The sequence below is a fragment of the Dermacentor variabilis genome, chromosome 7 (genome assembly GCF_050947875.1).
Source record: "Dermacentor variabilis isolate Ectoservices chromosome 7, ASM5094787v1, whole genome shotgun sequence".
NCBI classification, from domain to species: Eukaryota; Metazoa; Arthropoda; class Arachnida; order Ixodida; family Ixodidae; genus Dermacentor; species Dermacentor variabilis.
This window is the reverse complement of record NC_134574.1, coordinates 92,947,329-93,019,417: the sequence shown is the minus strand read 5'-3', so window position 1 is coordinate 93,019,417 and position 72,089 is coordinate 92,947,329.

Genomic DNA, 72,089 nt, shown 5'->3' with positions numbered 1-72,089 from the left:
TAAATTTCTGAATGTTTGTTTTCATTTTTTTCATCTCTTTTTTAACTCAATAAGCAATATTCCGAAGCATTAAGTAATCGTTTCAGGGCAGAACTCTTGGCCAATCCTCCAGTTTAGGATACGTTTTCTAGAATGGCTCGATGTGAGACATCGTATCCTAAACTGGAGGATAACTGGAGGGACGTGCTGCAACCGTAAACATAGGCAATATTGAAAGCAAAACCATAGAGCTCGGCACTGGCGGTACACCACAGGGAGCAGTATTTTCTCCTTTCCTCTTTATTACCACCACGAGTGGCTTATCCCGACAGCTCAAAGAGATTCCTCATATCAGGCACGCCATCTAGGCCGATGACGTAACGATCTGGACGTGCTCTGGGTCGGATGGAGAGATTTCAGAATCACTGCAGGCAGCGGCTGACGCAGTGCAGAAACACGCTCGCAACAATGGCCTCAGCTATTCGCCGGAAAAATCAGAATTGCTTATAGTCCGGAACAAAAATCCCGCTAATGCGGCTGCTAATTTGCCGGCACACATTCAGGTGCAGGTATCTGGAAAACCGGTCCCACCCGTTCCTAACATCAGAGTGTTAGGATTGTGGATCCAGCAAAACACGCACAACCAAGTAGCCGTAGCACGACTCCAAACTACAGCTGCGCAATTACAGAACCTTCTCAGGAGGGTCTCCAACCGACGGCACGGAGTTAAGGAGAAAGATGCCTGCTGGCTAATCCAGGCTTTCTTTCTGAGACGAGTGGCGTATGTCTGCCCTTACCTGCATCTCTGGAAGAGGGATTTGGAACGGATTAACGGTCTAATCTGAACGTTGTTCAAACAGGCTCTTGGGCTACCAAAATGCACTAATACGGAGACACTCTTGAGTCTAGGGGTGCATAATAACGTTGACGAAATCATCATCATCATCATCAGCCTGGTTACGCCCACTGCAGGGCAAAGGCCTCTCCCATACTTCTCCAACAACCCCGGTCATGTACTAATTGTGGCCATGCCGTCCCTGCAAACTTCTTAATCTCATCCGCCCACCTGACTTTCTGCCGCCCCCTGCTACGCTTCCCTTCCCTTGGGATCCAGTCCGTAACCCTTAATGACCGTCGGTTATCTTCCCTCCTCATTACATGTCCTGCCCATGCCCATTTCTTTTTCTTGATTTCAACTAAGATGTCATTAACTCGCGTTTGGTCCCTCACCCAATCTGCTCTTTTCTTATCCCTTAATGTTACGCCTATCATTCTTCTTTCCATACCTCGTTGTGTCGTTCTCAATTTGAGTAGAACCCTTTTCGTAAGCCTCCAGGTTTCTGCCCCGTAGGTGAGTACTGGTAAGACACAGCTATTATATACTTTTCTCTTGAGGGATAACGGCAACCTGCCGTTCATGATTTGGGAATGCCTGCCAAACGCACTCCAGCCCATTCTTATTCTTCTGATTATTTCAGTCTCATGATCCGGATCCGCCGTCACTACCTGCCCTAAGTAGATGTATTCCCTTACGACTTCCAGTGCATCGCTGCCTATTGTAAAATGCTGTTCTCTCCCGAGACTGTTAAGCATTACTTTAGTTTTCTGCATATTAATTTTTAGACCCACTCTTCTGCTTTGCCTCTCCAGGTCAGTGAGCATGCATTGCAATTGGTCCCCTGAGTTACTAAGCAAGGCAATATCATCAGCGAATCGCAAGTTACTAAGGTATTCTCCATTAACTTTTATCCCCAATTCTTCCCAATGCAGGTCTCTGAATACCTCCTGTAAACACGCTGTGAATAGCATTGGAGATATCGTATCTCCCTGCCTGTCGCCTTTCTTTATTGGGATTTTGTTGCTTGCTTTATGGAGGACTACGGTGGCTGTGGAGCCGCTATAGATATCTTCCAGTATTTTTACATATGGCTCATCTACACCCTGATTCCGTAATGCCTCCATGACTACTGAGGTTTCGACTGAATCAAACGCTTTCTCGTAATCAATGAAAGCTATATATAACGGTTGCTTATATTCTGCCCATTTCTCTATCACTTGATTGATAGTGTGAATATGGTCTATTGTTGAGTAGCCTTTACGGAATCCTGCCTGGTCCTTTGGTTGACAGAAGTCTAAGGTGTTCCTGATTCTATTTGCAATTACCTTAGTAAATACTTTGTAGGCAATGGACAGTAAGCTGATCGGTCTATAATTTTTCAAGTCTTTGGTGTCCCCTTTCTTATGGATTAGGATTATGTTAGCGTTCTTCCAAGATTCCGGTACGCTCGAGGTCATGAGGCATTGCGTATACAGGGTGGCCCGTTTCTCTAGAACAATCTGTCCACCATCCTTCAACAAATCTGCTGTTACCTGATCCTCCCCAGCTGCCTTCCACCTTTGCATATCTCCTAAGGCTTTCTTTACTTCTTCCGGCGTTACCTTCGGGATTTCGAATTCCTCTGGACTATTTTCTCTTCCATTATCGTCGTGGGTGCGACTGGTACTGTATAAATCTCTATAGAACTCCTCAGCCACTTGAACTATCTCATCCATATTAGTAATGATATTGCCGGCTTTGTCTCTTAACGCATACATCTGATTCTTGCCAATTCCTAGTTTCTTCTTCACTGTTTTTAGGCTTCCTCCGCTCCTGAGAGCATGTTGAATTCTATCCATATTATACTTCCTTATGTCAGCTGTCTTACGCTTGTTGATTAACTTCGAAAGTTCTGCCAGTTCTATTCTCGCTGTAGGGTTAGATGCTTTCATACATTGGCGTTTCTTGATCAGATCTTTCGTCTCCTGCGATAGTTTGCTGGTATCCTGCCTAACGGAGTTACCACCGACTTCCATTGCACACTCCTTAATGATGCCCACAAGATTGTCGTTCATTGCTTCATCACTAAGGTCCTCTTCCTGAGTTAAAGCTGAATACCTGTTCTATAGCTTGATCTGGAATTCCTCTATTTTCCCTCTCACCGCTAACTCATTGATCGGCTTCTTATGTATCCGTTTCTTCCGTTCCCTCCTCAGGTCTAGGCTAATTCGAGTTCTTACCATCCTGTGGTCACTGCAGCGCACCTTGCCGAGCACGTCCACGTCTTGTATGATGCCAGGGTTAGCGCAGAGTATGAAGTCTATTTCATTTCTAGTCTCGCCGTTCGGGCTCCTCCACGTCCACTTTCGGCTATCCCGCTTGCGGAAGAAGGTATTCCTAGTGCCTATGCCATATTCCCCCACTGCCTTGTCTCCAGCCTGATTCTTGCCTACCTTGGCATTAAAGTCGCCCATTAGTATAGTGTATTTAGTTTTCACTCTACCCACCGCCGATTCCACGTCTTCATAGAAGCTTTCGACTTCCTGGTCATCATGACTGGATGTAGGGGCGTAGACCTGTACAATCTTCATTTTGTACCTCTTATTAAGTTTCACAACAAGACCTGCCACCCTCTCGTTAATGCTATAGAATTCCTGTATGTTACCAGCCATATCCTTATTAACCAGGAATCCGACTCCTAGTTCTCTTCTATCCGCTAAGCCCCGGTAGCACAGGACGTGCCCGCTATTAAGCACTGTATATGCTTCTTTTGGCCTCCTAACTTCACTGAGCCCTATTATATCCCATTTACTGCCCTCTAATTCCTCCAATAGCACTACTACACTCGCCTCACTAGATAACGTTCTGGCGTTAAACGTTGCCAGGTTCATATTCCAATGGCGGCCTGTCCGGAGCCAGTGATTCTTAGCACCCTCTGCTGCGTCGCAGGTCTGACCGCCGCCGTGGTCAGTTGCTTCGCAGCTGCTGGGGACTGAGGCCCGGGGTTTGATTGTTGTGTTCATAGGAGGTTGTGGCCAAGTACTGCACCAGGGTGGCCAATCCTGCTCTGGTGAGGGAGTGCGTTACCGGCTCTGGTCACCGGGATCAGGCCACACTCCAGGCCTGTTTGTGCAGTTTTATCAACACGCGGATTTTTTTTTATCCGGTGGAAAATTACCGGCACCGGGATTCGAACCACGGACCTCTTACACGCGAGGCGGGTGTTCTACCTCTACGCCACCGCTAGATCTGTACTTAGTCCAAAAAGGCTAGCTGCAATGACCGGTGGTGAATATCCACCAAACTGCAAACATTGTAGCTGTCCCCTAGCGGACCAAAATCACATCTTGTGGGGAGGCCAAAAGAAGCCTCCCCTGAGAGAACGCTTCAGGCGAGCCCTCTCACATAACGAGTGCGAGAAAAAGACGAAAACTTCCAACCCGCAAGACCAGATAAGGTTGGCGGAATGGACTGATAGCGTCGCGGCAAAGCAGACGCCACGCTAGCCCACACCGCTGGGAAAGAAAGCTCGACTCAAACTTGACAATAACAGTTTTCTCTCTCTCTCTCTCTCTCTCTCTCTCCAGTTTAGGAATGAGCCTTAGAATTATGCCATTATTATCATCATCATCTGGTTAAATGGTAAACAAAACCCCGGGTACTACGCCGACCAAAGTAAGATTTAAAAGAAAAGAAGACGTTTTGGCTCTCACACGGGAGCCTTGTTCACAAGGCTCCCGTTGGGGGGCCGGAACGTCTTTTCTTTTAAATCTTACTTTGATCGGCGTTGTGCCCCGGGTTTTTCTTTACCTTTTAACCATGTTTCATCCCGACCAGACGGGCTTCCATCAAACACTGAACTTCATCTGTGAACAAGGCTCCCGTGTGGATGCCGAAACGTCTTCTTGTCTTTTAAATCTTACTTTGGACGGTGTTGTGTCCCGGGTTCTTGTTTACCTTTTAACCATGTTTCATCCCGACCAGACGGGCTTCCTTCCAACACTGAACTTCATTAACCTTCGTCAGGCGTATGACCAACCGATCGTTCAGCAGATTCGTCAGTTTGTATCGCTGTCGACGCGAATGGCAGCGTTCCGTGGCCACCTCAACAGAGAGGAAGGCTCCCGTGTGGGAGCCGAAACGTCTTCTTTTCTTTTAAATCTTAGCTTGGTCGGCGTACTGTCCCGGGTTTTTGTTTACCTTTTAACCATGTTTCATGCCGACCAGACTGGCTTCCGTCAAACACTGAACTTCATCATTACCATCATCTAAGCACCGAAGTCATGGAGCCCAGCGGGCGAGTGCCCCGCAAAACAGAAAGATGTCCTGCCGCTCTTCCTGCTGCGGCCGTCTGAACAGTATGTGCATGCGAGATGCGGAGGCCTCTTCCGGGGCCAAAGATGAGGCCTGTTGAGCGGCTCCTGGCAGTTTATGAATTCGTATCTTGGTCGAGGCTTCCCGACGCGCTCTTAGCGTGGGTCGTCCCTGGGTCGTCGTCCTCGTGAAATGCTGATGGTGATCGCAGTGGTGTCGTCAACGTAAGCAGACGTTGCATAAGGTAGCACAGCCATGCGCCGATGACGGTCCAAGCCATAGCAAACGTGCAAGCTCTGCCTCAGCTCAACAAGCATACCATGCAGCCAGAAGCGAGATGTCACGTTCACCGAAACTGTGAGACGTATTGCTTTTGTTCTTTTTTTATCTGCTGGTGCATTCTGGTCGGAACGTCGCATCTGTATTTAACATAAAATTTTCTGCTTGACACAGTTTCAATATTTGCGCTTGTTTAGCCCTAGTGCTTTTTACACTTTCCTTCGACTCTCAAAACACATAAACTAGTGAGCAACTTCTTTAACCATCATTGACGTGATCAAACCAGGTGGACATTATTAACCTAGCTTTACTATTGGGGGTGTGCTTTAAAACGTTTCATCTTTCTGCTGATATATCTGTTTTCAGAGATGATGGCAGTCACTTTAAACCACCACTCTCAATCCCGACAACATAGATACTCGAAAATTTTTGCAAGTTTTTGCATTAATTGGGGCCCCTGTGAATATGTTCACATTTAAAAACGAGTCTTGTATTCACAAAGACATACGCTGTTTTATAGCATCAGCTGTTATGGAATAGCCGTTTTGGTTGTTGTTCGCCGCCGGCCCTAGCGTCCATCGCAGCTATCGCCGGAAATGAGAAAAAAATTGCGCTCGCGGGATCGAACTCGGCCCCTCTATCGGAAGTCAGGTACTCTACCTCTGAGCCACGCAAGCGCATGCTAGATTGCAGCGGAAACATGTCATGTAAACGCGTCCTAGCGCAGGAGTAGACAAGCGGTGGGACATGCGCGTCACGTAGCGTAAATACGTAGACAACTTTCATTGCAGTTGCATATTAATACAATAGGAGGCACGTCTTTTGAGTAGGTAGCGGTATAGGCATATAGAGAAAGATTGCGGAAGAAAACAAGTAATCGTCATCAATATCTCCAGTATCATTGTATCATGTCACTTATCACGCGATGTGAGATGCGTCCCGCGTAGCGCCTATACGTGTACGATTAGTATTGCAGTTGCATATGGTTACACCAGGTGGCACGCCATGTAGTAGTTGCGTAGGAAGTGGCACAACATAGATCGAGAAGGTATGAGGAAGTAATTCCAGATGTAGGAGAATGTATAGAAACATTTTAAAATGAAGAACATGCCTGGCATACCTAAATAAATCTATCAGGCTAGCTTACTATTTGTCACCGTCTCGTTTCCAGCGCAAAGCCAATAAATCAAGAACGTCATCAATAGCATCGCATCGTGCATTCTGTCACGAGAATGTAGCATCAGTGCTGCGTAGCGTTGATACAAGCAAGTTTTGCATTGTAGTTGCGTTGTATTGTATGTGGTGCACCCGACATGAAGCAGTTACATGTAGGATTTGTATGCCATGTGTAGCTGGACCGGTAACTGGATCTGGTTTACTCGAGCAGGCTAGGTGAGCACTTGGTAATTCCGCGTTTCAGAGTGGATACCAATAAATCATGTCATCATTATCAACAGCAGCGTACCGTGCCACGGGTAAAGGAATGTGACATGTGTGCCGCATAGTCTGGAAACCTGTGTTTGCTCTTGGTGCAAATTTTGGCGCCTCCTCGTAAGGTACGAACCAATGCTCAAGAAGCAAATCGTAGAGCCACAGGCGCGGCGGCAGCCAGGCCATGTCAAGCTGAGCACACCACTCCGTAGAGAGCAGGACAAACCAGAAATCGTCGTCGACGCCGGAGGACCTGTTGAGACCATTCGCAAAAAGAAAAAAAAATGACTCGAAGAGGCTTCGCCACAAAAAGTGTCTAGTGCGTGCTGACAAAAATAGAGCTCTAATGAAGCTGCTCCTTCAGCTTACGCTGTGACTGTGCAGGGCGCTGAGCAGGCCTGTGACTTTACTGCAGGACTTGTAGTCATCAATGTTATTGACCTTTTATTGACCGCGCCTTCAAAGGAAAACGAAAATTTCTCAGCGCGACATAGATAAAAACGAAATGCAGATGTACGAGCACAAGACGAGAGCTGACTTTCCATCAACGGGTCTCTACTTAGTCGTTGTCTCATTCGTGACTAAATAGTGTCATTTTCTATGGGCCTACTAACATATTCCTAGTTTCTTCTGAAAGCAAACTATGAGCCCATGTGGATTTCACCCATCATTAAAGTCAGTGTCTTTCAATGTTTTCTTACTGTGGCAGCCATGTTTTCAATATATGACAGAAAAAGTGAGATTTGTTGATATATGGCAGAGGATAACTTGGTGAGACGTGGAAATTTGTCTAAAGTTCCCAAGTTGATGCAACTCTACCTTCAATGAACCTCATAGGAATCAATATGCATGCTGCGAAATGTTATACAATATATTTGCAAATATCATGTGGTCATATATTTCCACATGGGATCTTAAAAAAATGTAGGACCTATAGGTGGCATCGTTGTAGCTGATGGCAGGGATTGCCACGTATCAGCTCCCCCAACATTACCACCACCATTTTTTTCCCACATGATGAACCCACTGGACAATTTTGGTAGAATGAGGACTGGGTCGCCACTCAACGTACTGAATGGCGTTACTACGTTATGAAACATATTGCAACGGTGCAGGCACAATGATGCCATAAATTTCTACAGCGCGGACTTTCCGAAACACACTTAACACATCTGCTTTCCGCAGCTTTCACAGAATAACGCGCAGTGGCAGCCCGAAGAACAGATGTGTCCTTGAACTAAACCTTTTAGTTTTTATTGATCCCTGACCAGAACTATAACATATGAAAGTGCTGCAGAGCAAAAATAAATAAAAACAATATGGCCGAACTCATCTCACGATGATTGTCTACGGTGATGTAATTTGCATAAGATCATTGTAAAAAACACTGTATTTGTGAAGTCACGTTAATTTAAGGTAACTTATAGGCTTCCCTTGCTTTGATATGTGAGACATGATCCGGGTTCTTTCCACTTTCTAATGCGATTCGCAGGCGTATATTCTCAACGAGCATGGAGGTATGACAAAGACTATGACGCCGATGTAACAGCGATTACATCACATTGGTGGAACGACAGAGGCTGTCTGCTGATGATGAAATTACAGTGATACGATGATTTTCGGAAGATTACGAAGGTACGCCTACGGCAGCTTGACGTTGAGGACATGAGGCAACGGTATGACAACGGGCGTATGGCGACGATGACGCGGCTACATGGCATGGCAACCATATGAGAGCACAGGCATAATATCACCTGTCGGAAGATGACGCAACTTCGCCAATGGTCTATGAACGACAATATCTTCAGGTTCGAGTGACCACAGCATGGCTTAGTTATATTTACAAATAGGAATGATGTAGATGGATTGAAAAAGGCGGCATACCGACGGCAGCGTGACGAGAGTGGAATAACATTACTGGAATGAACACAGCCGGTAAATGACAGCGTAACTACGACCGCATAAGCAGAACGGTATGATGACTTCGGAATAAGGATACCATTGGGACAGCGGTATGGTGAGAGTCGATGTCGAAGCTAGAATGGCGGCGATGTACCGACCGCGACGGTATCATGACGACGGTATGATAACGAATGCACTATTAGGACTGCATCACGACAACTGGATGACGACGATAACATCATAACAACATGATGAAATTGGATTAGGACCAGGGTGTGACAATAGCGTAACGACGACGTTTTCACGAAACCTTTGGGACGATGACAGTGTGACGACGACAACGACATAACGAGTAGGGTGAGGAAGCTGTAGTGACAAAAATGGCAGTGCCGCAAACACTTGACAATTGCTGTACGTCAGGAGATCCATGGTTGCTACTGTCTGACGACAATAAAATGAAGATGGAGGCATTGCATCGGCAATATAGTCACGAATGAATGAAGCAAGCGTCCATACAGTACAAGGACGTCGAAGAATTGACTAGACAAATATCAATGTTAATTTATATGCTAAAACAACATGTGCAAACATCTCCTAAAAGAGCGTGGCGGTCATGGTATGAAGACAATGATATGGTGACGACTCTTTCATGACGGCAGCGTGACAATAACAGCACGATGACAGCCGGATGACGAGATTATATTGACGATGTTGGAATGATGGCGGTGGCAACATGACGGCGGTATGACAACCATTGCATGATGATGACAGTATCAGGTCACAATGACGATGATGGCATTAGTTTGGTATGAAAATAAGGAAATTACGGCGACTGTATGGCGTCAATGGCGAGTTGGTGACTATCACGAACTCTGTGGGGAGAAGCTGTCATGACAACCATTGTGTGATAAAGTCGGATGACGAAAGAGCAGTGATGGCAACAGAACAGCCATGACAGGATCGCTACGGTGGTCTGACAAAGAACGCATGACGAATGTTTGATGAAGCTAGCTTTGCGAGATGAGTTAACGGCGGCTGTATGACGAGATTTATCATGAAACGCTTTAATGACTATGGCGCAATGACAATAACGGTATAACGACTCTGAACGGACGAATAGTAAACCACGCAATTAAACAGCTTGTACCACTGGTTTGGCATAGAAGGCTTGAGGTCGGCGGCATGATGAGAGTAAATCACGAAGAATAGATCACGAAGATAGAACAACCACCATGTTATCACGACCCCGAACCCATAATTAGTGGCCGAAGCGATTAGACAGCTTAGACCGCTGGGTCGACGAAGAAAGTGTGATGACGACGTCACCCCAATAATCCAAAAATGAAGCTGTAATGATGACGTTAGGTCGACCGAGATGGCATCAGGACCCCGAGCAGACGCCTAGTGCCATAATCTATAAGATATTGCGGGAGACTTATAATGAGTGGAAGGCGTGTCGACGGCGGCGGGAATACGGCCTCAAATCCGGAAACATTGGCGACTTTAGGTACCATGTGTTGGTTTACTCACCAGTTGCCTTTACGAAAAACATCACCCATACCCGACTCCTGCGACAAAAAAGGATCTTCAACATCCTTCGTCAAGGCTTTGAGCTGTGGCGCTGGCTAATACTCACAAGATTCGCTGTGGTAGATAAACATCAATTGCCTATAAAGTGGATTGGCAAACGGCGCCACAGCAGCTCACTAGGTCGACGTGGGTTTGAATACAATCTGCGGCCAGATGTCTTTCGATAGCAATCCTGTTCAGTATTTATCGTTTCTATTATTACTATTATTCTATTTCTATTATGTATATTTATATTACGACTAATCGAGCATCTAGGTCCTCTGCTGCTTTTCTCCCCATTCTATGAATGCATCTTAGGGCTTGGTTAGCAGAAACATTTTTTACATATTTATATAAATCACATAGTGCCCTATCAACGAAATGCAAAATTTTAAATCGATTGGTGTCATCCACATTACATTTAGAAAGTACACGATCAATGTGCTAGCTTCCAGCTGTAAGTTACTTGCTGCTCTTTAAGAGTCTAATCTGAGATGAATTCCTACAATTATCGCAATAAATAGACACACAGTACGATTTTAGGCGCGTGTAATGGTGAATATATTCTTCCTAATTTAAGCATATCAATTGATCCCTTGTGGATACGCGTGGCAATGTCACCGGCTACAATTTATGTTTTGCAACAAGTTCGGCAACGTAATACAAAAGGGAATGTCATTAGATAACAATTTATTATAATAGTACATGTTTTCATTTCCATGCGATGAGCAAAACGAGAACGTAAAAGCGGGACCCAACGTTTCGACAAGTGGACTTGCCTTTTGAAGGCCTCGGAAAATACAAGTCCACTAGTGGAGACATTGGCTCGCACTTTTGCCTTGTTCTCGTATTCCTCATCATCCTCAGTTTCCATCTCACGCATTCGCCGCGTTTCCCTCCATTTCTCACCTTCTGAATAATCAGGCTGAATGTCCTCTCTTGAATGTTCACCTCTTGAATAACTCAGCCGAGGATATATAATTGGTTTATCTGCAACAGGAGATATTTAAAATAAAGAAAAAGTTAAAGCTGATCACCCGGTATTGTTACTATTGTAATGAAGAAAGGAATGAATGACATCCCGATGATCATCAAGAGCGGAGGGCTCGAGATCGGCACTCAAACAAAACAATCTTGTTCTCCCGACGTACTGTTCCAAGCTACCGCCTGTTTGTTGGACTCGTCCAATCAACCTCCTTACATTTGGTGGATCACGCTGGGTAGGCACATCGCCGGCACCCTGGAACTCCGATCCCGCACGTCGCACTCGACCATGCAAGCTGACGCAGCCCAACCGCCGTCACCTCTTCCGGCCGCCGTTCGCCCCGGCCCAGTTCGCCCGCGATACCCCTCGCTATTTTCGGGTACGGAAGTGCAGGACGTCGAGGACTGGCTGTCGTCCTACGAAAAAGTTAGTGGACCCCACAAGTGGGCTGACGCTGCTAACTTGGGTACCGGGAACTTTTACGTGGCTGGCGTGCCGAAACTGCGATATACGAACCACGAATGGGAATTTGAGACCTGGTCCGTTTTTAAGGAGGCAATATCTGCCGTTTTCGGTCGCCCTGCCGTGCGTGCACAGGAACCACACGGGCACAGGAACCGAATGAAACTTTTACCACCTATATTGAGGACATAATTTATCTCTGCAGGCGCGCCGATGCCTCAATGCGTGAACGTGCCAAAATACAGCATATTAAGAAGGGTGTCGACGACGATGTCTTTGAAATGCTTCTTGCGAAGTCTCCTGGCACTGTGTTTGAAGTGACAACTCTGTGCATGAACGTCGGGCTCTGACCCGACGTTCAAATGAAAGAATTTGTGCGTGAGGAGGTGGCCCGTCAGTTGTATTTGCTGCCGTTTGCTCAGCGTAGGAGCTCCTACAGCAGCAGCAACTGCAGCGACCATTACCGTTGACTCCCGTGCTTTGACACGTCATCCAAGAACAGATTTCCGAGGCCATGCCGGTGCCCATTCAGCAGCAACCTGTCGCCGCGCCTCTTAGTTAGGTTGAGATAGTAAAGCGGCAGCAGCTTCAACAGCACTCCCCGTCCCATGGTGTGTCGTTTGCTGCAGCGCCTATTCATGCGTCCGTGACAAGGACTGCTCCCATCACTGCAAATCTCTGGCGAACGCGCGACAACCGGCCGATCTGCTTTGCATGCGGTGGCCCTGGTCGTATCACCCGATTCTGACGCCGTTGCGCGCCAGGATACTCAGACGCCCGCTCATCGAACTACATGGATTGTCCCCGCTCTCTTTATGAAAGTCCGGGTCCCCAAACAAGCACGTCTTCACGTGACTATCCGCAACCCACGTCTCGTCGCTCACTTTCACCCGTCACCGCTCCTTGTAGCCCATACGTCGTCGACTAGCCCCTGAACATGAGGGAAACTAGCCCCCACAGTTCGTGAGGCGATAACTGCGCTGTCGAAATGCTGAAGTCATCGAACTTTGCCGTCAAATATTGTCGAAGTTTTTGTAGAAGGCACCCGTTCATATTCTCTTGTCGATACCTGTGCTGCCTTTTCTGTTATAGACGCCACACTTTGCCGCAAGCTTCGGAATGTGACCACGCCTCTTGAGATGATGCCCTTACGCTCAGCCAATGGAGACCATGTACGGTCTATAGCTGCCTGCACTGCTCGACTTATTATCACTAAAGAGCACTATACTGTTGAGTTTATCGTCCTTTCATCCTGCTCGCACGACATCATACTTGGCTGGGACTTTCTATCGTATAATCACGCCGTTATTGATTGTGCCAGTTCTGAACTTGAGCGCTTCCCGTTGTGCGACCAGTCCTACAACCCCGCTCATCTAGCCGCACACAAACTAGTCGTAACAGAAGACACAGTAATTCCGCCGACAGCAGCTGTTTGCTCCCCGTGTTCTGCAACAGCATATGTGATGAGGCTGCATTCTTTGAACCATCACGCCTCCTTCTAAGTCGGCCGCACACTTCTTCTGCCTTATTCGACCCTCTCTATTTCGAATGGAACAAGCGCTCTCTGCCTCACAAATCCTCTTCCATATCCCTTCAAACTGCTTATAAGTGAATCCCTTGGATGCGTGCAACCCATCGATATCGGCGAAACTTTTTCCGTCCAGCAAGATTCAGCTCCACGCGACCTCGACGTCGTCAGTGCTCTTAATCCTTCTGATTTAGCAGCTGCCGACCCATTCAATTCGTGCATCGCAGACCGACTGTCACCATTTGAACGCTCTGCATTTCTCCATCTCCTCTACCAGTTCCACGACACTTTCGATGTTGCCCAACGTGCCCTTGGCCGAACTTCTACCATTGTTCACTACATCGACATCGGCTCCAACTTGCCAGTGCGACAACGCCCTTATCGTGTCTCCACCGCGGAACGTCAAGTTATTACCAACCAGGTAGACGATATGCTTAAACGTGAAGGTATTTGCCCCTCATAAAGTCCATGGGCATCCTTGTGGTCCTCGTTAATAAAAAGGACGGATCGATTCGCTTCTGCGCGGATTACTGCCTCCTAAACAAGGTCACTTGAAAACACGTGCACCCTTTACCCAGAATTGAAAATGCCCTTTATTGTCTACAAGGTGCCGAGTTTTTTTCGTCGTTATATTTGCGTTCCGGGTATTGACAGGTGCCTTTAGCAGAGGCCGACCGTTCAAAGACAACCTTCGTCACGCCTTACGGTCTATATGAATTCAATGTCATGCCCTTCGGCCTCATCAATGCGCCTGCCATCTTCAAGCTAATGATGGACTCGGTTCTGCGGTGTTTGAAGTGGCACATAAGTCTCTGCTACCTCGACGACATTGTTGTCTTTGCGCCAGATTTCGCAACCTCTCTCCAACCCCTCAACTATGTCCTGACGTGTCTGAAGACCGCTCAGCTGCAACTAAATCTCAAGAAGTACGGCTTTGCTGCGCGAAAACTTACAATACTTACAATTCTCGGTCACGTCGTATCAAAGGAGGGTGTTCTTCCGAACCCGGCTAAACTACGTGCCGTGGCCGACTTCCCCAAATCGACGACTCTAAAGCAGTTATGAAGCTTCATAGGGTTATGCTCATACTTTCGTCGGTTTGTGCGTAACTTCGCCTCTATAATTGCGCTTTTCACCCAACTTTCAAGCAGTGCCTCCATTCTCTCGTCATGGTCTTCTGAGTGTGACCAAGCCTTCTCCACCCTTTGCCGTCTCCTTACGTCACCACCTATACGGCGCCACTACGATCCTACGGCCGCAACTGAGGTGTACACAGAGGCCAACGGTGTCGGCCTCGGTGCTGTTCTCGCACAACGAAAGCCTGGGTTCGCAGAGTATGTCATCGCATACGCCAGCAGAACGCTCACAAAGGCTGATTGAAACTATAGCTTCACAGAGAAAGAGTGCTTGGCAATAGCCTGGGCGCTTGCCAAGTTCCACCCTTAATTGTATGGCACGTTTGATGTAGTTACGAACCATCATGCATTATGTTGGTTGTCTTCGTTGAAGGATCTGTCAGGTCACCTTGCCCGCTGGACTCTTCGGCTTCAAGAGTTTGACATCCGCGTTGTATATCCTTCCGGACGCAAGCCTGCCGATGCTGACGCACTGTTGCGGTCACCACTATCCACAGAAACTGCGTCCATATCCACTACAGACCACCCATTGTCAGCTCTTGACGTCGCCACCGTCTCCTCTGCACAGCGCCACGATCCCTGGATCGCATCACTCCCTGACGTTTTATCCTAGGCACCCACCCTTTCGACCTCTCGAACACTGCGACGCCAAGCTTGGCACTTTAGCATCCGTGATGGCCTCTTGTACCGGCGCAGCTACTCGCCAGAAGGTAAGAAGTCGCTCCTAGTTATCCCCAGGACGCTGCGCTCTACAATCTGTGCGTCCTTTCACTCCAACCCTCAGTGTGCCCACGGCGGTGTCTTCAAGACCTACGAACGCTTACCGAAAAGGTACTACTGGCGCGGAATGTTTCGCTTTGTCCGCATGTTCATTCGCGGCTGCCACGAGTGTCAGCGACGAAAAAAACAACCGCATCCTGCCCCAGGTTCATTACAGCCCCTTCCATGGCCAGACCGCCCATTCGACAGCGTTGAAATTGATCTTTATGGACATTTAGCATTGACCACGGCGCAAAACCGATGGGCTATCATTGCTGTCGACCACCTTACACAACACGCCGAAATCGCTGCTTTTCTCATGGCGACAACCCAGGACGTCGCCTCTTTCTTCCTGAAGCGTTTTCTGCTTCGACACGGTCCTCCTCGCGAACTCCTCAGTGACCGTGGCCGCGCATTTCGCTCCGATGTAATTCAAGCAATTCTCCACCAGTGCAACAATGTAAATCGGACGTGTACTGCCTACCACCCTCAGATGAACGGTTTCACTGAGCAGTTTAATCGCACACTGGGCGACATGCTTGCGACACATGCTGCATCTGATCAGTCAAACCGGGACCTGGTTCTTCCGTTTGCGACACACGCGTATAACACCGATACGCAAATCACAACTGGGTTTTCCCCCTTCTTCCTTCTGTACGCTCGCCAGCCGGCGCACACTATCGACACGTTGCTGCCATACGCACCAGATGCCTCGAAGTGCACGCCCATGTCAGAAGTCGCCCGTTACGCTGAACATTGCCGAGAACTAGCCAAGCGCTTTACTACAGCCGACCAACAACGCCAGAAAAACGGCTGTGATGATGACCACTCTCCTACCTCAACATACACTCCTGGAGCACTTGTGTGGCTGCTTGTACCACCCTGCGCCCCTGGCTTGTCGTCCAAAGTACTCCCAAATTATCATGGTCCCTACCGAGTCGTCGAGCGTACTTGCCCCGTAAACTGCGTCATTGAACCTTTTATGCTGCACGTCGACCGTCGTCGACGTGGACGTGATGTTGTTCAGTAAGACCGCCTCAGGCCGTACTTCGACCCTCTTGTCCCCACCTGTAAGAAAGCCAGGATGGCTCCACCTTTCTCGATGGGGGCAATTGTAATGAAAAAGGAGCGCAGGGCACGAGAGCGGCGCTCAAACACCACCATCTTGTTCTCCCGACGTACTGTTCCGAGCTACCGCCTGTTTGTTGGACTCGTCCAATAAACCACCTTACACTATTAATGAACCTCATGACTGCTTCGCCTCGTCAGAAATGTTGCATAATTTCCTGCCGCATGCAGCAGGCGAGCCTGCACTATTTGGCAGCCTTTGTGAGCATGTACAAAAATAAAGCAAAAAAATTGCTGTGCACTTTACCTTGTTTGCCACCGGAACATCCTTTGCTATAATCTGAAAAATTATCGTTTAGCATTATTATCTATTAGTGTTTATCAGTTTAATGAAAAAAACTTGTAGTTTACTGGCCTAAATATTGAACCAGTCCTCTTTTCTTCTGGATATTTTTCTAATGACTGTAAACGTGGTTATCACCCACTTGACACATTGATTAAACTACTTGAGAGGCTTCTGCATGGCCGTTATCAGAATTAGAGTGAAAGAGAGCAGCTAACCTGAACCGCAAGGGAACATTTGCTAAAAATTATACGACGTTATAGCAAAAAAACCAACACCAACGTGATTTAACATTTTGAAATACCCGAGCAAAGGCATACGTAGGAGATCTTGAGGATATAGATAGCTCTGAAGTGTTTATACAGTCAAAACTTTCGTCATTCTCATAGAATTCTTATGCACGTCTCATTTTGATTTATTTTGTTTCATGCATGTGTTCCAATTTGTATATATGTTATGCTATATGTTATATGCCACGTATATATGCCACGGACAATGTTCTACAAGTGTTATTTTTTAAGCACCAAGCTGCAATAGCAGGGGCCATAACGCCGGCCATCCTTTATACCGTGTTTGAACGGACGTTTCGTTTCTTATTATTCGATACATTGCAATTAAGCACACCTGCAGTTTTTAAGGACACATTCTTATGGTATCATCGTTCTGAAATCATCATCATCACTGAAAAAATCATCGTTCTTTCTTAGTTGTTCCTTCAAGGGCGTCGGTATATTAACTATGTTACCATTGTCTTCCTATCAATTACCCAGAAATAATTTCTCATTCATGCTTAGGAGGGTAACATAATTATTGTCACATGGTGGTGAAGATGTCACGTGGTGGTGTCGTTGAAGAAAGCAGAAGCAATACTGTGAGAGACAAAACGAACTTTTTTTGGGCGAACCTGTGCCCACGAACACAGGCTACACTTATAGCACAACGATAGCGGCGAACACCGTCGGCGATCGTCGAAAATCTGATCGGCGGGTCAAGCGCGTCGGCTTTTATACAGCAGTCGTCGAATGTCCCAGACCAATCGTTGGGACCCGCGTGCCTTCCACAAAGTCCTACAGTATTCGCGTCGGGCACACATGCGATCAGACTACACAAGGTTCGGTCAGAGACATCGGATAGAAGCATCGATAACATTCCAGAAACTTCCGATACATGCAGGCACGTCCTGCGCTGTGCGATGACATTTGTTAGGCGGTAAAACGTGTCGCCCGATAAAGACAAACAAGTAAACGTGTCAATACCCCCCTCTTAAAAAAGCATCTACCCGATGCTGCACACAAACGAAAGTAATAAAGAAGCACTCGTAGCAAAGAAAACAAAAAATAAGGAAAGTTTGTCAGCGTCAGTAAAAGGGTTTAAGACGCACCACGTGGACGACTTCAGAACGTGCGCAGCGCCGCTGTGTATGCGAAATGCCGTCTGACACGACCTCATAGTCCAGTGTGCCAATGCGTCGGATGACCTTGTAGGGTCCGAAATTGCATCGCAATAGTTTCTCACTCAGTCCTCGTCGGCGTATCGGGGTCCATACCCAAACACGGTCGCCGGGCTGGTACTCAACGAAGCATCGTCGGAGGTCGTAGTGTGGGCTGTCGGTACGCTGCCGGTTCTTGATACGTAGGCGGGCGAGTTGTTGGGCTTCTTCGGCGCGCTGGAGATAGGTAGCGACGTCAAGATTGTCCTCGTCAGTTACGTGTGGCCGCATGGCGTCGAGCGTCGTCGTCGGGTTCCTGCCGTAAGCCAACTTGAATGGCGTGATCTGTGTTGTTTCTCGCACCGCCGTGTTGTAAGCGAAGGTTACATACGGCAGGACCGCGTCCCACGTCTTGTGCTCAATGTCGACGTACATCGCTAGCATGTCGGCGAGGGTCTTGTTCAGGAGCTCCGTGAGACCATTCGTTGGCGGATGGTAGGCAGTTGTCCTCCAGAGGCTTGTCTGGCTATATTGCAGAATGGCTTGAGTGAGCTCTGCAGTAAAAGCCATTCCTCTGTCGGTGATGAGCACTTCTGGGGCACCATGTCGCAGCAGGATGTTCTCGACGAAAAATTTCGCCACTTCGGCTGCGCTGCCTTTTGTTAGAGCTTTTGTTTCAGCGAAGTGGGCGAGATAGTCCGTCGCCACGACGATCCACTTATTCTCGAATGTTGATGTCAGAAACGGCCCCAAAAAATCCATCCCAATCTGCTGGAATGGTCGACGCGAAGGTTTGATTGGCTTTAGTAACCCTGCTGGCGTTATCGGTGGTGTCTTGTGTTGTTGACCGTCTCGGCATGTCTTGACGTAACAGGCGACGTGGGCGGTCAGACGCGGCCAGTAATACCATTCCTGTATGTTAGACAGCGTCCGGGAGAATCCGAGGGGCCCAGCGATTGGATCGTCCTGCTAATCGTGGAGTACTTCTGGACACAGCCCTGACGGTACAGCAAGAAGGTAGCTGGCGCGGACTGGTGAGAAGTTCTTCTTCACAAGCAGGTTGTTTTGTAGCGTGAACGAAGACAACCCGCGCCTAAATGCCCTAGGGACAACATCGGTGTTCCCTTCCAAATAATCGACGAGGCCTTTTAGCACCGGGTCTGCTCGCTGCAGTTTAGTGAAGTCTTCTGCGTTTATTATTCCAAGGAAGGCGTCGTCGTCCTCGTCGTCTTGCAGCGGTAGATCGATGGGGGCGCGTGATTACCAGTCGGTGTCACAGTGTTTTCTTACGGACTTGTATATTACGGTGACGTAATATTCTTGCAGTCTGAGGCTCCACCGCGCCAGCCGTCGTGAAGGTTCCTTTAAGTTAGCTAGCCAACACAACGCGTGATGGTCGCTGACGACTTTGAATGGCCTGTCATAGAGGCAAGGGCGGAATTTTCCTGTATCTCAAATGATGGCGAGGTATTCCTTTTCAGTCGTATAGTAATTGCCTTCCGCTTTTGACAGCGACCGGCTAACATAAGATATAACCCGGGCAAGTCAGTCTTTCCTCTGGACTAGGACGGCACCGAGGCCTAGGCTACTGGCATCATGGTGGATTTCAGTATCGGCGTCCTCGTCGATGTGTGCAAGTACCGGCGGCGACTGCATGCGTCGTTTGAGTTCTTGAAATGCGTCGGGCTGTGGCGTTTCCCACTTGAACTCTACATCACATTTCGTTAGACGCGTTAGCGGCTCCGCGCTGCGTAAAAAGTCCTTGACAAAGCGCCTATAGTAGGCACACATGCCAAGGAAGCTGCGTACTGCCTTCTTGTCCATTGGCTGCGGGAACTTTGCGATGGCAGCTGTCTTCTGCGGGTCGGGGCCTACCCCATATTTGCTGATGACGCGGCCAAGAAATACAAGCTCATAGTAAGCGAAGCGACGCTTTTCCGGCTTCAGGGTGAGCCCTGATGACTTGACGGCCTCCAATACTGTCGCAAGCCGCTTAAGGTGATCGTCGAAATTTCCGGCGAAGACGAGGACGTCGTCCGAGTAAACAAGATAGGTCTACCACTTCAATCCTCCTAAAACCGTGTCCATCACGCGCTGGAACGTTGCAGGCGCCGAGCACAGGCCAAATGGCATAACCTTGAACTTATAGAGGCCGTGTGGCGTGATGAAGGCCGTCTTTTCGCGATCCCTTTCGTCGACTTCTATTTGCCAGTAGCCAGACTTGAGGTTCATTGATGAGAAGTATTTAGCGTCGCAGAGCCGATCCAATGCGTCGTCTATCCGTGGAAGGTGGTATACGTCTTCGTGATTTTGTTCCGTCGACGATAATCGACGCAGAAACGTAGGGTTCCATCCTTTTCCTTTACTAAAACAACTGGCGACGCCCAGAGGCCTTTCGACGGCTGGATGACGTCGTCGCGCAGCATTTCGTTGACTTGTTGTCTTATAACGTAAAGCACTTCCACCAGATGTCACGTGGTGGTGACGTTGAAGAACACAGTAGCAGCACTGTGAGAGACAAAACGAACTTTTACTGGGTGAACCTGTGCCCATAAAAACAGGCTACACTTATAGCACAACGATAGCGGCGAACACGGTCGGCGATCGTCGAAAATCTGATCGGCGGGTCAAGCGCGTCGGCTTTTATGCAGCAGTCGTCGAATGTTCCAGACTAATCGTTGGGACCAGCGCGCCTTCCACAAAGTTCTACATTATTCGCGTCGCGCACACATGTGATCAGATTACACAAGGTTAGGTCATAGACAGCGGAGAAAGCATCGATAACATTCCAAAACTTCCGATACATGCAGACGCGTCCTGCGCTGTGCGATAACATTTGTTAGGCGGTAAAACGTGTCACTCGATAAAGACTTACAAGTACACGTGTCAATGTGTTTCTAAGGGAAGCCGCTCTTTTTGCCGCGTGGTAATGTTCCTGGTGAATCGCAGGAATAATCATTCGTTATTTTTAATTTACAACTTCCCGCAATATTATTTTCTGTCATCTCCCTAACACAGACACTACAGTTAAACCAATGCACGGTGGCCTTCCAGATTTACTTCCTATAGCTAGGGTGTTTATATCAGCTCTGTATTCATTCCAATTTTGTCACGAATTGCAAACACGTGTTTATATATATATGTTTATATAAATATATACAAATTGACCTGTAATATCAGCCATTCTGTAATAATATATATAAATGAGAGCAGCATTCCGTGCAAGTTGGTAATCCATTGCTTAAATCATCATTTAAGCAATGGATTACCAACTTGCCCGGAATGCTGCTCTCATTAAGTTCATTTCTAGTTCAACGGGCCCTTGCGCTTGGTGTGTCGTCTTCTTTCACGTCCGTGTCGTTTTTATGTCGCGCAATATCATTTAAGCAATATATATAAAATATTTCCAGATGAAATCGTGATTCCAGACTTTTTTACAACAAGGAAAGTGATTCCTGCTGTTATTTATTTTAGACACTTCCGATGCCCACCAGCAGCACCATGATTTAATCATCCCATATTAAATATGGTTGTCATCGTACCTGAAAAAACACACCCTTCGTTTCAGAGAGCGATAACTTATGGAGTGAAATTTTTATTATATTAGTCACCTTTTTTTCATATAAAAGCTTGTTGAAAAATTTGTTAAAAGATATATTACTTCACCACGTTATTGTTTGTCTACGGCACCATTCTGCAGCTTACATGAGGGTATTAACACTGCGTGATGTACAGATAACGAGACACAACCCATCAGGGTGCGATAATTGCAGTGTAAGAAAATCTGCTCACCTATGTGGTTTTCTTCTGAAAGAAAAAAATGGAGTTGACGTAGATATTAGTGTGGTTTCTAACAAGTATTTAAATTACGTAGCGACACAATGTCCTACTTTATACACCTCATGAGTAATCCAAGAGTGCAAGCAGTTCGCCGATTGAAGATAGGGAATGTTGCAAGCCCTCTTTTTGAGGGGAACGTTCACTGCCAAACCTGCGCTGAAAGCTACGACACTAAAACGAAAGTATCGTATTTTCAACGCCCATTGGACTCTGGAACTGTTGTCCCTCTCAAACGCGAAACCTGCCTTCACAGATCTTTAAAGCGCGTTGAAATACATTTTAATTTTTAGGCTTTCTTATAATGCACAAGTCTTGCATGTTAACATTTTCTTTGTTTTCTATTAGCTGTTTTTACCACGTAGTTGCTGCTACGTGCGTTTACGTTAGCCACGCTTAATGCTTGCATCTCACGTTTCGACGCATCTATTGTCGCAATAGCACTGGTGCAGTGCAGTATATTTATTTAAATGAATAACACACAAGACAGCTGCATGTGTATGTATGTATGTGTGTGTGTGTGTGTGTGTGTATGTATGTATGTATGTATGTATGTATGTACATGTGATTCCTACGTATGCAACTCATTTATACAATTATTAATACAGAGAAGGCTATTTTAAATCACGCTATTGTGTTTTCAGGTTCGACGACGATCATGTGGGCTATTCAAAGGCATTTTGGTATGTTTGCAGGTCTGGAGAGTGCAAACGCTGTCCGGTACGTCCGTAATAGGCAACTTCATATATTGGCGAACGAAACAGCGTTATCTACTTAAAGTTTGCTACTATAATTACTGAAGGGAACACTTGCGCTGCAATCGTTCAGCCACCATGGTAATGAAGGGAAATTCGCAAACTTGTCTGATCTCCATGCATGTGTATTCATACTTTATTCTGGCTTTCCTTGTTGCGCTTGATCTGTCTTGATTGCCCTAATTTCCAGAGCCCTTCATACAATTTAAAATGCAGAATACCCTGCGAGCCTGCACAATCGATACGAATTGCAGTCGTTCGGTCTGTAGAGGTCGCCCAATTGAAAAGACCAAGCGTTTCAATCCAATGCCTTGCCCAGAAAAAATACATAAGGGCGTTCAATGCCGCTCATAGATGAACGAGTCCCAGGCGTGATCTCTTCCATATTTGGCTTTTGTGTTAGAGGGCCTGTGTTGAAACCCTGCCGTCGGAAACTTGTAATAATTATTAGTTAATCATTTATTTCACAATATTGTGGTAAAATTGGCAAGCTTGCAAATTCAGTAAGCTGCTTGAAGCCCCAATACCGAAGTTCAAGTACCTCACCCATCATTGCCTTGCTTGCTCAACCACCCCGCATGTACTTCCCGTTCACGCTAGCAGCATATCTGCTCTAGGAATTTTGTACACGGGGGTTTAGCCCGCGTGACGGAGCTTTATACCGTCAGAGTTTCTGATGCCTTTTACTCCTAACAGAACCTAACGACCACCCTATAAACCACGGTCTGAGAGTAAAAGGCTCCATATCGCCGTATTTGTTGCCACAAGGACGTGGTTGAGCTTGTGGCGAGGTGCTATACTGGTAGCGCCTCTCTTGAGCATTCTCGTCGTTCCGCGGTGTTTCGCAACCTGGACATTATCTACAAAGACGCCAACCACCGGCCGTCCTGTCAAAAATGATGGACATATGAAGGAAACGTTGCTTGTGCGAAGGCTGGCCTAATACCAACCTCCCATGTACAGGCAGATACACCGTATATTTGCTCGTCGTCTGATTCTATTATGCGCGCAAGAGCCCAGACAAAGTGGATATTCCGGAAATGGCAATGAAATGCTTTTACTAGTTCTAATTAGGAACCTTGTTGGAGGTTACTGGTTTATTGGCTGGTTTGGTAGTTGGTTTCCATTTCCTTGAAGTGAGACCCCAATTTAAGAAGTTGCCAACGCAGAGCAAAATAGAATGAACAACACGCGAAAGAAATAACAGAGAAAAAAGCGCATTTATTGATTTATTTTAGCAAGGCGTGACGTTAGAGCCACAGGCTTGCACGGCCTCTGGTCACTGCTAGAGTATCGTGGACTTACAGTGCTGGGTTGCATATAAGTGTAATATTTGTTGAAATAAGGTGCGTAAAAATGCACTTTGTTTTGCTAAACAGGGGACAGTGGTCAAAACTTGCACAGCTGTGTCGCTAGGCTTTTTATTCTTAATTAGTCCACACATATTTCCATGCCAGGTTCGATGATTTACGGTAGAACGTTATCTAGTGAGACAAGTCTAGCAGTGCTATTGGAGGGATTAGAGATAGTAAATGGGATATAATTGGGCTCAGGGAAGTTAGAAGGACACAAGAAGCACATACAGTGCAAAAAGTGGGCACGTCCTGTGCTACGAGGGTTTAGCAGAGAGACGAGGAATAGGAGTCGGATCCCTGATTAATAGGGATGTAGCTGGTAACATGCAGGAATTCTAAAGCCTTAACGAGAGGGTGGGAGGTCGTGTTGTGAAACATAATAAGATGTACAAATTGAAGATCGTACAGGTCTACGCCCCTACGTCCAGTCATGATGACCAATAACTCGACACCTTCTATGAAGACGTGGAATCGACGATGGGTAAAGTCAAAACAAAATACACCATACTGATGGGCGACTTCAATGCCAGGGTAGGCAAGAAGCAGGCTGGAGACAAGTCAGTAAGGGAATGTGGCAAAGGCTCTAGGAATAGCAGGGGAGAGTTATTAGTAATATTTACAGAACAGGATAATTTGCGGATAATGAATACCTTCTTCCGCAAGCGGGATACCCGAAAGTGGACGTGGAGGAGCCCGAACGGCGAGACCAGAAATGAAGTAGACTACATACTCTTCGCTAACCCTGGCATCACACAAGATGTGGACGTGCTCAGCAAGGTGCGCTTCAGTGACCATAGGATGCTAAGAACTCGAATTAGCCTCGACCTGAGGAGGGAATGGAAGAAATTGGTACATAAGGAGCCGATCAATGAGTTAGCGGTAAGAGGGAAAATAGAGGAATTCCAGATCAAGCTACAGAACGGGTATTCGGCTTTAACTCAGGAAGAGGACCTTAGTGTTGAAGCAATGAACGATAATCTTGTGCGCATCATTAAGGAGTGTGCAGTAAAAGTTGGTGGTAACTTCATTAGACAGGATACCTCTAAGCTATCGCAGGACACGAAAGATCTGATCAAGAAACGCCAATGTATGAAAGCCTCTAACCCTACAGTTAAAATAGAACCCGCAGAACTTTCGAAGGTAATCAACAAGCGTAAGACAGCTGACATAAGGAAGTATAATATGGATTGAAGTGAACATGCTCCCAGGAACGGAAGAAGCCTGAAACAGTGAAGAAGAAACTAGGAATTGGCAAGAATCAGATGTATGCGTTAAGAGACAAAGACGGCAATATCATTACTAATATGGATGAGATAGTTCAAGTAGCTGAGGAGTTCTATAGAGATTTATACAGTACCAGTGGCACCCACGACGATAATGGAAGAGATAATTGTCTAGAAGAACTTCAAATCCCACAATTAAAGCGGGAAGGAGTAAACAAAGCCTTAGGAGCTATGCAAAGTGAAAGGGCAGCAGGGGAGGATCAGGAAACAGCAGATTTGTTGAAGGATGGTGGGCAGATTGTTCTTGAAAAACTGGTCGCCCTGTATACGCAATGCCTCAAGACTTCGAGCGCACCGGAATCTTGAAAAAACGCTAAATTAATCCTAATCCATCAGAAAGGGGACGCCAAAGAGTTGAAAAAGCATAGACCGATCAGCTTATTGTCCGTTGCCTACAAAGAATTTACTAAGATAATGGTGAATAGAATATACTTCTGTCAACCAAAGGACCAGGCAGGATTCCGTAAAGGCTAGCTAACAATAGTCCATATTCACACTATCAATCAGGTGATTGAGAACTGTGCAGAATATAACGAACCTTTATATATAACTTTCATTGATTACGGCAAAGCTTTTGAGTCAGTAGAAACCTCAGCAGTCATGGAGGCTTTACGTTATCAGAGTGTAAACAAGCCATATGCACAAATACCTAAAAATACCTATAGCGGCTGCACAGCCGCCGTAGTCTTCCATAAGGAAAGCAACACAATTCAAATAAAGAAAAACGCCAGGCAGAGAGATATGATCTCTCCAATGCTATTCACAGCGTGTTTACAAGAGGTATTCAGACACCTGGATTGGGTAGAATTGGGGATACGAGTTAATGAAGAATACCAAAGCAACATGCGATTCGCTGATGATATTGCCTTGATTAGTAATGCAGGACACTAACTGCAATGCATGCTCACTGACCTGGAGAGGCAAAGCAGAAGAGCGGCTATAAAAATTAATCTGCAGAAAACTAAAGTAATCTTTAACAGTCTCGGTAGAGAACAGCAGTTTACGATGGGTGGGGGGGGGGCGAGGCACTAGAAGTGGTAAGGGAATAGATCTACTTAGAGAGGGTAGTGACCGCGCATCAGGATCATGCGACTGAACTAATCAGTAGGATAAGAACGCGCTGGGATCCGGTTGGCAGGCATTCTCAGATCATGAACAGCAGGTTGCCATTATCCCTCAAGAGAACTGTGTATTACAGCTGTGTCTCAGCAGTCTTCACGTACAGGGCAGAAACCTCGAGGCTTACGAAAAGGGCTCTGCTTAAATTGAGGATGACGCAATGAGCAATGGAAAGAAGTATGATGGGTGTATCGTTAGGGGATAAGAAAAGAGCGGATTTGGTGGGGGAACAAACGCGAATTAATGACATCTTAGTTGGAATCAAGCAAAAGAAATGGACATGGGCAAGACATATAATGAGGAGGGAAGATAACTGATGGTCATTAAGTGTTACGGACTGGATTCCAAGGGAAGGGAAGCGTAGCAGGGGGCGGCAGAAAGTTAGGTAGGGGGATGAGATTAAGCAGTTTGCAGGGACAACATGGTGACAATAAGTACATGACTGGGGCAGTTGGAGAAGTATGGGAGAGGCCTTTGCCCTGCAGTGGGCGTAACCAGTCTGATATTGATGATGATTATGATTTCCATACTAATATCGCGGACTGAGACCTTCAATAATAGAACATTCGAGAATGCTCTGATACATGCAGGCACGTCTTGTGCCGAGCGACAACATTTAATCTTTCTTAACGGCAGAAATGGGGTCGACAGCAGAAAATGAGTACACATGTCAAATATTCACACATGCGCGAAGAGGGGACTTCGCTGCGCCGGCGCTTGATGGCGTTGAATGTCCAGAGGGAAGCGCGAAAGAGCATTACGGTGGCACAAACACCAAATACATTACGGGTTTACACTGTTGTAATACGCTGTATTGATATATTGCTTGAATATAAGTCGCAAGAACGTCGATATTCATCGTGTGGCGGATTCTTTCAAATTATTATTCAAGTAGGCCACCATACATTACATGACGTAGAGTGGGAAAGCGTAATTCATATTAGTGCTACATTTACGCCATGCCCAAGAGTGTACTTACTTTTTTTTGAATCGCTGGGTCCGCCTGCAAATGAAAAAGTAAATAAAACGAACATTAGAGTCATGCCTGACAGGTATATAAATTATATAGAGAATCTTCCAGCCATATTTCTTAGCCCTTGTTGACACGCTTGAAGTGAAATCCCTCAGTTTTTACCTTAGTTTATTTCTTGCTTCAGAAAGTCAGATAAAATTGGTCTCGATGGTGTGAAGTATCATCCATGTCCTCTCAAGTTGTTCAACAATAATCAGAGCGGTGAGGCAGTTGCGGCCTGAACAGAGTGATTACAAGATCTCGTACTTTTTACGATTACCTCTGATCTGTTCGTTGTATGCATTTATGGGAGAACTACATTCTTTATACAATGATGGCTACACCAACGCGATCACATTAAATTGGCCATAGAAGCCAAGGTGAAATAAACACAGCGACTGGAAAAGGATGCAACGCGAGCACACCAGCGTGGCATTTGAAAGTAGTGCAGTCGCAACGCATAAAAGAGCATCAAACATAATTTTCTGTGTCGCAACAGCTCGGTTAAAGATATTATGCACGGCTTCTCAACTGCCCAATGCCACGCTGTAGTGGCTACAGCTGTAGGTGCGGCGACTAAGCGTAATTCATTATTTCTCTGTATCATGACCCTGCCACAGCTATACTGTAAGTAGACCAAAGTGGTTGCGTGCGTTGTGTGGTACAATTGAACATACGTGCAGGGCGCTTCCGTGTGTGGCTGCTTCTGATTTCAGTTTCTCTGTATGCTTCTTAGTATTTGCTCAGTAGCTCCCTGAGACGCACGTGCTGTCTACCTACACTATCGCTACAGAACACCTGGTTAAAGGCTGTGTCTTATACACAATTACGATATATAAAAACAACCACTAGCCAAATATACTCATCGGAAGAAAGATATGCCGTCAAGCGCAACGTTACATTTAAAGTGCACATCTGTCTTCAAGTTCCCGACTATTTAATGAACATGACTAGAATTTCTTGTTGGCTTTTGCACTATTGTTTTCTCACAGGCAGCTTCCATATTGCATGGCAATTTCAAAACACAGAATATCACTCCTCTCTATAGAAACTCACCTTCTCACCTTAACCAGCGAGAATAACCGGCAAAATGAACCCACTAAAGATGGAGGACAATCTCGCGGCATTTAAAAATATGAACACTGTCTACTCCGAGCCGTATCTCTGACCGTAGTGTGGTCACTTGTGCTCTTAAGCATCCTTGTCGAACGTGCACTATTCTTGCGTCGTAACGCGAAGACGTGCTGAACTACACCCCAGGCTTTTTCGTCATCTAGTGAACGTAGCCACGCATTGCGCAACTGACGCCTCGCGCAGCCAGGACCTCGTCGAATTTTAGACACCAAGTGCGGTGCATTCTCAGCGCATTGCATTCTGATGTCCACGAGGTACGTTTAAAGGCTTCCGCAGCAAAGGAGAAGGCTGCTGCTACCTGTCACCCCAGGACAAACTTATGAGTCAAGTATAATAAACATGCCAGAATTTGCAGAGAGCTACCATCATCGCTGTGATGTTATTCGTGCAACTTCATGCAAAAAAGTTCATTCGGAGCGTGTAGTACTCTTTAAATTAGGATGTCACGTGAATATTTACGCATTTATTATTACCTTTGATTATTTTGTTTTTCGTATATACGAGATGCTCATTTTAAATTTCTTTTTATTTTAAACTGACCCTTGCACCATTTAACAGAAGAACCCTCTCGAGGGAGGCAAGCTTAGCAGGGCTCTTTGAGGAACTATCAGACATTGTTTGGGGTTTCATAAGCCCTAATCAGATTAGAACTGGTGTGCCACTCCGGACCTTACCTTCGTCAAAACCGACGGAGGATCGAGAGAAGCGAAATGGAGAAACATGGACCAAGAGCTGGGCAGTGATCACTACATCGTGGAGGTCGTCGTAGCGCTGGAAGGCCAACGGAACACCGGCATAAGGAAGCATCGTATTACGGACTCGGACGCCTTTCGAAAGGCCCTACCCGCGGTGCAACTGGACAATACTGACATCGAACAATGGGCGGCCAACGTATTTGAGACGAGGCAAGGAGCCACCGAAGAGCTGGAGACGGACGATTGGATAGACATGATGGACAGTCGGCTGGCCCACCTGATAGAAGCCAAGCAATCCATAAAGGCGAGGTGGCAGAAGCGACGAACCAACCGTAGTCTAAGGAAAAAGATCGCCAAGCTCAACAGGCCGATCGAGGTTCACTGCAGGGTGCTCTGCACCTAACAGTGGATACGAGGCCTGCAACGAAGCCGACGGGCACATGCACAAGGGCAAGACGTGGAACATGCTGCGGCACCTCCTCAACGAAACCAAGACCAAGGGCCACGAACACAACAACCTGGCCAGGATCCTACATAAGGCAATCTGGGAACACGGGGAGGACGAGGTCAAGCGGCGCTTGGAGGGCCAGTACCTACCGACCACCCCCACGGAAAGACACCCGGATTACTAAGGCAACGAGAACGAGACGCTAGGTCGAGACATCTAGACGTGGGGAGTCAGAGTTGCCCTGCAGGGTCTCAATGGCCGGTCCGCCGTGGGTCCCAATTGTGTGGCCAACAGAGCGCTCAAGACCCTCAACGAAGCGGCCATCGAAACGCTCACGAACTTCTACAAGTGCGGGCAAGAACGAAGGCTGCCCAAGCAATGCAAAGCAGCCAAGACGATCCACATCCCCAAGCCTGGCAGGCCGCCCAACATAGAGAACCTCAGGCCGATCTCGCTCACTTCGTACGTTGGAAAGCACCTCCAGCACGCTCTCATGAACAGGTGGCAGCGTTACCTGGAAGAATCGGAGCTTTACCCAAATTCCATCATCGGGTTTCGGAAGAAGCTCTGTACGCAAGACGCCATGATCTGACTGAAGAACGAGATGATCGACGATACGACGGTCACCAAGGACAACAGAGCCTTACTCGGGCTGGACTTGCAGAGCGCCTTCGATAAAGTTAGGTACTCGCCTATCCTGGCCCAAGTATCATGGGCAGGAGGACATACCTAAACAAACCTAAGGCTAAACATAGGCAGGAGGACATACCAGTGCAGCGAAGACTTCCTGACGGAACGGACAACCGAAATCTGCGCGGGAGACCTGCAGCTCGAAGAGAAGCTCGGCAGCGTCGGAACTCCGCAGGGCTCGGTGATCTCACCGCTACCCTTCAACCTCGTGATGATCGGGGTGGCCAACCGGCTAGAAAGAGTAGTGGGAGTCCGGCACACCATCTACGCCGACGACGTTACGCAATGGGTACCGGGAGGAAGCGACGGACGCATCGAGAGAACACTACAAGAGGCGGTCAACGCCAACGAGGAGCAGCTGGACGGGTCTGGACTCGCTTGCACTCCGGCCAAGTCAGAACTGCTGGTGACTCCACCGAAAGGAGCGGACAGGAAAATATAGGATATGTAAGTCAAGTACGAGCGTCCCAAGATCACGGTGGAGACCGCGGGAGGACAAGTAATACCGGAGGTCGAGAAGATTCGAGTGCTTGGGCTGCTCATCCAGCAAAACCGAGTCAACGGTGAAACGGTCAACAAGCTCGTGGGCAAAGGGGCCGCGGCAATGAGACTCATCAAGAGGATGTCCAACAGAAGAGCGGGGATGAAGGAGGAGAGCCTGACTAGACTCGTTTAATCCTTCGCAGTTAGCCACATAACGTACGTGGCCGCCTTCCACAACTGGAGGCCGAGCGAACGTAAGATAGACGCCACCATACGCAAGGCGTATAAGGCTGCACTCGGTCTCTCCGTGAGCACGAGCACCGAACTATTCATGGCGCTGGGAGTCCACAACACGCAGGACGAAATAGCCTAAGCACAGAAAACGGCGCAACTCGACCGTCTGTCTGAAACGAGAACCGGAAGAAAGATACTGCCGGACCTTGACCTCGAGCCGAGGAAAGGCAAGAGGCAGAAAGGCGTACTTATACCGGATAGCATCAACAGAAAGCTCAGGGTCTGCCCGATCCCGAGGAACGTGAACCCCGTGCACAACAAGGAGCGGAGGTTGGCGAGGGCCAGGGCTCTCGTGGACATCCACGCCAGAGAAGAAGGCGCCGTCTACGTGGACGCGGCGGAGTATCGAGGGAGCAGCGACGCATACGCGGCGGTGGTTGTCGGGGCATCGACGGGTGCAACGAAGACCGCGGTGAGCATTCGGACTCGAGAAGCACACCGGGCGGAGGAGGTGGCCATCGCCTTGGCCGTCCCCGACCCCGGATGCACTACAGTGTAGTGCGACTCTAGAACGTGAAGAACTACGCCAAGGGTAGGACATTTAGTGAGCTCGCGCGCATACTGCGCAAGGCCGAAGGCATCGGACGCAAAAGTGCTGTGGTGATAAAGTGGTTTCCGGCCCGTATGGGCAGTGACGTGTCGGAACGCGGGAACGTGAACCGCAACGAGACGGCGAACTCGGCCGCACGAGGATTAACCAACCGCGCAGCTGCAAGCACGGCCGACTCGGAGTGTTGGTCGCGGTGCAGTGCCAAGGACAAGATGACCATCTTCAACGAAATAGTGAAGCGGTACAGACAGAACACACAGACCATGCCGCCAACAAAGGAACAAGACATCAGTATCACCAGTCAGCCTCTAGAGTCTGTGATTGAGTGCATTTACCTAGGTCATTTAATCACAGGGAACCCCAATCATGAGAAGAAAATTCATAGAATAAAACTGGGTGGGTTCGCGTGCGGCAGACATTCTCACCTCCTTACTGGAACCTTACCATTATCATTAAAAAGGAAGGTGTGCAATCAGTGCATTTTACCATTGCTGACTTTTGCGGCAGCAACTTGGAGACTGAAAAAGAAGCTTCAGGACAAGTTAAGGACCGCACAAAAAGCGATAGAAGGAAGATTGCCAGGCATAACGTTAAGAGACAGAAAGGGAGCAGTTTGCATCAAAGAGATCAAGAGAAAAAAGTGTAGCTGGGCCGGTCATGTATTGCGCCGGTTAGTAAACCGTTGGGCCAATAGGGTGACAGAATACGTACCAAGCGAAGGTGAACGTAGACGAGGACGGCAAAAGACTCGGTGAAGCGATGAAATTAAGAAATTCCCGGGCACTAGTTGGAATCGGTTGGCGCAAGGACAGGGGTGACTGGAGATCGCAAGTAGAAGCTTTCGTCCTGCTGTGGACATAAATCAGGTTGATGTTGATGATGATATTATTTACAATGAACGAAGCACCAGCGTTACGTTTATCTTTCGAAGAGCACAGACTCTATTACGTTAGAGTCCACGCCGCGGCTACAACAATTACGCGCCAACACAAAAAAGTACGATAACTGGTGCATAGCTGAACTAGTGGCGTCTTCTGATTGCGGGTATGTGCAGAGTTTCTTAGCTGCATCATATTTGTAAAGATAGCTCATGGCAGATAGCACATTTTAACAATTTATCAAAACTAATCGATAAGGTGGTAATTACTTTTTACGTGAAATAAAATGATCATTTGAATGAGTAACGTAATTACGCTAATCATCTTTTTACTCTATATAATTTCGCCACATATTTCGATCTACGCATTATTGCCGCTTAGCTCGCATGACATATCCACTTGCAACCATTTCTCGGAACTGGTGCAGTGCAGATATTTCGTTCCAAGTCGATACGCAGGGTGAACTTAGCGGCTATAGTTATTTCATTGAAATATGTGGCGTAAAGTAAATAATCGAAAAGGTTTTGAGCGTATTTACGTAATTTAGTGGATTCATCATTTTCTTTTCTCGTACAAGTGATGGCAACCTCAACGAGTAACTTAGATCAAGGGTTAGAATTGTGCGATCTGCCTAGGCAATCTCTAAAAAATTTGACGGAGCTAGGAAATTACCCTGTGTCAACGAACATGAATATATTGTCGTTCACGCTTAACTATGCTTCTGCTGATCCGTACTTGACGACGTATTTTGAATATATAGAGGAAAAACTGTTCTCGTTGAGTGCATCTGTCGTAGTTAGGTGTTGAAAGAATGGTTTATATCATAAATAATAAATGTTTTATTGACTGACGAAAGGAAAGCAACTATATCCAGCCTGCAAGCGGCCTAAATATTCATTATAAATCGCTCATTAAAGGGGAGGAAGTGGTATGTTTGCAATGACATTCGACATTCCAGTCCGAATCCATGTTTTGATGCGGTAGTGAGTTGCTAAAGGCAGCCTTGGTGGTGGGATTTAGGGAGCAATAGAAAGCCATTCTCCAGCTAGACAATGACAGCGTGTCCTTTGAGTGTGTTCTTTAGTCGTTTGAAAGGATTTTCCCAATGCGATCAACGGGATAACACTACCACGTTATAGATGGTACCTGGCTGATGTGTTGGGCCTTCATGGTCACCTTGAAGGTGCTGTGGAGGTGCCTGATTGCTTTTTCAAGCTGATGAAGAGTGGAAACGAGCTTAGCAAAATTTCATCTAGTAAATATAGGATAAAACAACTTGTACAGAAGTCGAGGAATAGCGAACGCAAATTCGATACCATGAAACTACATTGTCCAGCCTATTCCTAAAAGTTAAGGAAGCCTGCAGATATAAGACGCGCATGAACAAGAAGGGATCAATGATGCTTAGTTCTTGGGATATCCACGAGCACAACACAGCTGCCAAATACGCGTTCCTACATTAAAAAATTAACCTTAGTATACGCGTGCCATTCGTGGAACCCACAGATGCGCCTTAGAAGGTAGCCACAACTCTTTTTAACTTATTTGAGAAAGTGTGAATGCCTTTTCGGACATAGACACGCGGCGCAAGCTTCCCAACAGTTCATTGCATAGGGCCTACCCGATGCCCCAACTGTACTCATCTATACTGAAGACTTCTCCTAGCGTGTGCTACTCCATCTGAATAAGAGTCCTACTTACGGGCATTATTACAGAGCTTTGCGATGGCACCGGTTGAAAACCTGAAAACTTGGAGTTGCGAGCAGGGCGTAACAGCCCTACTTTTCACCAAGTGTCGCTATTTTGCCCTCCTGCTTCAAGATATTTTGGTGTGACACATCAGTGATCATCCTTCGGCTTTTAGTTCCCCTAGCCCACAACCGCGCTACGTTTTCCCATTTGTCGCGACCAATTACCCTGGTATCTGAGCTACACTGTACTGCGTCACCTAGCGCTACACTTATACAAACCTAGGGCAAATTCTGGGCGCGCACCTGTGTGCTTAAACGGTAAGCGCGAGGCAAAAAGCACTTCTGCGCTTGCCGAATTTTAGACGTGCGAAGTGAGCGATCTGCCGAAAGCCCATGGCGAAAATTAGGCGCACGCCAGTTTATGCTCGGAATTGCGAGCACAAGCACGTAGCGAGCCGCCCCAATAATTCCCGAGAAAATAGAGGAATTGATGAGCGGTCGCTTGAAAGCCAAGTGCGAAAGTTAGGCGCTCTCCATTCTGTGCTCGGAAAAGCGCGCGAAAGGACGTAGCGAGCTGCACCAATCCAATGCAACTTCAGAGGGAAGGAGAATGCGGTGCCGCCATATTGTGACACTAAGTCAGCGTTACCGACTGCGCCTCCGGGGACTTTCTGGTAGGTATTCAGGAGTTAAGTTGCATCTTCAACTATATTTATCTGCTCATCGAGGCTAGGTAGTTGCATTTGTATCTTTGTATTCGTGTATCTTTGTATCTGTGTCTCGTCCTTGTTTGTTGATTCATGTGATAGCGCTGCTACAATTTTCAAATCATGTATTTACAGACCAGCAGTGTTTGTAGCGTACTCAACAACATATTGCCTCTTTCTGTTTATTGCATGCGCAGGACTTGTTGACTGTGCGGCGTGTTCCTGTGTATTGCTCTGCCTTTTTCACCGTATATAATGCGAGTTGTATAGCGGTAAACTTGCGGTTATTATTGCCGCCGGCTTTCCGTTCTGCCGCTCGTGACAAGACAGGGCCACTGCATTAAGCCACTGCTTCGTAATAATCCGCCTTTTTGCAATAATTACCATCCGGAGACAATTACTTTTCTTGCTACTCCAGCCGACATATTGTTCAGGCTACATTCAGACGGTGTTGTTGCTGCCTCGATGCCAATAATTGTCCATCATTCGATTTATGTAATGCTAATACACGCTGCGTCGCGAGGACCGCGGTGATAATGCATTGTCGGATCACTGCCGAGCGATTGTCCTGCTTCTCCCCTATGCTCCTATGCTGCGTGTCATGCTGCATGTATTATTGACAAAACAGCCTTTGCAAACAGGTCTTGGCATTGTTGGCAGAACGTTGGCAACACAAAGTTTTCGCATTTTTTTTCTAATTATGCGGGAAGCTTAGCCGCTAAAGCCACCACTTCGCCTTTAATAATGAAGAGGAAAGCAATGCCTCCTTTTACTAACCATAATATGGCCAGCTGAGCTGTACCACCGTGTTGCGACATGCTTATTCCTCACTGGATAAGCTTTACCTAGGTTTTACTGCAGCCGTAATAAGCAATATTTGATGCCTGTAATTTTGCATGGAAAGTCTACGGTGAAGACTTCCAGTTTTTTGCATATACCACATAGATTATGTGATCCCCATAAGGCGAAAATGAAAATACAAGAGAGAAGTGAATTTCGGTAAGTGCTGATTTTGCGATTGTGTATGAGTTATATAAGGATTGATTCTTGAAACAAAGTGTACCTGTACGCCCCAGCCAGTTACTGCAAACTGACACATTGCTACGGTTGCACTGACCAAGTGGTGCGACCAGTGTTTGTGTCTTTGCAGAGGTCATTGCCGTGATAAATTCTTCCTGTTTTCATTGGAGTATGTGCTTTTCGTTCATAAAAGGCAATTTTAAAGATCTGTTTATGTTTCTGGTGCAAACAGCATCTTGTACCCACCGGCATCTGTTTTGGCTAGAACAAGAGAGTAACACTTGGGCCTGGCTTCACAAAGCTCTCCACGTGCAGTCCTTCATAACAGTAGTTAATGACTGGTCAGCACCCTGGTTTCTGCATCTTTTTCATGGGTGGACCAGTCCCGCCGGAATTATGACCAGTCGCCCACTTGCAAATCTAACATGCGAATGCTTTGTCAATCTGTTCTCTCGTTCCTTGTGCTCCAATTTATTGTGTCGGAACACTGAAGTGCTATGCTGTTACCAAGACTGGCAGGACCATAAATGTTTGTATTGACTGTGCTGCTACGTAAACAGAACATGTATGCTTCGTAGCCACTTTTAATATAATTGCCTTCCGCTTATAGGAATTCATTAGGTCTAATTTGTATCCAACAGTATCAAGCCAGTATTAACATGGATTTAATCACGTTTCCAGGCTATTTTTGTTGTAACCACAGGTGCTACTGTTAAGTAAGAACCATCTTTGGCAGTGCTCGTTCCAGTTTTATCAAATATGCAAGGTGTTTGGTACACAATACATCTTTTTCCTTCGCGGCGGTAGAGCCTGGCCAAGTTCGATGCAAAAGGTCACGAAATGTAGGGCGAAAAGTTATTCAGAGTGAATTGCCACCGACAGCAGCAACAGCAAATGGTTGCTATTGGAGCAGGGGCTGAAGTGCGACTAGCTTCGAGTGAACAAACATTGGCAAAAAAAGGCGTTTCTTTTTAACGCTAGACGCAGTTAGACTCATTCAATGAAAATAATATTCCTAATAAATATTATATATGCCTGACGAGAAAATAAATAAGAATGTTATTTTGTCATTACCAGTAAATACCTTTTCACAGCGCCTATCACGCGGCTATCACTTGCAATCTAATGTGGCTGCAGGGCCCGATTAAGAAAAATGGGGGCCTTGGGCAAATGCGCATGCAGGCCCCCTTTCCCTATACTGCCCTCCCCCCCCTGTCGCCTACTAAGCTTCTGGAAATATGCCATGTTCCATTTTATTTACCCCAAATTAAAAAGAACGAAGTGCGATCAACCGGATTATTATTATTGTCTTTATTATTGGGAGTATTGTAAAGAAAGCAACAAAACTTGCTTGAAACGCGTGCTACTGTAAACACCAACACATATGGGGGCACGACACCGTTGCACGCAGGATGCTCATCGCTTTCCTAACCTTCCAGATGCTGGTGTACTGGCCTTGTGGTGGTACATGCCCTACCCCGGAACCCCTTCTGCAAACCGGATCACCTTCCCTGAAGCCACCCCAACCCTGGGCTACCCGTCCGCCTCTCGTCACCGAAGCCGTGAAGACGAGTCCAGTTTCAGCGGCAGAAGCTTCTTTTGCCTGGCAACACCCTACGAAGGCGACGTCACCAGTCACATGGTCAAGCCAAGCCGTATACAATCGGCGTGGCAAAGCTGATCAGCTGGGGCACGACACCGTTGCACGCAGGATGCTCATCGCTTTCCTAACCTTCCAGGTTAGTTACTTACAAAATACTAAGGAATTCCGTAGCGACAATCGTTGTGTCTTCGCGGTGTCGTGCCCCTGTGACTTGAAATGGTTTAGAGTTGTGCGTCTGTACTATGAAGCTGTTGCCTTTGCGTTTCTGTCCGATCTAATCCTCTTGCTCTCCGGAGATGTCGAACTAAACCCAGGTCCCGACAGAGACACAGTTTCTTCCCTTTCCCAGACGATCAAAGAACTAAAAGAAATAATTTCAGAAATACGTACCAATATAAATGAGCTCAGAGAAGCCAACGTTCTTAAAGACAACACAATTGCTGCACTGACAAAACGTATTTCTGTGCTAGAAAACGACCATCAGGACGAAGTAATTGCGACTCGACAGAATGATGCCATCAAAGAGATAGCGCTGCTAAAAGCCGAGAGCACTGACACAAACAACAGGATGCGCCGTAATAACTTGCTTTTCCTCGGACTGGAAGACAATGAAAAAGAAACATGGAAAGAGACTGAAGAAAAAATAATCAATTTCTGCGCTAGCCAGCTGGAACTGCATCTAGAACCAAGCGCTATTGAACGTGCTCATCGCATAGGCAAATACCGTCCTGAAAGAAAGCGCCCGATAATTGTCAAGTTAACTCACTTCAAGTCAAAGGAAAACATTCTGGCCTGTGGGCGGAAACTAAAGACAACAAACTTCGCTATACGTGAAGATTTCGCTCCTGCTACTCGCATCGCACGTTCTAAATTGTTAGGTTTCATACGACCACAAAAATGTGCGTTCAAACTACACGTAGACAAGTTGCTAGTGAACAATAAGCGCTATCACTACGACCTTACTTCTGACAGTGTGATTGAGGCTACGAGACCATTCACAAAGGTGCATGGAAACAGCGCATCCCAAATAAGTCACGAAAACGTGCAATGACGGGCAACGAAGCCCATCACTTCAACCTCACCCCGCAATCGTCCCTCATCTTTACCTCTCCTTAACATAGCCTTCACTAACGTGCGCAGTTTGCTAACCAAACGCGAACAACTTCGCAGCTTCACTCACGACATCGATGCCGACATCATAGTACTAACTGAAACGTGGCTAAACGGAGACGTAAGAGATAGCGAAATTTTTCCTCCTAATTCCGGCTATGCTCTGTATCGCCATGATCGGAGCGACCGGAGAGGTGGGGGTGTTTTATTAGCTATCAGAAACACCTTCTCATCTTCCCTGATCAGTCGGGATGATAATCTCGAACTCTTGTGGACTTGCGCTTACAACGATGCTGGAAAGACAATTTTTGGCGTGTGCTACAGGCCGCCGGACAGCCATCCGTCATTCTGCGATTCACTCCGTAAAGCACTAACCGACATCACTGACAAATTCCCTAACGCACCTATTCACCTCTTTGGCGATTTCAATTACCCTAACATTAACTGGCCTCTGCTTTCTGTAACCAACAGGTCACCGTTATCCGAAGCTAAACAATTTATTGATCTTATGCTAGACTTCAACCTACATCAGGTAATATCATGTCCTACAAGAGGGGATAACACCCATGACCTTATGCTCACATCTTGCCCCGATAGCTTAAGTAGCGTTACCACAATACCCGGTCGGAGCGATCACAACCTCATCCATATCTGCATGACAACAGCGCTTAAGAAAAAGTCACCCACAAGAAAAATAATAAAAGATTACAAAAGGGCGGACTTCGACGCCATAAATAACGAACTCCACAATTTTTTTAATGATTTTCAGCAGTCTTACTTATCAAGAACTGTCGATAGCAACTGGCAACTTTATAAGAATGTATTGCTCAACCTCGAAGCTAGATATATACCAACAGTTCTCGTGAAATCCGACTCTAACAATGAATGGTTTATTAAACGACTGAAAGCTCTCCTTGCTAAAAAGAAAAGGCTTTACCGAAAAGCCAAACTAACAAATGACTCAGAAACATGGGAAAAATACGAACTTTGCGCTAACCAATATATTCAGGAGCTGACAATAGCCAAAGATAACTTCTTTAATCATGACCTTCTGAAGATTCTACGATCAAACCCCAATAAATTCTGGCGCTTATTTTCAGTAAAGACAGATTCTAGACAGATTTAACTAACAGATCCGGATGGTAATCTCATTAATTCTGAGAAATGCGCGTCAGCTCTTAACGACTACTTCATCTCAGTTTTCTCCAACACTAATGACACTCTCATTGAACCAATACCACCACTCCCAGTAAACTTAATGCCAGACGTCGAGATCAACCCTGATGGCATATGTAGCCTCATTAATTCACTCAAACTAACCACCTCAGCCGGGTGTGATGGAATTAACGCGAAAATACTAGTTAACACCAGCAACATTTCTAGCCAGATACTACATCTAATATTTACGCAATCCTTAAAGACTGAAAGCTTGCCCGACGACTGGAAAAAGGCCCATGTCGTACCAATCTTCAAGACTGGCGACCGCTCCCGTGCTACAAATTATCGACCAATTTCTCTGACCAGCATTCCTTGTAAACTTCTAGAACATATAATCTCATCCAACCTAATGTCTCACCTGGAATCTATCAACTTCTTTTACCCTCACCAGCACGGCTTAAGAAAACTATTTTCTTGCGAGACTCAACTCGCCGAGTTCACCCATGACATTCTACATTTCATGGACCTTCATCTGCAGATTGATGCCATTTTCTCGGATTACTGAAAAGCATTCGACTGCGTTTCCCACAATCACCTACTTCAAAAACTTGCATCTATCGGAATCCCAAATAGCTTGCTTACCTGGCTTGAACACTTCTTAAAAGGACGCACACAGTTTACCTCTGCAAATAACCATAGTTCATCTCTTAGCAGCGTAACATCGGGTGTGCCACAGGGCGCTGCTTTATCGCCTCTACTTTTCCTCATCTACATCAATGACTTGCCTGCTAACATTAAGAACAAATTACGTCTTTTCGCGGATGACTGTGTCCTATATTCCCCAATCAAAGGCCCGATTGAAATCGCCGCTCTACAACAGGATCTCGATTCCATCGCAGTATGGTGCGAGAAATGGTACATGCCGCTTAACCTTACTAAATGCAAAGCTCTGTCATTCACCCGTAACCACAGCTTAACCAGTCACACCTACACAATAAATTCAGCTCCTATCAATCATGCCCCGTCTTACAAATATCTCGGCGTTCACATGACATCGACACTATCATGGGCAACTCACATTGACACCATCTGTTCTAATGCTTCACGCACCCTTGGATACTTAAAACGCAACCTAAAAGCCGCATCACCAGAAAGAAAAAGCTAGCATATCTAACATTCGTACGTCCGCAGTTAGAATATGCGTCATCTATCTGGCACCCTTCCCAATCATATCTAACCTATGACATAGAATCAATACAAAATCGCGCTGCTCGTGAATTACTCTCGTGATACCAGCATAACCGCACTAAAACGTTCACTTGAACTACCATCACTTGCTTCCCGCCGGATCACCTCTCGTCTCTGCTTGCTTCACACCTTTTATTACCATCCACACTCCAGGCATTCCCTGCTAAATCCACCCTTACGTACATCCTCTCGCTTAAGCCACAGTCGTCCCATAGCAAACATTAACACCCGATCATCTGCCATGAACACTTCATTCTTTCCCGACGCTATAACCCTTTGGAACCATCTTCCAGAAGATATCGTAACATGCACTGACCGTAAAACGTTCCGAGAAATGTTAAATAACCGCACTGCTTAATTGCCGATTTCACCAACCCTTACTCTAACACGATGTTCCCTTCTTTTTCACAATTGTGCCTGAGTTGTATTTGTTTATTGTTGTTCTTTACTGTTCTGTACATTTCTTCTAACATTGTTACAAGGATTAAAGCCCTCCCTTATGTAATGCCTCCGGGCCTTTAAGGTGAAAATAAATGAAATGAAATTAAATATGTTGACTTTGTGATTAATCTGCATTATGCTTTTACCAAAAGCCAGGCTTTAAGGAAAAGCTTAGTGCAATCAAGACGAACAAGAACGTAGAAAAGACAAGACAGCTCAGATGTCGATCATTCTGAAGCTAGGCTTTCTTTTCATCACTAAGTTTAATCCGCTGAGGAGACGCGTGGTTGTATCTAAAACATTCTTGATTAAAATTCAAGCATCGGACTGCAGTAATAATTTTACACGTTATTGTATAAATATGAAACAGATATATACAAAACTTAAGGATATGCAAACACCATAAGAATGCACTAGAATACAGATGAAAATTACCAACTGTAATTACAAGACATTATTTGAAAATATTTTCGTTAAATGTAAAACAAGCAAGGAGGACACCAAATAAACCTGGCACTATCAAAAAGAACAGAAATTCAGTTCTCTATAAGCACGCTAAATATCAGAAGAAGAACAAACCAGGTAGGAACAGCGAAGATTTGCATATCTTGAATGACACTGCTCAGAGTTTCATTGGCAACGTAAAGGCTGGGAGGCAGCACAACGAACTTATTGGAACTATTCGTGTATAGCGGAAACAGTGCTTTTTTAAAATGGCATCTTTCGCGCTTTCGCTTTGGCGAAATCAGATATAGTCTGTTCGAAGGATAGATCGCGGAGGAGGTCACTTTTGATGGACATCATAGCAAGCGAGTTCATCTTGTCGTCAAAGAGGCTCGAACATAGGCGATTTTTTACCAGCGACAACTTGGAAAGTGATCGTTCGGTCTCACAGTTGGCCACGGCTATTCTTAAGTACATTCGCAAAGCAATAGAAAGGTTTGGAAACGCATCCATAAGCTTCCTTTCGTGCAGCAACTTCATTATTCCCGAAGGGACTCGTTTCCTGGCACACAGAGTTGTGCAGAAAGTTTGCGAACTTTATGATTTCAGCGGGAAATGCTGGTACCAAATCATTTTTGTAGGTTCTCACGAACTTCTCAGCCTGCTGTGCCAGAGAGGCCTCGCTCACAACTTCTGTCAGCAATTTTAGGAATCCGAACCTTTCGTAGAGTTGAGTGTAGGCTTTGTTTCGCACTCGCAAAGCAGAGCCAAGACAGTCAAGTACAACATTGTAGGTCTCTGCGATAAACATTTTTCTACCTTGTAGCACATTAACGCTTTATCCGTCCGGGTGCTTAGTCAAAACGATGCGTTTGCCCTCATCCTGATAACGTTGATGGGTGCGTAGCGTGCGTGCTCTCTCTTCGTAGGTATCAAAGAGAGGTCGCAAAGAATTAACAAAGCCTTCTATAGAGCTTAGCTGGTCTGCAGCAGTTGAAATATCTGGGCCTGGTTTCTGAAGGGCTACGCTCGTTTTGTAAAAAAAATGCTCCAATATTTCACTCCAGAAAATTGCCATGAATGCGGTCTCTAGTTTTGTCATTTTCTTGAAGAGAGAGTGCGCTTCATTCCTAGTGTAACCATTTTCATCACGGTTCTTTGATATAGCTTCAAGGCAACACAAGACTGCGTTGAAATTCTTCAGAATGACTTCACATGATTCAGCGTGTCTTGACCACCTGGTGTCAGAAAGACTTTTCAAAACAAGCTGCTGGCCAGTTCCGCGCATGCTGTCCAAAAGATACCTCCATCGCTTAGGTGAGGCAGCAAAGAACGCGTACAGTCCCTGAATTATAGTGAAAAATTTGACTGCCTCAAGCCACTGTCAACGCTAGTCTCGCCAACTAAGTTCAGTCAATGACCAGCACACGGGACATAGACTGCCACTTCGTTCAACGTGTTTGATTCGAGCTTGCAGTCCTTTGTATTTTCCTGACATGTTACTCACATTATCATAAGCTTAGGACCTGCAATCATCAATTTAGATGTCATTATTCTTCAACAGGGACATCACCGCATCAAAAAGATACAAGCCGGTACGCGATTCAATTGGAACAAATCCATGAAAGCGTTCGTACAGTTTCCCATTTATATAGTACCGTAAAACAACTGACAACTGATCAACGTGAGTGAAGTCTGGAGTCGACTCAACAAATAAAGATAAGTATATTGCTTGTTTCACTCCGTCAACGGGAAGTTCCTTGGCAGCCTTCGCCATACGCGCGATAAGTTTATCACAAATGGTTTTGGGCAGATACGATGGGTGGCCTTTCCCTTTGTTCCCGTAGCGTTTGATGGGCTCCTCTAGAAAGGGATCAAACTTGGCAATGGCCTCAAGCACTCCCATAAAATTGCCATTTCTCGGTCAAGCAAAAATCTCCTCACTGCCCCTCAACACTAGGCTGCGCTCAGCTAGAAGCTTAGCTACAATTACTACGCGCTTCAACACCTATGTCCGTTAAGCGGTCTTAGTGACAAGATGCTTAACCAGCTCCTTGTCAAGTGTACTGCCCGAGTTAGAACGGGCGAGCCATGCTGCCACGCAGTTCCGGTGCTCGACGCTATTTTCATGTGCGCAAATCTTTTCTTCTGCTCTTTTCCAATCCGAAAAGCCGTGCGTGGTGAAAGCACTGGAGTTGGTTGAAATCGAAAATAGTTTGCACATGAAACAGTAAACCGAACTCCGAGTACATTTATCAGTGTCGCTAGTACGCCTCCCCATTTACAGCTTCTGACACGAAAAGATGAGGTGACATTTAGCGTTTCTGAGTTTTGTATTGCCTTTCGGACGACGGCAAATTTTCTGCCCGATGTTGAAAATACAACGCCCCTTTCTCAAGGCATACAGTCCGAAAGCTGTCAGTAATAACGTCCGGTCACTTAGTGTACTGTAAGCGCAATATCTTACCTGGAAGTCAACAAGAGCGCATGTTCAACACGCCCACTACTTATCGCAACGCTCCTTATATACACGGCTGCGTTACGGAATAAAGTGCTTGTTGTTACCTGCTACTCGTCTGGCTTACATGGTGTCAGAAGTGGGCACGGCAGTTAGTTCCTGCCCGTGCGGCAAGTTTTACCATAGGATCACAGCTTAACAGCAGCAATATAGCAGTATCAATTCCCATGGAGGAGACCAGGACTACATACTCGGACAACCATTAGTCATGATAGAATCCGACCATCGACCGCTCGAATCGATTTTCAAGAAACCACTTTGCGATGGCCCTCTTCGCCTTCAACGCATGCGCCTCAGGCTTCAAAGATACCCTATCAGCGTCATATACAAACCTGAAAAGAAACTGTCTTTGGCCGACGCACTCTTGCGCTTTCCTTGCAAAACAGAGCTGGTGGATGAAACAGAACAATTTCAAGTCAGTGTTGTCTCTTCGTTACCTGTTCCAGATCAACAGCTGCTCAGAATCAGAACGGAGGCTGATAAGGACACCCTCATGACCGAACTTTGCCGTTACGCGATTACAGACTGGCCCAAAAGCAAGCAGCAGCTTACGGATGCCTTAAAGCTATACTGGAGCTACCGTGATGAGCTACACGTCGAGCATGGGCTGCTGCTCAGAAGCAACAAGCTTTTAATTCCTCTATCAAAACGCAAGGAAGTTCTCGGCCTGCTTCACGCGGCACATTGCGGCGAAGACATAATGAAGGAGAGATCAAGATAGGTAATGTACTGACCAAACATGAACGCCAACATTTCTGATGTAGCGAAGTGATGCGCTGTTTGCGACAAGTAAAAGAAAATAAATGAAAGGCTGCCCATGCTGAGCCACGAACTAACGAGTTTGCCACGGCAGGTTGTCCGGATCGATCTTTTTCACCACGAAGGCAATGATTACCTCATAGTGTATACTTACCAGTTTTTCTTCTAGGTCCGCAAGCTTCATCGGGCTACCGCTGCTGCATTAATCAACGCAAGTGCAGAAATCTTCGCGACACATGGCATTCCCGCCAAATTGTGCAGTGACAACTGCCCTCCATTCTGCAGTGCAACTTTCCAAGCTTTCATAAGTCAATTTAATATCAGCCTCACCATTTCTAGCCCGTACCACCCACACGCCAACGGCGTGGCAGAGCGTGCCGTTCAGGAAGCTAAACATCAGCTAAAGGAATGCCCGTTTTCGACCCTTGAATTTTACATTGCGTTGTTGGAGTGGCGGAATACTCCGAGGGACGAACAGTTGTAGTCGCCAGCTCAAAGCCTCATGGCACATCACACCAGAAGCCAACTCCTGGTTCTCAACTGTCACCTGGAGCCAAAGACGATACCCACGGAAGCGGTTCGTCAGCGACTGCAAGAAATACGACATAAACAGCGTTCCTACTACAACAGAACGACACGAGCTTTGCCAGACCCTCATAGGGGATACAGAGTGTCCGTATATGACACACACAAAAGAACGTGGGCCCTGGCCATGGTAATTGGTCCTGCAGGGCCACCGCGATCCTACGTAGTGGCTACAGACAGTGGACAGCAGTTACGCCGTACGAGAGAGCATCTCAGGGCCACAGTTGCTGCTCAGCCTGCTAAGTCCCAAGCAGAAAACCGAACATAGGCTGCGCAAAATACCCCAGAAGACGCAATTCAAGCCCCACTTCGAAGAAGTGAATGGGTACGCCAAGAGCAGCGTTACGCACTTCCAGAACGTAAATAGCAAAGCAATCCATGTTTGTAAATGAAAAAGTTCAAGGCTGTTTTTTCTCCTTCTTTTTTTCCCAAAGAAGAGAAAATGTACTGGAGCGCAATATCAAGCCTGGAATTCAACCAGTGCGCATGTGCAACGCGCCCACTATTTATTACAGCGCTCCTCATCTACTCGGCTGCGGTTCGGAATAAAGTGCTTTTTGTTACCTACTACTCGTGTTGCTTACACTCAGCAGGGTCACTTCGGAGAATCTCGCAACGTACCCCTTGCTGCGGGAGTGTCTGTACTTCTGTGTTGCCGCAACGAGAAGCCATCTCATTCGTCCTCGCGAGGCACACTTTGTGGGTGGGAACACGATTATTTGAAGCCAAACTCACAGGAAACAAGTGAGTCGATTCTTGGAGTGTTGTTTCTTGGCTCTAGTCAGCAGAAGGAGGCTTATTGGGGAGGTTTGGCACCACTTGATCAGTAGTCTCTACTTCTCTGTTGCCGCAACGAGAAGCCGTCTCATTCGTCCTCGCGAGGCACACTTTGTGGGTGGGAACACGATTATTTGAAGCCAAACTAACAGGAAACAAGTGAGTCAATTCTTGGAGTGTTGTTTCTTGGCTCTAGTCAGCAGAAGGAGGCTCATTGGGGAAGTTTGGAACAGTAATAGCAGAAATCGGGTGTGAAGGACCGGACATCTGGAGCTCTGTGGCAGGGTCCGGCCGAGTAGCATAGACGTTGCTGACTCAGGAAAAGGACAGGGATCGGTTAGCGTCGGTTGCTCAGAGATATGGACGACCGAGGTTGGCACCGTTTTCACAGGATCTAGACACCCCAGATGAGTCAAACCTTGCTTCTTGCCAGGAAACCGGGCTGATGGAGTTGGCAAGTCCTCCACAGAAGCACAGTGGGTACTATTGGGAGTTTGACACAGACTCTGGGCAAAGCAATGATACCGCTCCGCGGAAGCTGCATTCAGTAGGTACTTTGTCATCTTTGGTACCTTATTTTCACGCTCTTCTCTTTCTAACTTCGCCTTTCGTTCAGACGCACCGCATTGATGCTTCCGTCGAAGAATTTTAGCATGAATGCTAATGCATGATGCTAATTGTTCACCGGGCACTTCGTCAGTCCGAGGCGACCGCAGGTGTCCAGCGTTGGCCATCCAGATGACTGGAGCACGCTGCCTGGATGGTCCGTGGCTGGCCGAGAGTGGTGCGTCTCCCAGCAGCTCCTCAGCGGGCGGGCTTATGCAAGCTTAACCGGTGGCTCGGGGCTGAATCGCAGCCCGCGATCAACTTCCTTTTATAGACGCGTGCCGCGTCTGTTTCTCACTAGCGCCAAAGCAGGCGTTCACATACGGGTAGAATTTCTTGTACAAATTTCCTCGCTCTCCGTAGAAACTCACTCATTCTCCCGTTACGGTCTCATGTTCCCATTGGTTGGGACCAACCGTCTGTTCTGTGAGGCTCTCAATTTTTTTTTTCACTCCGTTGACGCCGAGCGCGAAAACGATAGGGAGAGGGCGACTCTTAGCGCGGCGAAGTTACGCGCCCTCAATCGCCTCTGAGTCATCTTTTTCTGCTTCTTTCTGCAAAGTTCGGCGGCCAGTCTGACCTACTTTCTCCGTCCACCGCTCGCGAGCGTGTGCAGCCACTACGCAGGAATGGGCTCTGGAGACAAGCCTTTGTGTCCAGCACTCCAACATCCCCCTTCACACTTCCACATCCCTAAACTGAGCAGTGAACACTCCATGCCCCACGGCACGTGGACAAAAGCACTTGTGCCGTCTTCTTTCCTTTCCTGACTAGACTCTGCCATCAGACTCCTCATCATCTGCTATCAGACTCATGCTCCCCCGCGCAAATTACCACCACTGTAAAGAAAAGTCGAATGGGAGGCACTGTTGGGTACTTTTGGGTAAGAAAGAGGGCTCCGCCTGTGTTGCGGGGGTTCCCTTTTTTTGCAGCTCGACAAGTTCACCCCAAATAATCAGGCTAAACACATGCTGTTACATTACGCGGGGGGCCCCGTCTACTCGTTCTGGTTTTCTCGCTTGATACATATCGCCCGAAGTTCCGTTGCGCACGGGTCCATGAGCTAAGCAGGTAAGAATAAATGGGCCCCCTTTTGCTACTCTCCGAAGTGAGGCCCTGTGCTGCAGCCCCCTTACCCCGCCCCCCTTAATGCAGCGTTGTGCGGCTCTAGAACTGGGCAGAATGTAGCGCCCGTGAAGGTCACCAGTTACAATACGAACCCCTCAAACCTTATGTGGCTTTGCTTGTCGACGTTTTCGTGGATTTGGGGACGCGCGTAGCTTCGTCTTTTCTTAACCTGGTCAGTGAAGAGTGGGGAGTGAAGACCGCCAGGTAATATTTTGCTTAGTTGTTTTCATTTGACTGCGAAGGCCGACGGGCTTGGCCTCTCACGATAAGATCAGCACTCTACACCTCGGAATCAAAACAAAGCACGTTCTGTGCAGGGGTGTGATATTGATACACGTACGACTAGCCTTTTTCTGCAAGGCTTTCCGTGCTTTAAGCTCAAAACGCCAATCAAGTCGAATGGCGAGTCATTTGAAAACGAGTTTTAATGGTAGGGCACAAAAGAAATGTCGCACCATTGAGAACAAAATGATGTCACTTCTGTTTTTTAAGGCATATGATGTCCGATTATTTTGCCTAAGTCGGAACTGTTGCATCGTCACACAGATGGCGCTAAGCTCCAAGAACCGCTGATTAACCACTTTCGTGAACGTATGGGCTTCTATGGAATGTTTGCTACCGGGTATATTTGCCTTGGCCTTGCTGCTTGCGGCTTACTTTGGTTTATCCATGGTACGTAAAAAAAGGATGCTGCTAATGTTCCTAAATATGCTGCCTGCCACATTTTCGCAGCTCTGTCATTTTCTAATTATTATGCAAGCGGTCTAGCACTGCCCTCAAGCAACTATCAGGCCATAAAAGAAGCAGCAGATGGTATGGCCACCAGAAATGCTTTCTTTACTGATTTTATTGGCGATCTGGTGTGCGGCTTAGGCTCATCGTCTAGTCCATCTGGTCATCATATGGTCCAGCAGGCGTACTTTTCAGTTTATTCAATTCAAAAGGCAAGTTCTTTTGCATTTAGGTCGGATAAATTTTTTACATCAGTAGGCCTGAGTCCAAATAAGCATGACCAATACACGGCACATGGCAGGAATCAGCCCCTCTTTACCTGCCTTTTTGCACACTTCCGCTACTAAAACGTAAGCCCCATAGCGTGAGGGCTACCTGCAAAGGTGACGTTTTGTTCTTACTATGGAGATAAATTTGCTTTCGGGCCACCCTTGGTTACACTTCTATTAATTGGTTGATAACTATAGATGACGCATGGACCCCAACTGCACCACTCTTTAATCTACCGAAAACCATGTCGTGCCCGTTGCAGGGTATAATATAGGGCTGGGAAAGTGAGCTCCTCAATAATATAGCACAACTGAAACATGAAATATTCTCTGTAAAAGCGCATGCTGAAACATGGCCACGGAATAACATGGGAGCACAAAGTCTGTCAAAGTGTGTTCCCCAAACCCACAATATTAAGGAGCTGCCTGGCACATCAGTTAGGTAGCAGCACTTAGAGCCTAGCGATCTAAACTGCACATATATGTGGTGTCTTCCACTCCCTGGTGTGTGTTTCTGCCTCATTACTGCTCTTGGTGTTGTATTATATTCGCCGCTTCTACCTTGTTGGTCGTCGTCTTCGGTATCCAAGCTTTGCGCTGGCTTTTTATTCCACGTATGAAAATATAACTTTGTTCGCAAGTATTTTACTTTAGTGTACAATTAAAAAGTGTGTTTATGATTGGGTGAAAGAGAGCAAGGAAAAGAAGGGAAACATGCTTATTTTTCCGCAATTTTTGTGTTCATTTTCCTGTCCTCTGGCGAAATAGCCCAATTATTGATGCTTTGGAGGTCCCCTGCTAGTGTGTCTGTGTTGGAAAATCTGTCAAGTGGCAAGGTTCAATAAAGAAAAAGTTACGTCCTCTGGCACGCCGTGACATGATTGCATTATTTGAATAAGGCCACTTTTCAATGAGCGTCCATGTATTGTGTGGAAATGTAAATTGTGTGCCCGGACAGCATTAAGCATGGAGTTGCATAATAATGGCTGGAGAAATTATCTATAAAACTAATGATTGTGTTTGAATGTCGGTCGGAAGCTCCCTGTGGTGACAGATGTGTACAGAAGTGATGCATATTGGGATAGTTTTACAATGCTCTGATCTATATTTCAAGCATGTTTGTCTTTAAGGCCCGGTATACGCATGATTGAGGGCACAGCTTCAGCGTAATATAGGAATATAGAACGCAGAGCTACTATGCGCGTGAGCCAAATATTTGCTTTACCACCAGCGGAAGCCACCTAATGTTGGTCACACATGTGATATTGTTTACAAATGCTCCAGCCGAGCAAAGGCTAATAACAAGTTCACTCGGCTGCTAAATAAAGCGTAATGGTGCAGTTAAACTAGCAGTATCAAGGGCCACAAACATTAATTAGTCATTTTTCCATAGGTACTGCCTAGTGGAGATGAGACACTCTCTGCCAAAGTCCTGCTTTCCAAGAAACAGATGTCATGTGCAGAGCATCCATCACATGAACCGCAGAACTTGTGGTACGGCGGGCCACAGAAATTTCGCTCTCATCCACTATTTGTTGTCACATTTCATAATGTAGTAGACTCAATAATTTGAACCCGGTGGGACACCAGAATTTTGGTTTACTGGAAACAGAGGTCATGTGCAGAGCACCCATCACATGAGCCGCAAATTTTGTGATACGGCTGGCCACAGAAATTTTGCCCTCATCCACCATTCGTTGCCACATTTCATTATAAAGTAGAGTGGATAATGCAATTATAAACCTAACTTAGCGCAGCACAGCTGCTTATATGTTAATGAAATGTCCCGAATTTTTATTATTGCGGATGTACTTTTATGGTGGACAGCATGCCATAGTGTTCCTAACTTCAGGGAGGAACATTAAGGCGGTGGAAGCATGTATGCAGAAACCAGCACAAGAGAAGGTGCAATGGCATGAAAACGCGAAGTAAATGCTCATTGCACGACATGAGCACCGGTTTAGGGACTGAAGTGAATTTATCATTTTGCTTTTCATAGATACGAAATGTTTTAATTGAAAATTCGTATATTATTCACAATAAACGGTGCATCTCTGTTACTTTTATCTCCCAAAGAGCCCAGATTCTGCTACGTTAGAGTCCACGCCGCGACTGCCACAAATCTGGCGCTAAACGCAAAAGGAAACGATAACTGATGAAAAGCAGAACTAGTGGCGTCTTCTGATTGTGGGTATGCACAGGGTTTTTTAGCTGCTTCAAATTTTTAAAGATTGCCCATGGCAGATAGCACAATTTTAACAATTCATCTAAATAATTCGACAAGGCGGTAAAAACTTTAACGTCAAACGTGCCTGCTTCTTAAAAAGTGATGAGAGGTTATGAGTAACCTCTTCCTGAGCGACGTCGGCAAAAAGAATAAAAACGTTGCGTTAAAGCCGCTCCTGCCCTCCGTGGACATTTTCTCAATGCAGGTAGGTTTTGCTCCCGTCTGCACTAGTTGTATTCGTAAGGATCACGGGTGACGAGTGGCGTATAACGCGTGCGTTTCGCAACTTTGCGCCACGTTCTCCAAGTCGTCATGACCTATAAATGTCTGCTAACGTTTCAACATCGCAATACAGTTAATTTCACTCGTGAATGCAACAAACAGGATCTGTTCAGTTACTTGCCAGACACCAGTGTGCTTGCCGGACAAGCTACGCGGTAAAGCTGAACTTACTGCCACGTGATCGTGGCGCAGCACTCCCCAGGCTTCTTTGTCTTCTGGATTGAATTCGCGCGACTCGCTACGTGCTTGTGCCCGTATTTCCAAGCACACATTGTTGTGCGCCGGCCTTTTGCACTTGCCTTTCAACAGGTCGCTCACCGCTAGCGCTAAGAGGCGTCGGCAGTGCAGAAGTGCTTCTTACCGCGCGCGTATCGTGTAAGCACACACAGGTGTGCGCCTCTTTATCGCACTGGGCTTTAATAAGATAGTTTGTTGCTCGTGTTTGGAGATGAAGTGAGTGTCGGCTCTATTGTGGAAGTGTTTTGTTGCGGCGTTATTGTGTATGTAAGCACGGAGGAATATAAGGCTTTATTTTCTTTTAGTTTGTGGTGGTACCTTCACACAAGGTAGCGCCGAGCAATGGCTTCCAACAAGGGCAGGAAAGTTTTCATAGTAAACAGCACTGCGCAATGGCTTCTAATAAACAGATGAAATAGTATTTGCGGCGTGCGTTGCAAATACTTGACTGTAACCACAGCCAAGTCAGTTGCGAGACCAGTTGCGGTGCAGTTACCATGCACCTGGCGGTGAGGAGTTGACGTTTAGATTTTTGCCAATAACATTTTACTATTTGTGAGTGAACACCCGCAATAGAGTCCAGAAAATTCTCTGTCTCCAAAAATACAGACTGAGGCTCCCGCCATTAGCATCCACTACATTTTGAATACAGTTGTATGTGGCCCATTAATCACGGTGAATCATTGTCCCCAGTTGAACATTGGCTGCAGTAATGAGGCCTAGCTTAGCCGCGTCTCATCATTCGATATTTAAAAGTCTCAGTTCGCCTATGGCACTGCAGATTATGCCGGATACCCATGGTCCATGATCCGGCTTCAAGCGCTGCGCGCCCAACGCACTCAGCGCATGGTCCGGTGGCGTCATACGAGTAATGAGGCATCTGCAATGACCTAGGGTTCCACGCGGACCAGCAATCCTGCGAAGGCGAAGCCGTCACATTGTTCAGAAAGGCACGGAATAGAAGCTGGCCTACCTTCAGGTGCAAGCGGTGCCGAAACCAGCTGTCACCGTTATATGGTACCACTGCACTGCATAGGCTGAGAGGTGAATGAAGTTACGTCGGTAATGCGAACCGCCTTGGCCGTCGCAACCTCCACCTTTCCAGGCGCCAAGAGAGTTTGCTGACGTTGAGTATGAGCAAAAGCACAGACTTGTGGATGTTCAAGGAGATGGCCGGCGAATTGTTTACTCTGTCGGAGCAAACCATCACCGACTGGAGAAGATACACTCGCGTCGTTCGGCGCGAGCAGGTGCTGGCGCGACCTCCAGTCGATGCATGGCCCCGCGAAAATAGTGCAAATGGACGAGTGTCTTCTTCGCGGCAAGCGAAAGTACAGTCGAGGCCGACTTATGACCTGCGAGAAGGTTCCGCCAAGGCACAAAAATTACGGCGGTGTTGCAGATCGTGTTACATAAGTATTACGCATGGTTACTGCAACCACAGGGTGGCTGTGACTTTTCAAGATCAAACGTCGGGTAGTGGCGCGCTAAGCGCCATTAGAGTAGTCAACATTCATTCCACAACCAATACTCACAGTGAGTAATTGGCCGCATTCAACTGTATATTAAGTTTAGTTGATGCCAACGGAGCGAGCGTCAATCTTCATTCGAAGGCAGTAAACCAATGCGCAACCTTCCTGGACCCCATCACGGGCGCTCACAGGCGAAAATGCAGAGTTACTGGCAAAAAGTGAAGCGCCAACTGCTAACCGCCGGGTACAGGGTAAACGTAGCACTGCTGGAGTTGCTCCTAACATGGCTGTGGTGGCTGTCTATTACCGGCCACACGCGCTGCGAAATATTTTTCGAACTTGCTTAGAAGCCATTGCTCGGCGCTATCGAATGGGTAGTAGTAAAGTAAAGTAAAGTAGCAAAGTAAAGGTAAATACAGCGCTTTTCGGACCCATTGCTCGTATGAATATTTTCCGGCAACTATACGTGCTTACATAAACAGTAAGACCACGCAAAACCACTTCTGGGCTAGCCAAAGCTCACTTCGTCTTGAAACGCGAGCAGCGAGCAGTGAAAACGCGAGCAGGGAGCAGTGAGCTATCTATTGAAAGCCTAGTGCAAAATCTAGGCTCACACCTATGTATACGGTAAGCGAGCGGCAAAAAGCAGTTCTGTGCGAGCCGACTCATGTTTGTGCTATCAGCGAACGATCTGCTTAAAGCCAATTGCGAAGGAAGGCACACACCCATCTGTGCCCGGCAATCGGAGCGCAAGCACGTAGCTAGACATGCCAATTCATTTCCGAGAAAATTAAAGGAGTGGTGAGCGGTTGGTTGAAAGCCCAGTGCGAAAGCCAGACGCACGCTAATGTGTGCTCGGAAAAGCACGCGCAAGCACGTAGCGAGCTACGGCAATCGAATCCAGGGAAAGAGGAGCAGGGAGAATGTGGCGCCGCCTTGCTGTAACACTAAGCTCGCCGTCACAGACTGCGCCTCCCTGAACTTTCAGGTGAGTAATCATGAGCTGTGTTGCATTTTTAACTATATTTATCTGCTCATAAATTGTAGGTAGTTACAGCCTAGCATTGTTTGTAGAGTACGCAATAACCGATTGTCTATTTCTGTTGAGTGCATGCGCAGTTCCTATGCTTTGCTCTGCCTTTTTCGCCGTATGAGATGGGAGCCGTATAGCGATAAACATGTGGTTAATGTTGCCGTAGGCTTCCCCTTTTGCCGTTTGTGACAAGACAGTGCCACTGCATTTTTTTCGTATTAATTTGCCGTTGCGTAAGATTACCATTCGGAAACAATTACGCTTCTTGCTACACCAGTCGACATATTGTTCAGGCTGCATTCCGACGACGTTATTGCTGCCTTGATGCCGGTGCTTGGCCCTAGTTGGCTTTATGTAACGTTAATACCGGCTGAGTGGCGAAGACCGCGGTGAGAATGCGTTGTCGGGTCACTGCCGAGCCATTGTCCTGCTTCTCCCTTATGCTGCGTGTCATGCTGCTTGTATTATTGACAAAGCAGCATTTGCAAATAGTTCTTGCGATTGTGGACACAATGTTATGAACTGAACGCTTTCACATTTTTTCCCTAATTATGCGAGACATCTTAGAAATTGAACATTGTCAAAAACCACACATAAGTACAGTGAGAGCGAGACCGTGAACTCTTTGGTGTATGTCCCTCCAAACGCGACCAGGGAATTCACGGTAATCGCTGAATAATTTTTCGCTTTCTAATTTTCTTATTTTAAACACATTTAAGTGCTGTTCAATTCAGCCAAAAATATATCGTGTATCTAGCCACGTCATGTTCGCTTGCCTACGCGATACTCCGAAACCACAATCTCAGACCCATTGAGAAATACTACACCGTGCCACCTGCCGCGATCATGAAATCCCGCGTGCCGCGGTTGATTCGAGCATGTTTTCAGGCATTTCACATATACTAAATGGACTCGAACTGACTCTATCGACGTGCCTCGCGCTGACTTTCTAAGTGTTGGAGACTAACAGTTCGACCCCTTGCCTTTGCTCCCTAAGGTGTCTAATGCATGTGGTAATGCAGTTAATCCCTCATAGGACTAACCCCCGTATCCTCGTTAGTGAGTGAGTGAAGTAACTTCATTTTGGTCCAGAGAAGACGCAGGGGAGACCCCGCTCCACCCGGCTAGTCCCACGTAGGGACCGCCAAGCCGAGCTTGACGGCCCGATCGCGGGCACTCTGGACGGCCAGGGTTTGGTCGTTGAGTTCGGGGCTGCCCAAGAGCACAGCCCACCTATCCTCGCTGAAGGAGGAGCCGATGGCTTCACACTCCCACAACACATGGTCCAATGTTGCCCTTAGTCCACAGGCGGGGCAGTCCGCACTGGAATATCTTTCGGGGTATATGGCATGAAAAACCGCGAGGTTAGGGTACGCACGGGCTTGTAAAAGTCGAAGGGTAACCGCCCGCGCCCTACATAAGGCGGGGTGCGGGAGGGGGAAGACCCGTCTTGACAGATAGTAGTGCGTGGTGATCTCATTAAACGTAAGCAAGGGTTCCCCGCGGGGCTGAGGGACTGCTGAGGCGGCGCGGTCAGTGAGTCCTCGCGCGGCCTCGTGTGCGCCCTCGTTAGGGTTAGAGGGAGAACCCTCAATCGACCCCAAGTGAGCGGGAAACCAAAATAAAGAATGCGGAGAGATACTTTTGGCGCTTTGGAGAATTAGGAGGGCCTGGGGGGAGACCATACCGGTTTGGTAGGCCGTAATGGCTGCCTTGGAATCGCTATATATCGCCTCTCTGCGACCATCGAGCACAGCCAGCGCGATTGCAACCTGTTCGGCTACCACGGGCCTTGAAGTGCGTACCGTAGCGCAGCAAGTGAGCCTTGAATTGGAGTCTACGATGGAGACGGCGAATGCCTCTTGTTGGACGCATGCCGCGGCATCCACGAAGCTTGCCTCAATGTGGTTATTGCGGACATGCTCGAGTAGAGCTCTACCCCTGGCCCGACGTCTGCCGACGTTGTTTGCGGGGTGCATATTGCGGGGCAGGGGCACGATGTGCAGTTGAGACCTGATGTCGCTGGGAATCCGCATGGCGTCAGGGCACTCACTGGTCGACAGGATTGAGGCCCATCTCGTCGAGTATCTTGCGGCTCGTCGGGGTGCCGGATAGCCTGAGCAGCTGTGAGTGCTCTTGTGCCTCGATAATCTCTTCGAGCGTGTTGTGGACTCCAAGCTTCAACAGGTTTTAGGTTTGGGTGCTTGCAGGCAAGCCGAGGGCAAGCTTGAAAACCTCTCTTATGAGTGAATTGAGCTTGTTTCTCTCTGCCACATGCCAATTATGCATGGCCGCCGAGTATGAAAGGTGGCAGAGAACAAAAGCATGTATAATGCGGATGAGATTTTCTTCTTTGATTCCCCGGTGCCTGTTGGCGATCCTCCGAATGAGGCCGAGAGCACTCTCCGTCTTGGCGGTAATCTTTCTGAGTGCGGTTCCATTGGAACCGTTAGACTCGATATACATCCCCAATATTCGGAGTGAGTCCGCTCTAGGCACCGGAGACCCGTCACCAGTGAAAAGCCGTATTTCGCTTTCGGACGCCGGTTTCCAATCACGATGGCCGCCACCTCTGGGTCTTTTCTTGTAGAGAAGTAGCTCAGATTTTGATGGAGAACATCTGAGCCCAGTGGGGTGGAGGAAGCGCTCGGTCGCATCGATGGCGCTCTGCATGGCGGCTTCAACTTGGCCGTCGCTCCCGCCGACGCACCAGATGGTGATGTCATCTGCGTAGATAGTATGGTTGATTCCTTGAATCTTCGCGAGCTCCTTAGAAAGCCCGATCATTGCGATGTTAAATAATGTTGGCGAGATGACTGAGCCCTGAGGCGTGCCGCGTGAACCGAGGGTGATCTCTTGCGAAAGGTATCCTTCGATCTTGAGCTTGGCAGTTCTCTGGCTAAGGAAGGATCGGACGAAGTCGTAGACCCTCTTCCCGAGCCCGAGGCCGGCAATAGACTGGAGAATGAACTCGTGTGAAATATTGTCGAATGCCTTCTGCAGGTCTAGTCCAAGGATGGCTCTGGTATCTCCCGTGCTCCGGTCGATGATCTGATGCTTTATCAGCTTCATGGCGTCCTGTGTCGAGAGGCCGGCACTGAAACCAATCATATTGTGGGTGTACATGTCATTGGCCTCGATGTGCACCTTGAGCCGGTTGAGCAGGGCATGCTCTGCAACCTTACCAACGCAGGACGTCAGGGAAATTGGTCTTAGATTCTCTATTCCTGGTGCTTTACCGGGTTTGGGGATGAGTACCGTGCAGGCCGCCTTCCACTGTGTGGGGACCTGTCCACTGCGCCAGACTTCATTAATCCTTTCAGTGAGGAAGTCGATCGACTCATCATCGAGATTCCTCAGCATCCTGTTAGTGACGCCATCTGGACCAGGGGCAGATTTGACGTTGAGTGAGAAGAGGACATCTCGGATCTCGGCCGCGGTAAAGTCCTGGTCCAACTCCGGCACCGCACACCCCGCGTAGTCCGGGAACTGGGTAGGGGCAGAGCTATCCGCGACCGGCAGGTGCTTGTCTATGAGCCTGTCGACAATCGACAAGTCCGGGGTAGAGTCCGTGGCGAGGTGGATGGCTCGCGCGAGGGATCGTCTCTGGCTGGATCTGGTGCTGCCCTCATCGAGAAGGTGTTTGAGCAGACCCCAGCTCTTGCCTGATCTGAGCTGACCCTCGCAGAGCTCATCCCATTGTTGCTTACACAGGTTCTTGCAGTGATGTTCGATCTCCCTGTTAACTTCCGAAACCTTCTTGCGGAGCCGCCTGTTATGCTTCTGCCCCTTCCATCTCGTGAGGAGGGCTTGCTTGGCATCCAGCAGGTGCGCCAATCTGCTATCCATCTTGTCAACGTCCAGCTCAGTGACGACCTCCTTGGTTGCCGCCGCGGCGTCATCCCTTATCCCTTTGCACCAACCTTCAAAATCTGTCTCCGCCATCGGTGCGCGCTCGGCTCTGATCTTGCGGAAAACGTCCCAGTCGATCAGCTTGAATTTCCTCGTCTTATAGCGGGCTATCGGGAGGGAGACTTCGATGACGTAGTGGTCACTTCCGAGGTCTAGAGCCGTGTTGACCCACTTGACCTCCCCTACGTTCTTGACAAAAGAGAGGTCTGGGGTAGTGTCCCGGCATGCGCAGTTGCCTCTCCTAGTGGGGAAGTCCTTATCGGTGATAATGGTCAAGTCCAGTTCCATCGCAGTCTGCCACAGTTCGCGTCCCTTGGGCGTGTCCTGGGTGTACCCCCACACCCTTTGTTGAGAGTTGAAATCCCCGACGATGACAAGGGGGTGCCCACGGCCAGGCTGACGGCCCTCTTGAGGAGAGAGTTCGCCCTCGCCCTGCGGTAGCTGGGGCTGCAGCATACGTTGAGGATATAAAGGCTGTTTCTTCTGAGGCCCTTTCTGGGTAGGTTCATGAGGATTTCAGTCATGACGTACTCGATGCCATCACCAACTGGGCCGAGGTCGCGCGAGAGGCAATTGTACCTTTTGCTGACAAGGGTAGCAACTTCCCTACCTCCTGAATGTGAGGATACTACCAGATAACCTGCGAGTTTGATAGGAGTACTAGTTGCAACTTCCTGAATAGCGATGATTTGGGGCTTAACCGTGAGAGTTCTTAAATATTGCTGCAGAAGCGGCTTCTTGTTGGGAAGCCCTCCGCAGTTACATTGCCAAATACTAAAGTTCTCGTCCGCACTATCGATGGCTAGGCTGAGAGGAGGCTTGAACGGCCCTGAGAATCGCGCCCTCCGTCGGCGGTGCTAGTACATGACGTCGTGCTGCGACTTGCGAAGGAGCGGGGCTGGGTTCTCTCCTGGCATCGACCTCCTCTAATTTGCTTATCCGTTCACTGAGTGCACCTAAGCCTATTTTTGGGTGCGATATAGCTTCCTGGACCTTCGCTAAGCTAGCCTGCATGCTGGCGAAAGCATTCTTGAGTTCTGAGAGCAATTTTATAGTCTCGTCTTACTCTCTGTTCTCTACCGCTCGACGCTTGGGCGCGCGCGCCGAGTGGGATGTCTCGGAAGTATCCATGGCGACCCGGGCCAAAGGCGGTTCCGGCGAGGAGGGTGAAAGCGCGAGTTTATTAATCTCCGCCATCTCCGCAGCTAGCCTGCACATTTCTTGTCTAACCTGCGCGTTTTCTTTCCTCAACTGCTCGTTAACTCGTCGCAACTCCTCGAGCTCGTATGCGTGGTGCGAATCGCGAGGCGGGTCGTCACCTCTTGGACCCTCACGTCCCCCTCCAACCTTGTCGGCCCAGGAGAGCGTGAACTTGCTTCTAAGGGCGGTGGGCGTGCGGGAGCGGGACCTGGTCCGCCTCGACGTGTCGCGCCCCGGCCTGGAGCTGGAGCGAGGCCGAGAACCGGAGCGTCCCCGGGAACAGGCCCATCCTCTGGATACACGGCGGGAGCCGGAACGTGCCCTGCAGGCGGAGTAGCCCCTGGATACGGAACGGACTCTCGAGCGGCCCCTGGAACGGGAGCGTCCTCTGCGCTGAGCACCCGGATTGGACGAAGCCTGGACGAGTTCCGCAGTGTCCGAGCGCTGATGAGGGGACGGTGACACGGCACCGGCCATCTTGGCGCGCTCACTGCGACGACGACGCACGATGTATGGGATCTTGAATATTTGAGCACAGTCCTTATTAGCCGTGAGATGCTGGCCACCACAGAGCTTACACTTGGGGGTGCACTGATGCTGCTCATCGGGACTAGGGGCACCACAGCCACGGCAAATAGCGTCAGCTGGATTGGGACACACGTCGGCGCGATGACCGAGGCGGCCGCACGTATAACACACGTCGAGTTCCTTGCGGTAGAGTGAGCACTGCGTGAGTAACGGTCCATACCTGACAAAGTTCGGTGCACGATGCCCGTCGAATGCGACGATGACCGTGCCAGTTTGAGCTATTCTCTTCGCTGCTAAGGTGAGTGGATTATTGGTGTTGACAATCTTGGCGTCGATGATGTCAGGGCCGTCTTGAAGAGGGATGTTGCGGATCACTCCCTTGCACGTGGAGTGCGGGGCCGTCTCGTAGGCACTGAGCTCATATACCTTGCCCGAGATGAGCATCTGCTTCATCCGGACGTAGCAGTTCGCATTCTCGCGCTTGGGAGTACTAGCAACCATAATATTTTGCTGTAGATTCGGGCATAAAGTATCTTGGCATAGATCTTCCTGACTGATGCCAGCGGCGGCGAGTATTGCGTCAGCCACCGTAACAACGCCAATCTTGGAGATATTGAGTCCACCTCGCGGCCTGATCACAATCTTGATATCATCTCGAGGAAGTGAGGGCATTCGTCCCGCTCGTATCACTCTGGATTTTAGCGCAGCACCGCCTGATTTGCCACGTCGCGCTCCCGGCTGGGGCGATAGAGCATTAGTGTCAGCCGTGCGTGTTTTGGCGCCAACTCTTCTGGCCCCCGCAGACTGCCAGCCTTGATCTTGGGTAACCTCTTCCGGGGAGATATCCTCCCCCGCCACTTGATACTCCATCTTGAGTATGAAGCGTACCCCGCCTTCAAAGGGCCAGTACGCGGCGGGCAGATGGTTCACGAAGCGAAAAGCTCGGTCTCAAAGCTCGGGCACGGGCAGGAGGCTCGTGGCCGAGGTGTGAGGGGCGTGGTCTCGGGGAGCAAAGCTTGGCAATCGTCCGTAGGCTTAGCTTGGCGGCCGCCGCCTTGCTGCTTTCAAAGCGTGTAAATATGTGAAAAAGAAACTCACAGCGCTGCGGATGGTCTCTCTGAATGCCGCTTTTCTAGCTGCGTCGAATAATGCAAACGTTCTCGCGCTTTCGGGTTGCAGTCCGCAGGAAGTACGCGTTGAATCGGGAGCTCATTTGGAACAAGTCCGCTGAGTTGGCCCCCTTGCGGAGGAACCCCTCCTCGTTAGTATGTTTTGTATTGCAATCTTGGTCTGACCACACTTAAAACACTGACATGAATCTGTGCCCGTGCTTGCATGTCCTGGCAATGCGACAGAGGGACGCGTCCGAAGAAGCCTCTGATTCAGCCTCTCGTGCTATCCGGCAAACGCTTCCACGACGTGCACGTCAACGTGGTTTCACCACGTCCTTCGTCGCGCGGTCGGAGCTATGTCCTAGGATTTGAGGACTGCTTTACGCGTTGCTGCAACGCCGTGACCAAACTAGGCATCACGGCCAAATCCGTTGCGTAAGCTAAATCACGGGCAGCAATTTGAATTCGCTCCACTTGCATCCCTCTCTATTCGTTGCATAATTTGCTGTTGAACCACGGCTTACCAGGGCTATACCAGAGCGTACCAGAGCTTACCAGGCTGCATTACAGGCGGCTGACTGCTTTTACAGCACGTCTCGATCACGAACACTCTAGAGTTACCGATAATACCGCTCGGTCTGCGAGTGGTCTAGCGCAATGACCTAGACTACTTGATAGATCACCTCATTTACGGGGCTCCTTTGTGGCTTTTCATACTTTTTTTCGCAGAAGCAGGTACGCGCCTGCCACAACACCATGTCCGGTGTTTCCAGGATTGGGACATGGCTCTACGCCATAACTCTCTTCTCCTCCAGAGTGTGACATCTTTGTGCATCCTGACCTCACATCTGTATTGCGCCTTTTATCCCGTCCTTCGAAGAACATCCGAGGCGGCGCCCATTCAGAATGGTCGTGAGGAGGCATATCGCGTAAAGCTGGCCTAATTAGAGATGCCTAATTACACCTAACCCGTTGACGATGATGTTACTAGGGCATACTCCCCATGCGCTGTCGACATGACATTGGTTTTTGACTGCATCCATTCAAATGTCTCGTCTAGGGGGAGCAGGGGGAGGGAGTGCTGTGGCGCCCTCTTCGACAGGTAAAAGTGGTGTACTGAATACGCACGAATGGGAGTAAGAAAACAATAATCTTGAGTGATTCATGGTGTCCACACGAGCCAAAATCAGGTGCGTGATATGTTTCAGATAACAGTCGAATTAAGAGTCGTGTGATTTGCCGTTTTTGTATATTTATTTTCATGCCATTTGGACATCAATGTGGCCGAAAATCCGATAAGGTAATGGGCTTAGTTGTACCAATTCGTTATGCCTGAGGTAATTGTGGAATTACCCAATAGGCTGCGCGCGGACTGTGCGAACAATATTGAGTCGCTTTGTATTATGCGTATATTCATGCTGACCTATGCTCCCTATATCTGTGCGCACCTTAACGCCACTGCATTTTTCCTAATATCTCCTTTATTTTTACGTAGTAGCGTCATTCACCTGCTTCATAATTTTGGACTACTGAACAGAGCAGGTAGCTCATTGCATTGAACCAGGGCGCTATTACACTTTTCCTGTGCTTCTGCATCTTATTTGCTTGTTTATTTATACTCAACTATATATGATTGTGATATTTTACGCATCCCCCTCCTTTTGTGAGGCAGAAAGTTAGGTCTCTGTATTGGAAGATATCTGCAGCCCTTATTAGCATCCCATCTCAAGATCCGCCTACGGATACAAACATCATTCTTTTATTGCGAGAGCAATTATATGGACATTGCAGGCGCATTGCTGCCGTTGCTTTCGCCTTGAGGCTCATGTAAAGTTTGAAGCCGATAAAATCGTTGCCGCATTCAGTGTGCTGTAGGTGCAAGTGAATGCCTGCCATGGTGAGCCGGAAATCACGGCTCAATCTCGCAGACTCAGCGGAGCAAAGCCGAGAGGAAGCGTACCGTCTACCCCAGAGTACAAGGTTGCGAGGGTAGAAGATGGAGAGAACTCGTTTTGCTCCGGGCAGCCCGGGTGGCTGCGCGTCCCCGCCCGGACTGCTTTACCTCGAAAGCCATCTGCGGCTGGGACTGGGTCCGCTGCGCGCGTTGTTTTTATGGCTCTCTGGCTTAGTTCGAATTGATGCCAGATGCAACATGAAGGCGACTTCGTTCACCTGCTGCTGCCGAGCTTCCGCACTCCAGCATTTTCACTACGAGTTTCCGCAGTCTTCGAGTGAGATGCGTTAATGCTTGCTTTTGTGAACGTAACACCATGATTGTTAATTTATTTAGTATACTCATGTTTAGAAGTTTACACGGCCGGTAAAGTACTATCCTTACTTCGTATAGCGATCCACTAATTTGCTATCTTAATCGATGATTTACCTTTCGTGCGGAACTGCGGCTTTTTTAAAGCATGATCAAAGCGTGCATTAAATAGCGGAGGGAAAATGTATGATGCCTGTCTATGAGTGGCAAGTAAAGATCCACTGAAACACTGCGTGGACAGGATAAATTATGCGTACTTTAGTAAGTTATGGCACGCGGTTAAGGTGGTCTAGGGTACCGCATTGGGCAGGTACGAAGTTAAAAACTGAATAATACAGGAATGGTCCGTAATTTTTTCAACAATGATGCGGTCTTTCTCCCCTTGAACATATTTTTACGGAGTGTACACACCGCCTTCCTTCCCCTATGGGGCTGGTATGGTCACCAGTAACCATCACTTCTTAATTTGCTGCCCAAGTCGAGCACTTGGGTATCGAGTGCGACGCTCGCACTGTAATAATGAAAAGAGACTATGTGCTCAACTCCAGCGGTACTGGTTTTATCAGGAGGTTACTCGCAAATTCTATGACATATTATTATGATATCATCGAGTGATGCTCATGACACGAGCCGCAGCGAGAACGACGAAATTAAACGGTGCCCATGGCACGAGCGAGTGTCAGCCTGGCTGCCTGGCTCCAGTGTAAATAGCGTGTAAATAGCATCTTTCGTCTGTGTATTTCCACACGCAACACGTAACCCCACCCACAGTACTTCTCTCACTAAAGGGTCACACTATTGGGCAACGAAGACCAGCCCATTGCACAAGACATTAGAGATTGATTAAAACAATTGTGTCACGGTAAAGGTACATTTAATTTGTGGCATGTGCCGTGGCAAAAAGGTATCTATGCACTCAAATCACATATATTTTGAAGGTATTACCATGGTTAACATCGCGCTTACATACAGCTACTCACCGAATGCAGAAGTCAATAACGTAAAAACGATCGCCCACACTTTAACCTGCACGGCGGCGAATTTCCGTTGAAGTGAAGTAGGCAGTTGCCCTTAATGCGGCGGTGCTTTTGCTCTGAGTGCCGCACTTTCATAAGCGGTAGCTAAGCGCTTGATGACGCACTGAAAAGTCGTTGGGTTTCATCGACGCCCCACTTTGACATTTTCTAACGATTATGCTTCCTATTCCACGTGTGTTTGGGACGGTATTTAGTTAATTGAACGGGAAGGACAGTGTATAAGTTACTCTCGCAGTGATAGTAATAATAATAATAAAGAGATTCCTGAGACTTTTTCAAAACATACGCTTAAAGATATTCAAAGCAGACAGTCAGAGCTATATGGCACAAAAGCTACCATAAACGAAACGACAAGAAAATGTTCAATAAACGCCAGAAATGCAAACGATATTTGTAGAGTGCGACAGAGCAGACGAAAAGAAGGTTTTGAAACAAATAGCAGCAGAGGTGAAGTGAACTGACAATAAAAGTGAAGCCGATAGCTTTGCCGCTCCTAACTAATGTGAGATTTTTGGGCAGTCGTAACTATGAACCATGTGCATTAACGTGCGCTGAGCACGAGGAAATTCCTAGTTCATGAAGTGCATTACTACGCGAACAGTGAAGCAAAGGTGGGGATGGATGCCTAGTAGGCCGCCTAAAAGATGAGTTTCTTCGCAATGAAGTAGAACGTACCGCAGGAAAGCCACCTTATAAAAGTACGTTGTGATAGTGTGCCACCAGGAAGTATTATGAGAAACGCCATGATTCGCCATCGCCTGGCGGTTATTGACGCCCTTGTGCATTGTATTCACAAAACAAATAGTGCACATGCAGGCAAGACAATATGCGCAGCAGTAATTTCTGACAAACGCCATTGCAAAAATGTCATGTCAGATATATTCAACGGTTTCTCAATCAATCCTACTCCGGGGATAATGCTCCGTGATCACTTTGTTCATGATTATCTTAAGAATAATTACATTAGAGCACGCGTCATCGCGAATGCTTAAATTGGTTCGACTTTCGCGTATCATTCTAGGGTAGCCAAGAGTGGAAATTATGGGAAACAGTATCCAGGCTCTGTACAGCTCTGGAATTAGGCGATCTACTTGCGCCACAAAGCGGCAGTGTTCTCGACAACTTCTAAAACAATTGGTGTTTGTTCCAGCTAGCCCACTCTACCAGAGTCGACGGTTTTACACCACGTCATCCAGTCTACGTCCGAGCATATGGACGAGATAAGTTCATGCAAGTACCCCTTGAACAGCCGATAGTAGACTGGTAAGCGTCGAAGCCATTATTCTGAATAATTTACGCATAATAACAGATGCACTTCGTTTAAAAAAGGGCTAAGACCAAGTAATATTCAGCAGCATGCCCGCATCATCAGTAGTTCGATAGTGTGAAAGCAGGTCCAACAGCAGCGCCTCAATAAACGCAATGGTAATATATTCCACTGACAAATATAACACTGCGTTTTAACAAGTCGAACAATCTCCATGGCGAAATAGAGATTATACGTACATTTGCGAGCATGTTGGCCGAAGTTTTCATTTCCATGGTTATTGCAGATAGCGTAAAAAGGAATCAGAACGAGGAAGGAAAGCTGTTGAAGGAAAACTCGGAAAAGTTTGACGTCTGAAATATTTCACATTTACATGCACAAGGCTATATTTTTGTATATCGTGCGTGCATTTCGTAACAATCGGAACAAAGGCCTCTGTCAAGTCACACAACCATCATACCTTCATCTTCATTCCGCATAAGAAACAGAGTACACTTTGGTTGCACTCGATGACGCCTTCTACGTCATCGGGTGTTTCGCTGCCGACGGAAATAACTTTGCAGGAGCGAGGCGGGAGGCTGACTTCGTCCTGAAGTACAACTAAGACACGCTGTCTATAAAGCCTCTCCGTCGGTATCGCTTGATCTGTGGGCAGCGTTATCAGCTTCGACCTCAGGTTGATGATGACGCAGTGTTGATTCACGAATTCCATGCTGAGAATTATGTCTCGTGAGCACTTCTGGAGGACTATGAGTGTTGCAGGGTAGGTCCGGTCATGAACTGTAATTCTTACCATGCAGGCTCCCGTGGGCGTTATGAGGTGTCCTCTAGCTGTCTGAATTTGAGGGCCTTCCCATGCAGTCTTGACTTTGTTCATCTTGGCGGCCAATAATCCAATGATAATGGAATAGTCGGCTCCTGTCTCCACTTAGCTGGTTACTGCGTGGCCGTCGAGAAGCATGTCATTGTCGGTGGTTCTTTGTCTTGCGTTACAATTAGGTCTTGGCGGCCAATCATGGCTGTGTCGCATTGACCTGTGGCTCATACTGACGTCGTCAGCTCGTTATTCATCGGCGTATTCTTTGCTTCCAGACTTCGACGCGATGGTAGCGACTCGTTATTATGTCATCTAGAAAGGAGTTTTAGCGTCTTCGTCATCGGCGGAGGATTTTCGTCAGTTCGATGAAGAGCAACCACACCTTCATCGGCTGCTGCTTTTAGTTTTCCGGATATGGGCTTGCCGAGTGGCCCCGGGCTGGGCCAGTCTATGGATGGTGCTGCAGCGACAGGTAGCGGCCTGGTGATGGCGAACAGGAGGGTCGTTGAGGACTCGACTGAGTGCAGTGAGGTAGTCGGCGAAATTGTGAGGGCGCTCACTTTGTTGCGGACGCGAAGCTTTGACGGCGAACCCTCGTAGTCCCATATCCCGGTATGGGCATCGTCGGTAGACGTGACCCGCTTTTCCGTAGTGCTAGCAGAGTGGGCGGCGGTCAGGAGCGAGCCAAATTTCTGTCTTCCTCTAGTGGCTGCGCTGGACGACGGGAGGGCGAGCTGGCGGCGTCGTCGGACGGTGGGACTATGTCGTTAGAGCGCCCTGGCACCAGCGCAGAGGGGCGACGTGCCAGCGGGTAGCAGGGGCCTACGTCATTGCTTCCGGCTGAGGCTGCGGCGATTGAGGTACTCTGAGTGATTGCGCGAACTCCTCTCATACAATGTCGGCAATCAAAGCCACTTGAGGCTGTGATGAAGGGAACAGCGCCTGTGACTCCTCCCACACGACCGCTCTGATGGTCTGGCACTGGTTGTCGGTGGCCAGTGACTGAACTCCGGCGTAGTGTGTGTAGTTTGTGCGGCACTTCAATTGTTGGTTCCGCATTTCTGATGTCTTCCCGATGCTGATGGCGTTGCGAAGAAACTGGTCGATGGTCCTCCGTGGGCTTGGTACCATTCGGACGAAAAGTTATTGCTTCACACCGCACAGGAGAAGGACGGTCTTCTCCGACATTTTCGGGTCGGCGTGATGGAATAGGTGGCTCATTTCTGTGGTAAATATGGCAACATTCTCGTTGGGTAGCTGCACTCGGGCTTCCACTAAAACTTCGGCCCTTTCTTTCAAGACAACGCTTGTGAAGGTCCTCAGGAAGTTACTGCGGAACAAGTCCAATGGTGTTAGGGTGGACTCCCGGTTCTCCAACCATGTCCTCGCAGCATTTCGCAAGGAGAAGTATACATGGGGCAGCTTTACCTCAGAGGTTCAGTTGTTGAAGGCTGAAATCCTTTCGAAAGTCTCGAACCGTGTTTCTGGATGGTCCGCCAAAGCTCCACGGAAGGCAGGTGGCTCTCTGGGGTATTGAAACACGATGGCGGACGCTAAAGCTACCATTGTTGTTGACTTGAGGAAGTTCTTTCTGGTCGGCTTGGTAGAAGTACATGCTCCAGGGGCAAGTTCTGTAATCTGCGAATTGCTCGATGGTCCGGGGCGACGCTGGTGCTCTCCTCGGGCTTCGGCCTTCGATCGCGGCTTTCGGCGGGAGTTCGGTATATGAATGCACTAGCACCTCCACCAGATGTCGCGTAGTAGTGATGGTGAAGAAAGCAGCCTAAACTGGGAATGAGGAAACGAGCGTTCTTTTTTTCGGGTGGCGAACTTTTGCCTTCAAAAACAGGCTACGCTCAAAGAATGGCAACAGCGTTGAACAGTGTCGGTAATCGTCGAAAATCTGATCAGCGGGTCAAGCGCGTCGGCATTTATACGTCAGTCGTCGAATGTTCCAGAGTCATCACTTGGACCCGCGTCTCTTCAACAAAGTTCTACACCAACGGCGTCACGCGATGAAACCAGACAACACAAGGCTCGGTGACAACAGACAGCGGATATAACCATCGCTAACTTTCTAGAAACTTCCGATACGTGCAGGTGCGTCCCGCGGTGTACAATAGCAATTGTTAGGCGGCGAAACGTGGTCACCCGATCAAGATAAACGATACACGTATCACTATAATGATGCGTGTGTTATGTAGATTATCAAATAGCCGCCAATGTCGTGGTGCTTTCGTGGTCGTGTCGTTGACTTGGTAGGTACCGAGAGCGGCATAGTATGACAACAGTGTATGACGAACATGAACGATATGTTATGACATGAATATCGTAATACGCGTGGCATGCAGGTAATGAAAGAGCAGCCTATGTCTCGGTATGTACCGAAATTGGCTTGGTAGGGCAAGAGTGTCCAAGAGAGGCGAACCTAAATGTTAGGTCATAACTTGTATATCGCGACATATGCGTCATATAGGTCAAGACACAGCCGCCTGCATCTTCATGGTTGTTTCATGGTATCATGGTTGTTTCGTTACCTCGGTATGTGCCGAAATGTGCATAGTATGCCAAGAATGTAGGACGAACATAAATGCTAGGTCATGACATGGTTGTCGTGCAGGTCATGAAACAGCCGCCTACGTCTTGGTGCTCTCATGGTCGTTTCGCTAGCTCGTAGGCTCCGTGCACTGTGCTTTGCCTAACATCGATTCATATATAAGTTGATCCAGTCGTTTTTGTTGCTCTTCTCTTCTTTGGCAACGTTAGTTTGCCAGTGTAGCTTCATAAAGATGAAGTTAAAAAATAATATCGAGTTTAGCACCTTGGCGATGTCATCGTCGATGATAGGTAGTTGGTCAAACGCGCTGATGGCGTGCTTGTTTATTTAGAAAAATTTGCAGAAAACCAAAGAATGATATTCTTGGCAAGAACGAGAGGTGAGGCCAAGACCTAACAAATGTACCAAAGGCGTTTGCGGCCAGAATTTACAGTAAATTGCTATTGTGTAACGTAGCAATTGTATGAGATGAGCTCATGGTCATTTGCAGGAATGCGATATTTTATTGAGCTAGTGCGAGGTACCTGGACGATACTGTCTGCCTAAATTACTCTATGGCGTTCTAGCACTGAGCAAGTTGTATCTCCGTCAGGCTCATCTCCAGCGACTGCAGTAGCTGCTGAACTCGAGGCATTTGGCCGAAGAGGAATTCACCACCCTGAATGAAGTGATGTATGTTGCAGTACAGGATGTAGTCGGCTCCCATGTTCAGATCTGCGGCTAATTCTTGGAAGTTAGCAACAGTGGCCACAAACTCGCTCGGCCCTACCATGAAATACGCCGCCGAAAGAGCTTCGGGACTATGCACCGCGGAGGACCAGGATCGTAAGCGCGTCACGATTGGTACTCCTGATCACCATTCACCGTGGTGGGTGTAATCGGCCAGTGTCATGAGCCGCACGCTTGTTTCGTCTCGTCACAGCAAAATTGCATAGGGCCCATCTACTAACAACCAAAATTCCGAACGTGTTGCTCGTTAAGCAATGACCCTATTCAACATACCGCCAGGCTTGTCTTCACCCTTTTTCTTTGGCGTCATTCCCTTCGACGGGAGCAAGAATACGAGAAACTCTGATCTGAAGCTGCTCAAGCTAAAAGTAAGCTAATAAATTGTTCTTTCCCAGCAAATGGCTTGCAAAGTACTTCCACCAAAGCCCTATATTCAGTTAAAGTTGCAGTGGAATGCAGAGGAATGACCTTTACAGCGGAGCTGACCGAAGCTATTCTGCAATACAGTCAGACAAGGCACAAGAAGACAACGGCCTACCGCCGACGTACGAATGGTCTTACGGAGCGGCTAAATAAGACCCTCGCCAACACGCTAGCAGTGTACGTCGACGTCGAACACAAGACCTCGGATGCCGTCCTGCGGTACGTAACAATCTATTACAACTCGGCGGTGCGAGAAACAACACAGATCACGCCGTTCAAGCTGGTTTACGGCAGGAACCCGACGACGACTCTCGACGCCATGCTGCCGCACGTCACTGACGAGGAGAATCTTCACGTCGCTACCTAACTCCAACGCGCCAAGAAGCCCGACAGTTCGCCCGCCTGCCGATCAAGAACCAGCAGATTACCGACAGCCGACACTACCTCCTCCGAAGAAGCTTCGTCGAGTACCAGCCTGGCGACCGTGTTTGGGTATGGACCCCCATACACCGACGAGGACTCAGTGAGAAACTAGTGCCACGCTATTTCGGACCCTACAAGGTCATCCGACGTATTGGAGCACTGGACTATGAGGTCGTGCCAGACGGCATTTCGCATGCGCAGCGGCGCTGCACACGATCTGAAGTGGTCTACGTGGTGCGTCTTAAACACTTCTACGGACGATGACGAACTTCCTTATTTTGTTGTTTTCCTTGCTACGAATGCTTTTCTTTATTACTTTCGTTTGTTTGCTGCATCGGCTCGATGCATTTTTAAGAGCGGCGTATTGACACGTGTACTTGTCTTCATCGGGCGACACGTTTCACCGCCTAACAAATGTTATCCCTCAGCACAGGACGCGCTTGCATGTGTGGGAATTTCTGGAATGTTATCGATGGTTCCATCCACTGTCTGTGACCAAACGTCGTGTAACCTGATTGCATGTGTGCGCGACGCGAATAATGTAGAACTTTGTGGAAGGCGCGCGCGTCCCAGCGATTAGTCTGGCACATTGGACGATTGATGTAAAAAAGCCAACGCGCTTGATCCGTTGATCAGATTTACGACGATCGCCGACTGTGTTCGCCGCTGTCGCCGTTCTTTGAGTGTAGCCTGTTTTCGAGGGCACAAGTTGGCGCAATAAAACGCTGTTTCGTCTTTCTCAGTTTGGCTGCTTTCCTCAAAGTCACTACCACGTGACAATATGTAAACAACCATACACGTCCGTTCCTTTCTTTTTGCATTTGCTTTACTTAGCGTCTAAACACTGTTCTAAGTTTATAACTCGTCCCAAACCAAGGCTTAATGTATTTCAAGTATACTGTATGTTGCGACCAAAATATCGTTATCTAATGAGATTGAGCGCGTGAAGCGAATACTGGCGTGCGTTGCCGATCACATTCCAGCGCCTACGATTCAAGTCTGATGAACTGCCGCTTCAAACTGTCACTCAAATTGGCACGAAGAGCAACTTAGTGCACAGGCATCCTCGAGCTTTTTGTGCTATTTTTCAACGAAAGCTCTCTTGACAATGAGTAAGATTCATGAATCACACTTCTAGATGTGTCTTGTTCTTCATATGAGTACACTATAGATATGCCACATTTTTATTGAGGGAAAACTCAAAAATCGACTAGGGCTTTCATTGCGTGTGCGTTTT